Below are 72,089 nucleotides of genomic sequence, written 5' to 3' on the forward strand. Positions count from 1 at the left end.
GCGACTATAAATAAGTTGTTAATCCTAAATTCTATTTTCGTATTTTCTGTTTGTAGGCCAAATCTAATTACTTGAAAGGTTAGAGAGGGGCAGTCAATATTTTTAGAGGTTAACCAGTACTGAAAATCATCCCAAAAAGATCTGCAACTTTCACATGAATAAAAAAGGTGCTCTGTAGTCTCAATATCAGTGTTGCAAAAAGTGCATGCATTCATATCTATATTGAATTTCTTGTGAAGATTCTCATTGGACGGATATATGGCATTTAAGATTTTAAAGTGATTTTCTTTTGCTTTTGGTGGAATTGGAAAATAAAGATACTTAGTCAAAAACCTCGAATTATAATCTTTAAACAAATATTTTCTTTTTAATTGAGAAGGAAAAAAGTTGTTTGGTTAGAATTGTCCTTAAAAAATTATTATTACATATCTTTCCTTCAAATTGACGATCATCAATAATTAAGGACGGTTCACGAATTATAGAGGAAGAATAGGTTAAACTGGCTTTAGCCATCTGAATCATTGCAGGGGGAATGGCTTTCACAACTTGAGTGACTTTACTTTGAGTACATGATAAGCCATAATTATCTATGAATTTATTATACGATAATAAATTGCCATCATTGTCTAAAAGGTGTAAAACGGTCCAAATTCCTTGATCCATCCAATCCTTATAAAAGATGGATTTTCTTTTTATCAATATACATCTGTTGTTCCAAATCAAATTTGTTTGTGGAGAAAAATTATGCTTGTAAATTTTCCAGTACTGGAGAACCTGTTTATGAAAATTGGATAATTTAATTGGTAATTTGGAAATTTCAAAGTCACACTTTAAGAGAGATTCAATGCCACCAAGCTTCTCGAAAATTACTTTGGGGAAATAAAACCAAATACTGTTTGAGTTATTTATGAAAGACTGCAACCATTTAAGTTTGATGGAACCATCCATTGCTTTAAAATCAATCACATTCAAACCTCCTTCTTCAAATGACTTCACTACATGATTCTTCCTAATTTAATGTTGCTTGTTTCTCCAAATGTAATTAAAGTTAATTTGATTTATATTATTGATTAGTCTATTGGAAACATATAAGCACTGTGATGGATAAATCAGTCGAGAGATACCTTCGGTTTTAGTAAGCAAGACGCGTCCAATAGGGATGCAACGATACCAATTTTTTCAAACCGATCCGATACCGATACTTGGATCTGAGTACTTGCCGATACCGAGTACAAAATCCGATACTTCTACCACACACAAGTTAAACTTAACCAGTAGTAAAGAAACGACCCCAGACAACTCTTTAACACAAACGAAACGTTTACTGAACGTAAGGGCAGAGACAAATACTGTACAACACATCCCTTTTTTAAACTCAAATGATATTCCAATTCCTTAACCAAATGAAATACACTGTATTAATGAAATAATTCCCTTTCAAATTCTATTAAACAACCCAACTTATGTTATCACCTTTTGGTAAGTGACTCACTAATATACACTCCAAAACACGTTATATAAATCCACTAAACATATAATATTCACACATGGGCTCCACACACTCACATTCACACTTGTTGCAGGCCTGTTTGTTGCTCACGCCGGACGATGGAGAAAAATCCTCTTCTCCCCAGTAAGAGCACAAAAGTCTGACTTACAGTTCAGCTGATCGGTAGGTCGCCGTGCACCAGTCCCACACTAAATCCGATGTTAACGAGACCCGATGTTGTCTCTGCTACAGCACGTTAGCGAGTCACTGTCCAGCTCTCCGACAGTCCATAGCGGCTGCCTCCGGCGCAGCCAAGCAGTCCGGGCTAGCCTTTAGCCTCGGCGGTCGTAGCTGGAAACACAGCTCGGTGGTGCGACCATTGAAACAAAAAGTCACTTCACCCACACTCTGTTGTGAAGCTCTCACACGGTCAGCTTTCTAGTCACACACTCTTTTCTGCTAGTTAACCTCAGTAAAACTAGCTGAGTCTCTCACTTTGGTTCAGCTAACCTCATGCATCTCCCCATGCCGATACACAGGTCCCGTTTTATGCTACCTTCACGGGCCTCCAGAAAATTAGAACTCTAAAAAATATTTTAACTCCCTTCAGAGTTACATACCATAAAATAATACTTTTATGATTAACATAACAGTTTGATTGCTCTAATTACCTGTATTTACCTTGTGACATATTACAGGGCAAATTACATTTAGGGTAGAGTTACATCACATAACATCAACTGTGAACACCTTATGTTACCGTGGCGTTTAAGTCCATGGGAATTATGAGTATTCCCATCCAGGCTACATTAGTATCGGTTCATGGTATCGGTTAACTTTTACGAGTACGAGTACGCACGCATTTTACAGTATCGGCCCCGATACCCGATACCAGTATCGGTATCGGTGCATCCCTACTCAGCACAGACGTGCTGCACCCTGGATACCAAAAAGAGCTCCAGTTGGATCCAGTTTTAGCAGTAAATCTAATGATGGGCGGCCACGAGGAAGATGGCGGCGGCCACTGAGCAGGTCCGGTGGTCGATGACCCCGGCGACGAGGTCCAGTCAGCGGCCTGGAAGGGGGTCGCTGACGCCGAATCCGACGAGGACGAGGGGACTGCGGAGGATCAGCTGCAGGGCCAGCAGGTGCGGCGACCTCTGGCTGGAGACAGGCAGGGCCAGCAGGTGCGGGGACCTCTGGCTGGAGACAGGCAGGGCCAGCGGGTGCTGAAACCCCTGGCTGAGTAGCGGCCGGGCCAGCGGGTGCGGAAACCCCTGGCTGAGTAGCGGCCGGGCCAGCGGGTACGGAAACCCCTGGCTGAGTAGCGGCCGGGCCAGCGGGTGCGGAAACCCCTGGCTGAGAAGCGGCCAGGTCAGCGGATGCGGAAACCCCTGGCTGAGAAGCGGCCGGGTCAGCGGATGCGGAAACCCCTGGCTGAGAAGCGGCCGAGCTCACAGCTACCTCTGGATGCTGTGGCTGCAGGTCAGGAAACTGAACAGGATGGTGAATGAATGACTGGACCAGAGACTGAATAGATTGGGCAACAGGCGACTGAACTACAGGATACTGAATGACAGACTGAACTGACTGGACTACAGAAGACTGGACAACAGACTGGACAGGCTGGAGGACAGGAGACTGAGCTACAGGGGCCTGGAGGACAGGAGGAGACTGAACTACAGGGAACTGGAGGACAGGAGGAGACTGGAGGACAGGAGGAGACTGAACTTACCAATAATCATCCCACAGATGTAATATCGTCTACAGCTACTTTTAGTACCATTGATGTTAAGTTAGACTCTTTTTCTCCAATCGATCTTTCTGAGTTAACTTCAATAATTGCTTCCTCCAAACCATCAACGTGTCTTTTAGACCCCATTCCTACAAAACTGCTCAAAGAAGTCCTGCCGTTAATTAATTCTTCAATCTTAAATATGATCAATCTATCTCTAATAATTGGCTATGTACCACAGGCCTTCAAGGTGGCTGTAGTTAAACCCTTACTTAAAAAGCAATCTCTAGACCCAGCTGTCTTAGCTAATTATAGGCCAATCTCCAACCTTCCTTTCATATCAAAAATCCTTGAAAGAGTAGTTGTCAAACAGCTAACAGATCATCTGCAGAGGAATGGCTTATTTGAAGAGTTTCAGTCAGGTTTCAGAGCTCATCACAGCACAGAAACAGCTTTAGTGAAGGTTACAAATGATCTTCTTATGGCCTCTGACAGTGGACTCATCTCTGTGCTTGTCCTGCTAGACCTTAGTGCAGCGTTTGATACTGTTGACCATAATATCCTATTAGAGCGATTAGAACATGCTGTAGGTATTACAGGTACTGCACTGCAGTGGTTTGTATCATATCTATCTAATAGACTCCAATTTGTTCAAGTAAATGGAGAGTCTTCTTCACATGCTGAGGTTAATTATGGAGTTCCACAGGGTTCAGTGCTAGGACCAATTCTATTTACGTTATACATGCTTCCCTTAGGCAGCATCATTAGAAGACATAGCATAAATTTTCACTGCTATCAGATGATACGCAGCTCTATCTATCCATGAAGCCAGATAACACACACCAATTAGTTAAACTGCAGGAATGTCTTAAAGACATAAAGACCTGGATGGCCGCTAACTTCCTGCTTCTTAATTCAGATAAAACTGAGGTTATTGTACTCGGCCCTGAAAATCTTAGAAATATGGTATCTAAGCAGATCCTTACCCTGGATGGCATTACCTTGGCCTCCAGTAATGCTGTGAGGAACCTTGGAGTCATTTTTGACCAGGACATGTCCTTCAAGGCACATATTAAACAAATATGTAAGACTGCTTTCTTCCATTTGCGCAACATCTCTAAAATTAGAAATATCCTGTCTCAGAGTGATGCTGAAAAACTAGTTCATGCCTTCATTACTTCCAGGCTGGACTACTGTAACTCATTATTATCAGGATGTCCTAAAAACTCGCTGAAAAGTCTTCAGTTAATCCAAAATGCTGCAGGAAGAGTCCTGACAGGGACTAGAAAGAGAGAGCATATTTCTCCTGTTTTGGCTTCTCTTCATTGGCTTCCTGTTAAATCCAGAATTGAATTCAAAATCCTGCTCCTCACTTACAAGGTCTTAAATAATCAGGCCCCATCTTATCTTAATGACCTTGTAGTACCATATCACCCTATTAGAGCACTTCGCTCTCGCTCTGCAGGCCTACTTGTAGAATGGGAGGGAGAGCCTTCAGTTTTCAGGCCCCTCTTCTGTGGAACCAGCTTCCAGTTTGGATTCGGGAGACAGACACTATCTCTACTTTCAAGATTAGGCTTAAAACTTTCCTTTTTGCTAAAGCATATAGTTAGGGCTGGACCAGGTGACCCTGAATCCTCCCTTAGTTATGCTTCAATAGACGTAGGCTGCCGGGGAGTTTTTCCTTTCCAGTCACCTTCTCACTCACTATGTGTTAATAGACCTCTCTGCATCGAATCATATCTGTTATTAATCCCTGTCTCTCGTCCACAGCATGTCTTTCATCCTGTTTTCCTTCTTTCACCCCAACCGGTCGCAGCAGATGACCGCCCCTCCCTGAGCCTGGTTCTGCCGGAGGTTTCTTCCTGTTAAAAGGGAGTTTTTCCTTCCCACTGTCGCCAAAGTGCTTGCTCATAGGGGGTCATATGATATGATTGTTGGGTTTTTCTCTGTATTTATTATTGTGCTATCTACTGTACAATATAAAGCGCCTTGAGGCGACTTTTGTTGTGATTTGGCGCTATATAAATAAAATTGAATTGAATTGAATTGAATTGAACTACAGGGGACTGGAGGACAGGAGGAGACTTGTAAGGAGTTTTCCTGTAATTCAACTCAGATTGGAATAAATGACACTCAGACAGGTTTTACAAATTAACGTGCACGGGAGAGAACTGGACAGGCGCCGTTCCTTCGCTTGACCTCAGTTGCTCTCGTCCGCTCTCCCGTAACACTGCTCTTTTATTGTGGTTACATGAATATGCATAGGTTCAAAGGGCTCTTAGACTCAAACAGATATACGTGTGTTTGTTATACCATATTTGAGCAAGAGAAGATACAACCTCTCCTAAGAGACGTGTGATCTATGCCAGAACACTCTGAGGAGGAGTGAACGCACTCCCCACTTCATGCTACACAGAGTTGTTACAGACCTCCTAGGATGAGACATTCTTTCAAACTACAAATGATTATATACTTCTAAGCATATATGAGTAAATATTTCTAAGCATAAATGGCAATAAACAATAAGACAAGGTGTGTCCTCTCCCATGCTCCCAGGATGTGGGTGTGAAAGTCAGGGAGCTCTGGAATGCACACAAAGCTTGCACAACGTAACTTCTCTAATAAAAAAGAGCAAACACATCTATAAAACCTTAAACAAAATGTACTTCTAAACATAAACATAATAAAATATTTCAACAAGACTGACCTACAGGGGACTGGATTGACTGGGCTGGAAGCTGAAAAGCAGGCGTGTAAACTGACTGGACTGGGGAAGCTAAGGAACCGATGAACCGAGGTTGGCAAGGCTAACGACTGAGCTGAGGTTGGTGTGACTAATGGCTGAGATACAGCCTGGGATAGTAAAGCTGGTGCCTGAGCAGCGGACAGGTCAGCTAGCCCCCCCACCCGAGAAACAGGAGCGGGTGTGGAGGTGGACTGGGTCAGAGCTGCCCTCGTCCCGGGAGCTGGCACAGGAGAGGTTGCTGGCTGGGCCCTAGCCATCTGTGGTGGTGCTGTAGGGACAGGCTGAGCCGTAGCTGTCTTCACCTGAGAAGGTGAAACAGTTGAAGAAGAAGGGCGAATCCAGGCCGCCGTGCTGGCAGGAAATGGCTGAGTGATGGGTGTAGGCTGACTGACAGGGGTGGAAATAGTGACTGGGTGTGTGATACTGACAGGTTTATCAGGGATTATTCTGGTCCTTCTGCCACCACTATTTACAGTCTTTAACTGAACAGTCTTTGGGGGAGCAGAGCAGAAAAATACTTCCCAGTCCACATCATCGTCTAGAAGGGAAACTCCCCATGAATCAGAAATGAGTCTATTATTTATTTTAGGTGAAAAATTAAATGGAGAGGGTGGAAAACAGTCACTGGAACTCACCACTGGGAGTTGCTGAAAATGGTCCATGTTATGGCGGGGTGTGCGATGCTTTCTCCGGGAAGAGACAGTGGGCGGGGTACACAGCCGAGCCTCTGGCACGGGAGCCTCCGTTGAGCTGAGGTGGGAGGCGGAGGCGCTGTGCCATGGCGAGGTTGAAGTTCTGGTGAATGAGGCAGGTGGCGTGTGAGCGAGGAGCGGACCCGTGGGAGAGAGAGCCGCCAAAGTGCGGCGCGAAACGCCCACTCTTCCCAGCAGATGCTCTGGTGCAGGGAAGTTAGAAGGTGGGTGAATGCGGCGTCTCCAAGGCCCGTCCAGAGCCAAGCAAGTACCCTCGAAGACGTGCTCTCACTCCGCGAAGAGCCGCTGTCTCTCCTTAAGCTTTTCCGCCCACAAGGAGAGCGCTGCCTCCTGCCGCCCAAAAAGGTCCGAGTCCACTGGGTCAAAAGCGTGTCTTCTTGGCACGGGTCGTGTCATTCTGTCAGGCATGTCATGTGTGGATGCGAGGAAGAGATGACCCAAACGCTGGACTCACGGTGCAGGATAATGGTGTTAATGGTGTTTTATTATAGGTAGGCTGGATGAACAGAACATGAACTGAAATGACTGACTGGGTGACTGAACTAACTGGCTGACTGGACTGGACCGGCTGACTGACTGACTGACTGACTGAATTGAACATACATGCGGAGAGACGACATCAACATCAATGACACAACAAAGAACTGGAGGAAACTGAGGACTTAAATACACAGACTGATGCGGATGATAATGAGAGACCGGTGAGTACACAGCTGAACATAATCTGGCTAACGACATGAGAGACGAGCTGATACGGGAAAAACAGGAAGTGAGAAAAACATTGATGTGGCAAAAATAAACTGAACATGAGCAAACTGAAATCACTGGGTCAATGACCCAGCAACACTGACAGCTGCATTGCTGGCTGATCCCAAAAGGTTGATTCTGCTCATCTGGACGTTTTCAGTGGGAGAAACGTTTGGTCACTGATCCAGGTGACTTCTTCAGTCTCAGCTGACTGCAGGTTTCCAACCTTACAAACAGCACATTTGCACAATGATTGAAACTAGCAGCAGTGGTACCCAATATATTGTATAGTAATAAATACATAGACATATATAATACATACTAATGATGAAGGAACTGAGCTCACAGTCCATTTTTCATTTAGTGAACTACTACTCAATTTTTGGGGGTCTCAGAAATGCTCACTCTGTTTGTACATCACTTATTGTCAGCAATAGACTCATTCTGCTTTGTGGACATAAACATGTGACATTATTTCCTCTGTGTTTTATGAAACTAGAGCTGCATGATAAACAATGAAACAGCTTCTAAAAGTTTGACGTCAAAGCAAATCTAATGTCTGTCACCAAATTTCAGCATATTCTTCATTAGGACCCTTTGTGATATTTTTCATGTTTCATACAAACTATATTGATACACAACATATGCAGTGCTATACACAGATATTTACATGTTTCTAAGAGTTTGATAATGAAGCTGTTATCAACATCCTGCACCATGTTCTTGTTGTTGTTCAATTTGGGAAAAACACAAGACTATTTACAAATAATCAGCATCTGCTGTTTATTAAATAAGCCGCATGCATTATGATCCCTCAGTACAATCATATTCTGCTTGAACTGCATTCAAAACAATTGAGCCAATATTTTCAGCTTATATGGCTGAAACATTTTGAAATGATGAGCTTCCAACAATGAGTAAGAGATTTGGAGAGTTTGGAAACATCCCATTAAGAAAGATAAATCAAACATTCGTAGTCATTTTAAGGAGTGCAGACTTGTTGAAAATGCAGAGGAGATAGTTGTGAACTGAGCTTCAGAGAAAAACAACATATTGATATTCACTCTGAAGCTTTGAGTGTAAAAAGACAGAAAAACAACATGTGGATCCTGGAATAATGGGAGCTTCCATCTTTAAAGGACTGAAGAGAAAAAAGTTTACAAGGAATCATTTAGAACAGCTTCAAACATCAATTGATTGAATCCATGAATCTGAAAACGTGTTTCTGAGTGAAAGAGAGACATGTACAGACTGAACTATCTGTTCAACAGTCAAGAGTGTTTCTCTAACAGGAGGACACTCGTTAAACTCAACTCAGGACAGGGACACTGAGGAACCAAGATACCTGAATCTAAACCCAGGATAAAGAGTTTCAGTGAATGTGGTGCTGAAGGTGTGAATATGAATCAGAGTGTCAGAGGAGACTCTGTAGAAGGACAGAGTGCCGGCAGGAACGTCCACATACACCGCTACTCTGTTAGAGACAGAGGAGGAGGAGGAGGAGATGGATGTTCCTCTGTTATTGTGCCAGACAGAATGAGGACCATCATCGTAGCAGATCAGGCTCCAGGACTGATCATTGTATCCAAACCAACAATCTTTACTGTCTCCTTTCCTTCTGATTCTTCTGTAACTCACTGACATATAAACCCCTCCTTTCCACTCGACCTCCCAGTAACAGCGACCAGTCAGACCATTTTCACACAGCAGCTGAGGCCAGTAATCAAATCTGTCTGGATGATCAGGAAATGACTGAACCTCCTCCACATGTGCCACCATCCTGTTGTTCTCAGACAGTTGGAGTTTTGTGTGTACTGTGTTTGTGTCGACTGTGAGTTGACAGGAATCTGATGGAGAGAACAAACACAATCCAGCTGCAGGTATTAATCATCTGTTCATTGATTGACTCCTGACATCAGAGATGTGAATGAGTGATGTGACAGTTTGAAGATGGTTGAATGTGTGCTTCTTTATTTTCATGAATCACATTAAAAACCCACTTACATTTCCTCAGACCTGGTCTCAACCATCGGACTCCAGCAGGCTCCACCCTGAAAGGAGGAGGGGGGGAGAGGTCAGACCGGCACAGTCTCTTTCAGCATACACAACTGGACATTACATGGCTCTCATTTACATACTGTTAGACACTGATAAAGTAACAGTGCAACATTTTCATGAATACACTTATGAGGAAAGCATTGAGAGAACAGTTTACCCTGGCCTGGAGCCAGGCTGGTGAGCGTGCCCGGGGGTGAGCGTCTGGTGGTCGGGCCTTATTCCATGGGCCCCGACCAGGCACAGCCAGAAAAGGGGACATGGGCCCATCCTGCTGCAGGCCCACCACCCGCATGAGGTGCCGTAGGGGTCGGGTGCATTGTGTGCCGGGAGAAGGCCAGGAGCAGATGCCCTGGCGGACCGATCCCCGGCTACCAAGACTGGCAATAGGGACATGGAATGTCACCTCTCTCATGGGGAATGAGCCTGAGTTAATGCGTGAGGTTGAGAGGTACCGGCTAGATATAGTCGGGCTCACCTCTACGCATGGCTTGGGCTCTGGAACCAGTCTCCCGGAGAGGGGGTGGACTCTGTCTCAGTCTGGTGGGCTGGGGTGGGAATGCTACTATCCCCTCGGCTTGCTGCCTGTACATTGGGGTTCTTCGCGGTGGATGAAAGTGTTTGTTCTCTGCGCCTTAGGTTCAGGGAACGAGTCCTGACTGTCATCTGCACTTATGCTCCGAGTTGCAGTTCAGAGTACCCAGCCTTCTTGGGGGGGGTGCTAGAAGGTGCTCCACCTGGAGACTCTGTTGTCCTACTGGGAGACTTTAATGCTCTTATGAGTAACAACAGTGATACCTGGAGAGGCGTGATTGGGAGGAACGGCCTCCCTGATCTGAACCCAAGTGGTGTTTGGTTATTGGACTTCTGTGCAAATCACAGTTTGGCCATAGCAAACTCCTTGTTCGAACACAAAAGTGTCCATAAGCGCACATGGCACCAGGACCCTCCAGGCCACAGGTCAATGATCAATTTTGTAATCTTATCACCTGCGACCATATGTTCTGGACAATCAGGTAAAGAGAGGGGCTGAGCTGGGGAGGACGCTGGACAGACCCAGTGCGCCTAAACATGTAGTGAGGGTGTGCTGGGAACACCTCGCAGAGGCCCCAGTCCATGAAATCTTCAACACACACCTCTGGCAGAGCTTCAACAGCATCCAGAGGGAGACTGGGGACATTGAGTCCTAATGGACCATGTTCAGCATCTCCATTGCCAAAGCTGCAGCATTGAGTTGGGGCCGCAAGGTGGTTGGTGCCTGTCGTGGTGGTATTCCCCAAAACCAAATGGTGGACACCAGAGGTGAAGGGAGCCACAAGGCTGAAGAAGGTATCTTGTCAGGCTTGGCTAGCCTGTGTTTTATGGACTTGGAGAAGGCATTCGACCGTGTCCCTTGGGGTGTCCTGTGGGAGGTGCTATGGGAGTATGGGGTGTCTGGCACATTGCTACGGGCTATTTGATCCCTATACAACCATTAAGAGCTTGGTTCACATTGCCGGCAATAATTCGGACTTGTTCCCTGTGGGTGATGGGCTCCACCAGAGCTGCTCTGTGTCACCAATTCTGTTCTTAATTTTTATGAACAGGATTTATAGGCGCAGCCAAGTGGCGGAGGTCTTTCACGTAGGTGGTCTCAGAATCTCATCTCTGCTTTTTGTGGATGATGTGGTTCTGTTGGCTTCATCGGTTGCTGGCCTCCAGCTCACTCTGGAACGGTTCACAGACGTGTGTGAAGCAGTGGGACTGAGGATCAGCCCCTCCAAATCCGAGGCCATGGTTCTCAGCCGGAAAAGGATGGAGTGCCCACTCTGGGTCCGGGACGAGTTCCTACCCCAAATGGAGGAGTTTAAGTATCTCGGGGTCTTGTTTGTGAGTAATGGGAGAAGGGAGCCGGAGATCGACAGACGGATTGGTGCTGCAGCTGCTGCACCAGTCCTTCGTGGTGAAGAGAGAGATGAGCGCAAAAGCGAAGCGCTCAATTTACCTGTCTGATCTACGTCCCTACCCTCACCTATGGTCACAAGCTGTGGGTAGTGACCAAAAGAACAAGATCACAGATACAAGCAGTGGAAATGAGCTTCCCCCGAACAGTGGCTGGTCTCTCCCTTAGAGATAGGAGAGGGTAGGGAAGTTCAGCCATCTGGGAGGGGCTCAGAGTAGAGCTGCTTCTCCTCCACATTGAAAGGAGCCAGCTGAGGTGGTTTGGGCATCTGACAAGGATGCATCCTGGGTGCTTCCTGGGTGAGGTGTTCCGGGCATGTTCTGGAACACCTCACTCAGTGACTTTGATGACTGGTGCCAGCAGAACTACCTCCAGATCAACACAAGAAAAAACAAGGAGCTGGTGGTAGACTTCCACAAGCAAAAACATCATCTACTACAACCACTAAACATCCAAGGTATGGACATTGAGGCTGTGGTACCTTGGTGTACATCTGAGCAATAAACTTGACTGGACTCACAATTTAAACACCCTCTACAGAAGAGGGCAGATCAGGCTGTACCTGCTGTGGAGACTGAGGTCTTTTGGAGTGAAGCGCTCACTACTGAAGACTTATGACTCTGTGGTGGCCTCAGCCATCTTTTACGGTGTGGTCTGCTAGGGCGGCACCATCTCTACTGGTGACAGGAAGAGACTGAACAGGCTGATCCAGAGGGCCAGCTTTTTTCTAGGATGCCCTCTAGACCCAGTGGAGGTGGTGAGTAAGAATGGAGAAAGGAGAATGGTGGCTAAGTTGTCATCCCTGTTGGACAACATAGCCCAACCCATACATGGGACCCTGACAGCACAGAGCAGTGCTACCCAAGATGTGGGACAGAGATGGCAGCTACCTTTACAGGGTAAGACTCAGCTGAACATTTCTATCTATTTCACACCTTGGCTCATGTGATGAGGCACATAATTAATAACGGTTCAACGACCATTTTTAGAGATAACCAAATTTTAAATTAAATTAAATACCTAAGTCTCTCCAAAATTTGATTTTAGAACTGAAGAAGCTTCTCATATGAAATGTCTGCAAGAAAAATTTATAAGTCCAGTTGCTCTTTTCAAGCTCCTTAGATTGTCTGTAATGAGCAAGAAAAAAAATCTTCCCTTCATTTGTGACATCTGCATGAAACAATCAGGAACTGAATGTTGGACACAGCTGATGTTTTCAGCTCTTCCTCCTCTATCAGACATTCTCTCCATACCTGAGAGTGTCTAGTCTCCAATGTGGATCCTTCAGTCCAGCCAACAAACTCTGGACTGAGTCTCCTGGATGATTGTAGCTCAGGTCCAGCTCTCTCAGATGGGAGGGGTTGGAGCTCAAAGCTGAAGCCAGAGAAGTACAGCCTTCCTCTGTGATCAGACAGCCTGATAGACTATATAAACACACACACACACACAAAAAAAACAATACATTTGTTAACACTTCACTAAAGGCTTATTTTCAATTATTTTTATGGATAAAATATCCATTCAAATTCAAATTTTATTTGTCACAAACAAATGAATGATAGTCAAATGCCAAGTCCAAGATACATGTAGACTTGTTGGTTAAATTCCATGCACCCTCAAACACCTGAAGAAGACTTTGTAAGATTTCTTGTTTAATTTGTTTAAGAAGAAATAGACAATTTCATCAAATTCGGATATGTAATATTGTAATATTTTTTTCGATAGGCCAAGGAAAACCAGTTATAATGTGAGTGTGCAGGTGCGCCTCCAGGAGTGGTGGATCCCGAAGATGGTACACCAGGACTGAATGCTGCTCTGGAGGCGGAGTATAAGGCGGCGCGGTTGAGGACGGCAATCATCCATCCTCGGTTTTACTCCAACCAGCTGGGGCTGCGACATGCTCTGTGTTGCTTTGCAAGTCCAGGAGGAAGAAGGAGTGGATCGCCTTTTCAGTTGGGTACAGTTTTCTCATGTTTAGTTAGTCAGTGAGGTGAGTGATTGTTGTTTGGTTATGTTTTTTGGGGGCTAGGTAAGCAATCGCTCCTCTGAGTTAGCTTCCCTTATTGTTGTTTGCCATTCGAGAAGCCAAGCAGGAATCCCTTGGTTTCAGCCCAGCTGATTTTGTTTTTGGACACACGGTATGTGGGCCATTGCGATTACTTAAGGAGAAATGGTTGTCCGAATCGCATCGGGTGGAGGATAATGCGTTGGATTATGTGTGTGCTTTTAAGGAACATCTCTCTTGTGCAGTTGGCCCGCGACCACTTGAGGCGAGCCCAGGGCAGTATGAAAGCACATTTTGACAAGAAATCTGTGGTTCGGAATTTTGCCCCGGGGGAGAAGGTGCTGGTTTTGCTTCCAGTGACTGTGTCAACCTTTGTTTTCTGACTACCGTAGGCATCATCAGCAACATCTGTCCTGTGTCATGACATCACGGTGGAAAGGCCGATAAAACAGCACGCTTATCATGTAAACTACACAAAGCGGAGCTTGATGCAGTAGGAAGTTGAATATCTCATTGAGCATGGTCTTGCCATTTTCAGTCATGACGTGTGGAGCTCGCCTTGTATTCTGGTAGCGAAAGCGGACAATATGGCCCGCTTCTGCACAGATTTCCAGAAAGTGAATGCGGTTACCAAACCAGACTCGTTTCCAGTCCCGCGGATGGAAGATTGCCTCGATCGTGTTGGTTCTGCTCAGTATGTTACAAAGCTGGACCTATTAAAGGGGTACTGGCAGGTTCCATTAACACCTACCGCTTCGGAGATCTCTGCATTCGTAATGCCCAATCACTTCCTCCAATACACAGTGATGCCTTTCAGGTTACATAATGTGCCCGCAACATTTCAACGCCTTGTGTGGCAGGTGCTTTGTGGAGCATCTAAGTGCAAGGCATACTTGGTTGACGTAGTTGTCTATTTTACCTCGTGGCCTGAACATCTCGCAACACTTTCTGAGGTGTTTGGGCTGTTCAACGATGCCTCCCTCACGCTCAACCTTTCTAAATGTGAGTTCGGGAAGGCTACTATTACCTATGTGGGCAAGCAAGTGGGACAAGGGCAGGTATGGCCTGTGACTGAAAAAGTTCAGGTTGTTGTGGACTTTCCAGTGTCACAAACTCGGCGCACGTTGCGTCGGTTTCTGGGATGGCAGGGTTCTATCGGGGGTTCTGTAAAAACTTTTGTTTTGATTCAGAGGAGCACGTTTTTTTCCCTTGTTGTTCTGGCATTGGCTACGGCCCACAGTAGCCTGTGTTACTGTTCTTAAAAAACACATGGTAATCAGATCACCGATCGTCTCTGTCTTCTGTCGGAGGGATGTTACAATATGTTATATAGTTTCGTCTGGCTTGATCGCAAATGGAGTTCTATGACTTTTGATGGTTATAGCCCTTTATACTTTTCAATATATGAAATTTCTGCACAAATGTTGGTCCCATTGAAATGAATATGAAACTACAGTCCATCTAGTGGTATGAATGGCAAACTACAGTGATGGTGCGTTTGGCTTCCTCTAGTGAAAGAAAGGTAAACTATACTCAATAGCAGTAAATTTTTGCTCTAGTTAATATTAGTTAACTAAGTTTTAAGTTTTAAATGATTTCTTAAACACGTTGGTGATTTAACGCTAAAAAAATAAAAAAAAACATTTTTTTAAGTGTTTTTTGTGAGATTTTAGGTTGTGTTAAGGCAGTAAGTCAAAATGGAAAAAACAAACACACAAAGAAACTGCCAATTTAAACGTGAGGTTGTGTTGAATAGAATGCCAACAAAGCAGACATTTTCTTTTAATATAAAAGAATAGAAAGGTCACATTACAGTTAGTGAAAAACACTGTCTGAATTCTAACCTGAGAGTTTCCAGTGTACAATATGGACTCTCCAGTCCTGCAGACAGAAGTTTCGCTCCTAAATCTCGCAGATCATTGTTACTCAGGTCCAGCTCCATCAGACTAGAGGACGGGGAGGTCAGAATTGAGGACAGAGCCTTACAGCTTCTGTCTGAGAGGTTGCAGCCACTTAGTCTGAAACAATTATTATTGAAAATAGTTTTATTGTTTCATGCAGACAAGACAAATACACTTTATATCATTTTGTTACAAAAATCTTTAAAATGAGTACATATTTACTTACAGAGCTTTGTTGGAGACGTTGACCACTGGCAGCAGCCTCAGAAAAGCCTCCTCTGAAGCAGAGTATTTCTTCAGGTCAAACACATCCAGATCTTTTTCTGATGACAGTAAGACGAAGACCAGAGCTGACCACTGAGCAGGAGACAGTTTGTCTGCGGAGAGACTTCCTGAACTCATGGACTGTTGGATCTCCTCCACTAGAGAACGATCATTCAGTTCATTCAGACAGTGAAACAGACTGATACTTTGCTCTACAGACAGACTGTCATTGATCTTCTTCTTAATGTACTGGACAGTTTCCTGATTGTTCTGTGAACTATTTCCTGTCTTTGTCAGTAAACCTTGTAGGAGAGTCTGATTGGTCTGCAGTGAAAGACCAAGGAGGAATCGGACAAGCAAGTCCAGGTGTCCACTTGGACTCTGTAAGGCCTTGTCCACAGAACTCTGGTAGAAGTGTGTCTCTGCAGATTCTCTTGTTTCATGTGTCTGGGAGGTTGTTTGCTGTTCTTCCAGCAGATTGACTCCAGAGTTGATGAAGGTCAGATGGACATGAAGAGCAGCCAGAAACTCTTGAACACTCAGATGGATGAAGGAGAACAGTCTTTTCTGGTACAGTCGTCTCTCCTCTTTAAAGATCTGTGTGAACACCCCTGAGTACACTGAGGCTGCTCTGATATCAATGACATACTGTGTCAGGTCTGATTCATAGAAGATCAGGTTTCCTTTCTGCAGCTGATCAAAAGCCAGTTTTCCCAGAGACTCAATCATCTTCCTGCTCTCCGGACTCCAGTGTGGATCTGTCTCAGCTCCTCCATCATATTTGATCTTCTTCACCTTGGCCTGTACCACGAGGAAGTGGGTGTACATCTCAGTCAGGGTCTTGGGCAGCTGTCCTTCCTCTCTGGTTTTCAGCACATCCTCCAGAACTGTAGCAGTGATCCAGCAGAAGACTGGGATGTGGCACATGATATGGAGGCTTCGTGATGTCTTAATGTGGGAGATGATCCTGCTGGCCTCCTTCTTATCTCTGAATCTCTTCCTGAAGTACTCCTCTTTCTGTGGGTCAGCAAACCCTCTGATTTCTGTCACCATACCAACACACTCAGGAGGAATCTGATTGGCTGCTGCAGGTCTTGTGGTTATCCAGACGCGAGCAGAGGGAAGCAGCTTGCCCCTGATGAGGTTTATCAGCAGCACATCCACTGAGGTGGACTTTCTAGGGTCAGTTATAATTGTAGTTTTGTGGAAGTCCAGAGGAAGTCGACACTCATCCAGACCATCAAAGATGAACACAACCTGGACGTCTTCAAAGCTGCAGATTTCTGCTTCTTTGGTTTCAGTAAAGAAGTGATGAACAAGTTCCACCAAGCTGAACTTCTCCTCTTTCAGCACATTCAGCTCTCTGAAAGTGAATGGAAATATGAACTGGATGTCCTGGTTGGCTTTGTCTTCAGCCCAGTCCAGGGTGTATTTCTGTGTTAAGACTGTTTTCCCAATGCCAGCCACTCCCTTTGTCAGCACTGTTCTGATTGGTTCATCTCTTCCAGGTGAGGCTTTAAAGATGTCTTCTTGTCTGATTGTTGTTTCTGGTCTGTCTGGTTTCCTGAAGGCCATTTCAATCTGTCTGACCTCATGTTCATCATTGACATCTGCAGTTCCTCCCTCTGTGATGTAGAGCTCTGTGTAGATGTGATTCAATAGGGTTGGGCTTCCTGCTTTAGCGATCCCCTCAAACACACACTGGAACTTCTTCTTTAGTGTAGATTTAAGTTTACCCTCACTCCAATAGACGTCTCTATTTGAAGTTTCTAAAAGAAATAATAATTTAATTCAATTCAATTTTATTTATATAGCGCCAAATCACAACAACATTCGCATCAAGGCGCTTGAGATTGTACAGCAGAATAGTCCAAATATAAGTCCAGAATTTTTATATTTATGTTTGACTATCACTTTAGGGTTAGACATTAGTAAACAACCTCTTTAACCAGCAGCTTAAATCTTTATGGAAATCCTCTTACTTTTGTGCAGAAGGTCAGCTAGCTCATCCTGCTTCATTCTCCTTAAAAAGTCCAGTGTGATCTTCACAAATGCCTCTCTGCTGCTCCTCCTCTGCTCCTCATCCTCACCCTCTTGCTCCTCAACAGTTCTCTGACCCTCCAAGTATTTCGGAAAATCTGTACTGACAACTTTTTGAATCTTCTTCAGTTCATTCTTCACAAAAGTGATGATGTTGTCCTGCAGTAGCTGGAATAGAGTATTGTGTGAATTAATATGTTACATTACAACCTCAACTGGTGGTGCAGTGGAAGAAGAGAGGAACAATGAACAGAGGGAAACCAGGAACAACAGACAGAAATAGCCAGGTTATATGAAGGTGTTGTCATAATCATATTTCTGTTGCAGTCCACAGCAAATCCTGATTCTGGAAACAGAGTGAATATTGCTACATCATGGTAATTGTTAATTGTTGTTAAATTGGAATGTTAAAAAAAAACAAGCAAAAAAATAAATCAAATTCTGAGATCAGATAACTCAACTTTGCTTTGCTTAAAGTGGAATAAATGCTATAATAATATGATAAATAACTTTTTCTAAAGTTTTCCAGTCATTTATCCAACTTACATAGTTTATTAGACACTACCATGACAGCCAAAAATTAAAGGACATGTCTGTAGCAATATGTGTCAAGGTGGTCATGGGTATAGATAAAATTACAAACACATTTTTTTTTGACCAGCCCAGCTGTCAAAGCTCATTGTTTATTTGAAACAATGTTTAGTTGTGCTTCTAACTTGTCTTATCTTGCAATTAATACTACAAAAAACCAATACTTGCAATATGTTTGAAGTATAAATAGCCGTTCTTTTTGAGAAATGACTGAACAGAATAGATGTAAAAGTAGTTGTACATGTACAGACCATAAATATGGAGTCCAGCTGTGTTTGATGCTGCTGGGTAGACTGACTACTGGGAGTCTCTGAGCTCTGCTGGTCCAGTCTGTGGAGGAATCATAAAGAATTAGTTCAATACAGGAGAAAGATCAATATTTTAACTGCTGAGTTTTAGTTCTCAGAAAACACCATCTTAATGCTGCTGGCAAAAATAAATAAATAAATAAAAAATGAAAAAAAAAACAGCTTACACCTATGAATACCTGGAGCTCTTACAAGAATAAAGACTGGTAAATCTTTTGTAATATTTCCAATGGTCTAATTATCTTAACAGTAATGACACACATGACATTTGTCATTAGCGTTTTCTAACCTGCCAAGATTAAGGCACAGAGTTAGCCAGTCTAGCGAGGAAGGAGTGGCATACAGGTCCAGCGGCCATGTGGTGTGGAACTTGAAGCCAGTCAGTTAAATCAATCAACAGACCCATACTTAAGTGTCAATATCAGGCAAGCGTTTTAGGCTAAGGGAAGCATCTATAATGTAAACAGACTTGGTCCTAGCACTGAACCCTGTGGAACCCTGTGGAACACCGTAGTTGACCTTAGTGTATGAAGAGGACTCTCAATTTAGATGAACAATTTGGAGTCTATTAGATAAATGTGATACAAACTACAGCATGCTTTAATCACGCTAATAGAATATTATGGTCAACAGTATCGAACGCTGCACTGAGGTCTAGCAGGACAAGCACAGCGATGAGTCCACTGTCAGAGGCCATAAGAAGATCATTTGTAACCTTCACTAAAGCTGCTCTGAAACCTGACTGAAACTCTTCAGATAAGCCATTCCTCTGCAGATGATCTGTTAGCTGTTTGACCAAGGGCGTCGATTTGGCATGGACGGAGGGGACGTGTCCCCACCAATATCCAGCGATTATTGAATGGTCCCCACCAATAATTTGATCTCTTCGAGTTAAGAAAAACAAACCCGATAGAAAGAAAAAAACAGATCTGTCAACGTCTCATTCACCCAGCGGTGCAGAAAGAGTTAAATTACGTTCTCTACTGGAGTCCGACCTCATGTGACAAATATGGCCAATGTGATTGGCTGAGCCTTTCAGGGAGCTCTGTTTAGTTTTAGCAGCGGCAATCCTGCGCTGCGAGGAGGAGAGGAGGATGGCAGCAAAAAGGAAGAACCTGGATATAAGAAAGTATTTTTCAAAGAAACCTGTAAGTCACTTAAAGTCAAGTTCACTCATAAAATGTGTCCGTCATAATAACGTTACAGGCAATACCAGGCCATACATGCCAACCCTCCCGATTTTTCCAGGAGAAACCCGAATTTCAGTGCCCCTCCCGAAAATCTCCCGGAGCCACCATTCTCCCTAATTTTTCCCGATTTTCCACCCGGACAACAAAATTGAAAAACCATATCCTAGATTGGCCCAGCCAATTCCAGTTTCCAACAATAGCTGCTACTACTGCAGCTACTTAGTATTAATATTACTCTCATTACTCTTTCTGGGTCGCAAAATAAACTTTTAACATATTTTCAGGCGAGATTGTAGTTGTGTATACTTCAAATAACTTAAACATGTTATTGTTTGGCCTTTTTCAGTGTTTTATTTGTTCGTGAGTAAATCGGTTTGGCTGAGATTAAAGTTATTAGATTAGATTAGATTAAATAAAACTGTATTATTCCTCTGGGATTTTCACACAGCTGAATAAATGTCGAACAGAAAACTGATTAAACAGAAGTGTGAGATGGTCAAGAATATACGCAAGCGTCCGGTTATATTTTATTTTATTTAGACCACAAGGAGCAGATGGCAGAGGTGACGTAATTATGAAGGCTAGACCCCCCAATTTCACAGTCGCTCATTTCCGGTCTACCGGCTTTCGGAGGACCCGGCCCACTTAGACCGCGAAGGCCGGGTCCTCAGGTGGACGCAGCCTAATTCTGAGGTCTCAAGGTTGGCAGGTATGTGCTGGCTTTGGCCCTCATCAGTCTAAAACTGTATGTAACCATGAAAGAAGTGTTGCCATGTCCACCAGGACAGTATAGTATAGACGGTAGAATAGACTCCTTCACATAGTGGACATTGAGTTGTTGTGTGGGGCACCAGTAGTCCATGTGTGTTGCTGTAACAGTAGTTCATGTTTAGAATAAAAAGTCCCAGCTCACTGATTTGATCGGGGCAATAGTGCCTGAAATGTTGCATAATTTTGCTGAGAGATCTTTTACTTTGTGGTGATCTTAGATGAGTAGTTTTATGAGCAAAAACCAGGTCATTCAGTGTTCCCTTTGTACTAATGTGTAAGAGATGTTGGTGTACTATAACTGAAGTAATGTTGTTAGGTCCTTAAAGTCATATTCTTTTATTGTCATGACTGTATTTGAAGCTTTTTTTTTATTTTTGTATGATACCTGATTTATATGGAATATGGCTGAAGTAAACTAAAGTCTAAAATCAGTCATTTATTTAATAGTAATTTAACATGATATAATTCACATATAAAACTATGAATTGTAATTTTAAATGGTTTAAAAGCATGTAGAATAGCATATGTGGGCAAGTATATTTCTCCTTTTTTTAAATCAAGAAACAAAGACAAAAAGGACAAAAAAAAGAAACAGGGCAGGTTTCGGTGGTTGAATCATCCGTCCCCACCAATGCCAAAACCAAATCTACGCCCTTGTGTTTGACAACTACTCTTTCAAGGATGTTTGATATGAAAGGAAGGTTGGAGATTGGCCTATAATTAGCTAAGACAGCTGGGTCTAGAGATGGCTTTTTAAGTAGAGTTTTATCTACAGCAGGGGTGGGCAATTCCAGGCCCCGAGGGCTGGTGTCCCTGCAGGTTTTAGATCTCACCTTGGGTCAACACACCTGAATCACATGATTAGTTCGTTACCAGGCCTCTGGAGAACATCAGGACATGTTGAGGAGATAATTTAGCCATTTAAATCAGCTGTGTTGGTTCAAGGACACATGTAAAACCTGCAGGGACACCGGCCCTCGGTGCCCACCCCTGATCTACAGCCAGCTTGAAGGCCTGTGGTACATAGGCGATTATTAGAGATAGGTTGATCATATTTAAGATTGAAGAATTAAGAGATTAGAGATTACTCTTATTTTTCACAAGTGCACAAATCGTACTCCAGAATAGATTACTTTTTGCTTGATTCTAAATTGATGTCTAAAGTTGAATGCTCAACTTATCATAACATCTTGATCCCAGATCACTCTCCAACCTCTTTAGTCCTGGACTTCTGTGATACGAAACAACAGGGTAAATGGCGTTTTCACCCGTCACTCCTGTCTAAGACATCCTTTTGCCAATTTATGACAACTAAAATATCAGATTTCTTGGAAACTAATGATAAACGTTTCTGATTCGATTTTATGGGAAACATTTAAAGTGGTAATGTGAGGAGAAATTATTTCTTTTGAATCTTCACTAAAAAAATGAATGCCGGAAACGCCAGTTCGAAAAAGAAGCTGAATTAACACAGTTAGAACAGTACCACAGGCCTCGTCTTGTCCCTCATTGTGTCAAGACATCACTAAAAGGAAGTTTGAGTATAACACAATTTTATCTAGTCAAGTAACACATCAGCTATTTAGGATCAGACAGAAGCATTTTGAGTTTGGAGATAAGCCCCATAAGCTTCTTTCTCGGCAGCTGAGAGCCCTACAGGCCAGTAGGGCTATACACAAAATTTAATCAAGATCAGGCGAAATTTTAATTAACTCTAAAGCTTCTAATGAGCGATTTAGAGAATATTATGAAGAGCTCTATATGTCGAAATCTTGGGGCAATATTTCTGATTAGTTAGAGAAGCTGGATCTCCCGAAAATGAATGACGCTGCACGAGAGGCTTTAAACTCAGATATTACTATTGAAGAAGTTTCAAAAGCTATTAAGTCATTCTACAATGGAAAGTCCCCAGGCCCAGATGGGTTTGGTATTGAATTGTATAAAAAGTACATTGAAAAGGTGGCCCCACTTTTTTTGAGAATGTTTAAACATCTTTCCATACTCAAAGATTTCCCCGTACGCTATATGAAGCTAATCAAAGGAGTTTGCAAAGAAAAGCGTCTGGACTTCTTTAACCCTCTGGGGTCGCTGGACGCGCCGGCGCGTCAAAATCACATGACCAATTTAAGACGACACAGCTACAAGATGCAGCGAGTCAGAGTCTCAATTTCAACTTGGGTCGAAAGTGCGGACTTCAGACTATATACCAGTTTTTGAATTGTGTCGATAGGCCACGTAAAACCAGAGTTATGATAAAAAATACAGGTGATGTTTTTTTCTGAACAAAACAGTGGTGTTTACAGCGGGAAGAACGGTAAAAACGGCGTTTTCCACAGACAGCGCTAGCAAACACTCTCCCTTTGCGAGTGAAAAAAGAAAAAGAAAAAACACCCCTTCCCTATTGGGTGTTAGTTTACCATGTCAGCCAATCAAAAAAATGATATGGCAACATGTGACATTTGGTTGTTTAGGGAGAAGGGGAAGTTTTTAGGAGCGACACCCGCGACGGAAAGCGGGCGAGCGAAAGAAAGAGAGAGAGCGAGTTTTCATATCTGAGACATTAGTGATGTTTAGCGTGTTTGGAGGCTGTAGTTAGTGTGTTGTGTAGTTACTGTTTTGTATTGTGTGTCAGTTATACTGCTGAATTTCATATTTTCTCCAAAAAAAGGCGTCAAAGGTGGATTCCAGTGTAAACGCTGTTCCCACATGGGAAACTGGACTGATGCACCTCCTGCAGTCAGACCTGCAGGGTTTAGGCCTGTGGTGTTCTCCTCTGTCTTATACTGAACACAAACTACATTTTTTGGACTGGCACAAATAATTTGTGTGCCTTCTTATTTGATGCAGCACACCTGATTGTTCTGTCAATAGATTTAAATGGTTATATAAAAAACGCCTGAGGCCTTGGCTGCATTTTTAGGTAAATAGTACCATATAACTTTATTGTTTGCAAAACTTGTGCATAATTTTTAGAAATGTACAATTTATATTTGCATTTCAAGTTATGAAAATGATTCGTTAAACATGTTTGTGGGTTTTACAGTAAAAGATATAACTCTTTTCTACTCGGATTTTGAATTTTTTGTCTGAATTTAGATCAACTGTGCTAATATAGTATACCAAAATGAAAAACTAACTCAAATTTCAGATATTTGAGGTTGTGCTGAAAATAATGATACCAAACAAGGCAAGAAAAACACATTTTAAAGGTGAAATATAGAGGTAAAATCAAAAGTAGTCAAAAACGGCCAATTATACCCTGGACCCCAGAGGGTTAAGTTGCTTGAAGACGTTTCACCTCTCATCCGAGAAGCTTCTTCAGTTCTAGGGTCAAATGGCCGAGAGTCCCAGATTTAAACCAAGTGGGAGTATCCCCCCCAAAGAGGGACAAAGGACCCCCTGGTGATCCTCTAATCACATGAGCCAAGGTGTGAAAGCGGGTGTGGGACCTAATCAGCCCGGGTTTCGGGTGTGCTCATTGTGAAACCTGGCCCCACCTTGTCATGTGAATTCCTGAGGTCAGATGGCCCAGGATGTGAGTGGGCATTAAGGCGTCTGGGGAGGGAACTCAAAACTGGATTATAGATGGCAGACAGTTGGTGTCGTAAACCACCGTCTCTGTTCAAAGATGGTCGCTCACAGTGGACATAGATGGCCTCTTTCACTCCTCTTTCAAACCATCTGTCCTCTCTGTCCAAAATGTGAATGTTGGTATCCTCATAAGAGTGACCTTTATCCTTAAGATGCAGATGGACTGCTGAGTCTTGTCCTGTGGAGGTGGCTCTTCTATGTTGTGCCATGCGCTTGTGAAGTGGCTGTTTGGTCTCTCCAATGTAGAGGTCATGTTGGATCAATTATCCATGCGGATCAAACTGGGTTTGTCCCCCAGAGGTTTTCCTTCTTTAATGTTCGAAGATTGATGAACATAATGTATCATAGGCACTGGGGGGCTTCCAAGTTCCAGTACTGAGCTTAGATGCTGAAAAGGCGTTTGACCAGGTCGAGTGGGCCTATATACTTCGGGTACTGGAGATGTTTGGTTTAGGCGAACAGTTTATATCATGGGTTGATATGATATATAGGCATCCCTCTTCTTCCATTCTTACTAACCAAGATAGATCAGCGCCTTTTTTTTTTCACCGCGGGACACGACAAGGCTGCCCTTTGAGCCCTTTGCTCTTCGCAATTTCTATTGAACCTCTTGCAGTAGCCATTAGGAATGAGCCCTCTATTGACCCTGTCCCATTGGGGAATATCAAGCACTACATTTCTTTACATGCGGATGATGTTGTTTTGTTCTTGTCAAATCCTGAGCGATCTGTTCCTGATGTGGTGAGGTCGCTTGGGGAAATCTCAGGTTATACAATAATTGACAGAAGAGTGAGTTTGTGGCTTTAACTGCAAACTTGGATGTTGCCTTTAAAAATTACAGACAGATTGAAATACTTGGGTGTTATTTTGTTTAGGATCCTAAATAGATGTTTAAGTTGAATTATCTTGAACAAGTTGAAAAACTGAAAAAGGACATTGGGAAATGGAGGGCTCTCCCTATTTCCATGGTAGGTTGCATTAATGTAATTAAAATGGTTTCCCTTCCTAAATTTCTATATTTATTTTAAAATTTACCTATTTTTAAAAAAATTTATATTTGAATAAGCAATTTTTCAAAGTGATCGATTCAGTAGTATTACCATTTGTTTGTTTTTAAAACTCGCAGGATATCAAAAGTTCATCTATGTAAGTCTAAACTTAAGGGTGGATTTGCTCTGCCACTGTTTCAGTTTCATTATTGGGCTGCAAATGCTAGAACTCTTGCTTACTGGCAGGAAGGGTACAAAAAGGTCATGTCTGACGATACCGCACCTTGGGTGGTCATAGAGAGTGGTGGGGTTGAGAATAGTTCCCTCCCTGCTCTTCTTTTTTCGTACTCTAATCCACAAACCAAGGTCAATAATTTTATAGTTTCAAACTGTGTTAAAATCTTTAGTCAAACGAAGAAAAGGTTGTGCTCTACCAGACACTTCGATCCACACTCCAATATATTGTAATCATGCATTTCCACCCTCATGTTTAGATGCCTCTTTTGAGGTCTGGACACTCAAAGATTTATATATTGACAGGCAGTTTGCATCATTTATTCAGTTGCAGATCAAGTTCTTTCTCCCTGCGTCACATTTTCATTATGTACAGATAAGAAACTATGTTCATCAGAGTATTGTTAATTTTCCATCTCTTCCAGAAGAGGGGTCAATTTTTACACTCCTGAGTTCCCCGGATTCTAAAAAGTTGGTTTCTGGTTTTGTGAAAGCTTTTTCTGAGAATTTAAATTTTAAACCTGACTTTTTGAAGATGGCATGGGAGGAGCAGCTTGGTTTGCAAATTGGAGATGAGATGTGGGAGAGGAGTCTGTGTAGGATCCATTCTTGCTCTATAAATGTAAGGCATCAGTTAATTCAATTCAATTCAAAGTGCTCCAACGACTTCATTATTCAAAAACTAAAATGCACAGGATTTGTGATATGTGATCGTTGTAAACTTGAAGGCTCTCTCACTCATTTATTTTGGACTTGTCCCAAATTGCATAACTATAGGTTGGACATTTTTAAATGTTTATCTGGTATCTATAATTGCACATTACAGCCGGACCCAATAATTGCATTGTTTGGATCTTCCTCTTCCCTTTTACACCTCAGCTCTTCTGCACAAACTACAGTTTTGTTCGGAATGGTAATTGCTAAGAAAATTATCTTGACTCTCTGGAAGTCAGATATTATACCTCAATTCAAAATGTAGCTAACAGAACTGACTGCTCTACTACATATGGAGAGAATTAGGTACACATTAGGGGACAAACAGTTTTGTAGGAATGGGGTCTAAAAGACACGTTGATGGTTTGGAGGAATTAATTATTGAAGTTAACTCAGAAAGATCAATTGGAGAAAAAGAGTCTAACTTTACATCAATGGTACTAAGAGTAGCTGTAGATAATATTACATCTGTGGGATGATTGTTGGTAATTTTTTCTCTAATGATTAAACTTTTTTGTGAAGAAGTTCATGAAGTCATTACTAGTTAACGTTAAATGGATTGTTGGCTCAGTAGAGCTCTGACTTTTTGTCAGCCTGGCTACAGTGCTGAAGAGAAACCTGGGGTTGTTCTTATTTTCTTCAATCAGTGACGAATAGTAAGATGTTCTGGCTTTGCGGAGGGCTTTCTTATAAGGCAGCAAACTATTTCTCCAGGCTAAATGATGATCCTCTAAATTTGTGACACGCCATTTCCTCTCCAGCTTACGAGTTATCTGCTTTAGGCTACGTGTTTGAGAATTATACCACGGAGTCAAATATGTCTGATTTGAATATTTTTCACAGGAGCAACAGTATCTAGTGTTAAACATAGAGAGGAGGCAGAGTTATTAACAAGATGATCAACCACTGTTGGTGTAGCGTTCAGATAGCTGCTCTGCTCTATGTTGGTACAGGCCATTGAAGATGATAACAGTGGGTGGATTATATTCTTAAACTTAGTTACAGCACTTTCAGAAAGACATCTACTGTGATAAAGTCTACTCTCCACTGCTGTGTAATCAATTATTGTAAATGTAAATGTCATCAGGAAATGATCAGACAGCAGGGGGTTTTCAGGAAACACTGTTAAATGTTCAGTGTCTATGCCATATGTTAAAACAAGATCTAGAGTGTGATTAAAGTGGTGGGTGGGTTCTTTTACATTTTGAGAGAAGCCAATTGAGTCTAATAACAGATAAAATGCCATGTTGAGGATGTCATTTTTATCATCTACATGGATTTTAAAATCACCCACAATAATTATTTTATCTGAGCTGAGCACTAAAATTTCTGCCACACCGCCCCCTCGGCCTGTGATTTGAGGTTTCCAGTTCCAGTTCACTGTTCGTGTGATCGACTGGCCGGTCAGCTGAGCAGTTTTGCATTCTTTTCTAACTTTAATGCTCTTTCCATTGTTGTTTTTCACCATCTACTCTGTACATTTCATATTCTTTCCTTTTCCTCATTTTTTTGGACTCGCTTCTGAAACTCCGACATGACCCCAAGGCTCACCTACACCAGAGGCTCCCTCATTCAGCTGCAGCTGCAGCCCAGGCTCCGGCTTTTCCGCTCCGCTCCTACTGACTATTTTCCCAAGGAAATACTCTTGGACACAGAAATCGAAAAACTCACAAAAACAAGGTAACCAGGAGGGGATTAAAGAAGAAGGGGTAAGAGCCAGACTCAAGAGGGAGACACACAAACAACGAGCACTCCTGTCTATTAACCTAATGTGTGGTCTCTCCGCAACAAGGTGGTTGAGCTGCAAGCCTGCGTCAACCACTTGCACGAGTGATGATGCAGCACAATGCATATTGATGGATTTTCACTACCTCTTCGTCTGGAAGAAGACCATGACTGCACCATAAGCAACATGGCGGCGGTGTGTGTCTGCATGTAAACAGCAGCTGGTGCTCTACAGTCACTCTGAGGGAGAAGCTGTGCACTACAGACATCAAGCTTCTGGCTTTTTCCCTGTGTCCCTACTTCCTCTCCCGAGAATTCCCACAGCTTTCCATCTTCTTGGTTTACATCCACCCCAGAGATGATGCAGCTAAAGCTATGTGAGTGAGTACTTCACCAAAACTGTACAAACTGGAACAATTATCACCGGACTCTCCCAAGTTCATCCAGGATGATTTCAACCACTGTTCCCCTGGCAAGTCTTTTATAGACGTCAGGGGAAGACTCTGGATAATTGCTATGGCTCTGTACCAGACACATTCTGACCACCACCAGTTGGCAAAGGGTGAAGTGTCTTGCCCAAAGACACAACGACCAACACTGTCCAAGCCGGGGCTCCAACTGGCAACCTTCCGATTACAAGGCGAAGGAGAAAAATTAAAGGGGCTCCCCTCAAAAATCCCTTAAAGTGGGATTTTAAAGGCAATTTAAAAAATACTTGTTGTAAAAAAGTACAGTACATATACTGTACATTACTAACAAAATCATTGCGTTGTAACCAGTTTTCTGTAAGGCAGAGTAAATCGATTTGTTGATCAATTATTAAGTCATGTACTAGGAGAGCGTTGGAGGAGAGAGACCTAATATCTAATAATCCACATTTCATTGTTTTACTCTTTGGCTCAGATGTGGATACTGTTTAGGTTGTTTAGGTTTTTTGTTGCTTGTTTTTATTCTTTTTTGTCTGCTTGGGAGCTGACACAGTCTCTATGGAGATGTTTTGTTTTGTTTTTGTTTGTTTGTTTTTTTTTTTTTGGGGGGGGGGGGGGGGGGGGGGGAGAGCTGAAGAGAGGTGTGTAAGACTGCAACTCTGCTTCCTGGTCCCAACTCTGGATAGTCATATTTTGGAGGGGTTTAATAAATTTGTCCATATCTCTAGAAATGAGAGCTGCTCCATCCAAAGTGGGATGGATGCCGTCTCTCCTAACAAGACCAGGTTTCCTCCAGAAGGTTTGCCAATTATCTATGAAGCCCACATCGTTTCTTGGACTCCACTCAGACAGCCAGCAATTTAAGGAGAACATGTGGCTAAACATGTCACTCCTGGTCTGATTGGGGAGGGGACCAGAGAAAACTACAGAGTCCGACATTGTGTTGGCAAAGTTACACACCGATTCAATATTGATTTTAGTGACCTCCGATTGGCGTAACCTGGTGTCAGTACTGCCGACGTGAATTATAATTTTACTGAATTTACATTTACAGTTTGCCAGTGCTTTTAAATTTCCCTCAATGTCGCCTGCTCTGGCCCCTGGAAGACAACTGACTATTGGTGCTGGTGTCTCTAGCTTCACGTGTCTGAGAACAGAATCACCAATTACCAAGGGTTAGACACATGAACAGGTTGGTGGTGTACTTCGGGTTTCTGTTTAAGACTATGCTTCCTCCTCACCATCACCCAGCCGCCCTCTTTCCCCAGCTGCTTGGGGTCTGCTGGCCCTTAGGGCCTCCAGTGCTCAGTGTGGTGGTGTTGGAAATGCTGTTATCGATCTGGACTGTCTGAGGAATCTCCATCAGAAAGTCTGGGATCCAGTTACGGTAGGTGTTCAGACCCAGCAGGCTCAGTTTTCCAATCAGGTGCTGAGCTGAAGTCTATGAACAGCATTCACACATGTGTCCTGGGTGAGAGCGAAATGTAGGGTGGTGGCAATGGCCTCGTCTGTTGACCAGTTTGGGTGATAAGCGAACTGCAATGAGTCCAATATGGTGGTAGCAGGGTCTTAATATGATAATGAACCACTTGATGCACTTCACCAGGATAGGTGTGTGTGCGACAGAAAAAACCTCCTAGAACATCCATTCTGTACATTCTGATAGTTTTTTGAAAAAGTCCAACACACACCGCTTCACATATGAACATAGAAATGTGTGTGAAAAAAAGCTGAGCTGACATTAAACATGATGGAGATTTATTCACAAACACTGAGTCACTACAACATTTACACACACATTACCTCTCTGCAGGACGACACACGCCTGATTTAAAATTAATGATTTAATTTCACTGGTGTTTCTTCACACAGCAAATATTTCTTTCTGCTGTGACATTTTATTTCCAGGAATTCATGCAGTAATAAAATTTGTAATGTGAATGTTCCTCAGCCGCATCGCAAAAAAACAACATTAACCACTTTGTAGAAGACCAAATGTTAGATTTAAAAAAAAAAAATGTTTTACTTCTGCTTTGCTTAAGGTGATTTTCAGTTGTTTAGAACCCAAAGGCTTGTTTTTAAGAGACAGTTTAAATGGGATTTAGGGAATGACGTGTTTGCACTGCAGTTTATATCCAACAACATCAAGCAGTTAAATCAAAGAGTTCAGTTCAAAGAGTTCACAGCTCACCTCACTGCAGCAGACAGAGGCTGGACTTTAAAATCAATAATGTCAGCTTTAGACCGATCACTCTTTAAGGAGACACAGCTGGGTTCAGGTTCATGTTTGCGTTTAGTTCCTCGTTTCTTCCTGTGAATAATGATGGAGCAGTGATGTGAGTGCTGAGCTGTGACATGGAGAAGAGTCATGGACAGTTAGAGATGGTCATCTCACCTCTCAGCTTTGGTCTGGCTCTCATGTTCCCCACACAGAGTGCTTTTAGAGGGAGGGACTCCCTCCTCTCTGTCCTCACACTGATCCATGCTGCTCACATCAGCTCACACACACTTTCTACCTTCACCTGCAGAGAAACACAAATCATTCATGTGCACATCAACTGAAATCCTGCTTTTCATCATGTGTGCTGTCCGAATGCGTGTGTATACGTGTGTGTGTGTGTGCGCTCCTTTTATGTGAAAGAACTTTCTTGTGGGAAATTTAGACCTACCAGCTTTAGTGGCTACATATACTGATGTCTGAAAGTGTTTTAAATTATCCTTAAGTCTAGTTTGGTTCTATAAACAGAATCTATGATGACACCATCTCCTCCACCTGCTGCTGTGGAGATTCAGAGAAATAAAACTATCATAAGAAAAGAGAAGATATAAAAAAAAAAAAAAAAAAAGATCTTATCTTTTGTTATTGGATTTCTCTGTTTGGGAAATATTCCACTCATTCCACTGAACCTGGGTAGTGAATTCAATCAGGGCTTTTTTTTAAATCAAATCCTAAAGATACTAACATGAAAACATGTTGAGCAGCTCTCTGACATGAAGAACACGCGTTCTTCAAAACGCACACCAACTACAGGCTCCACGTCACACCTGGACACTAAACACGGACACACAGGTGAGCTGCTTCCTGGAAGGAGGCGGGTTTAAACCTGAAGCTCAGCTCAGGAGGGTTGGAACAGAGCCAACAGTTGATGTCTCCACTTTCTTCTTCTTTTTTTGAATAACAAGTTGAATCTATATCTAACATACATGTAAACAAAATATTCATTTATGAAGTCCGCTCTCCGTCTCCTGCTGTCCCTGCGAATAAAAAGACCCGGAGCTCTCCGGTCGAGCTCAGGCAACATTCAGTGTGTTTTAATGGCGGACACATTCGACCTCGTTGAAAAACATTACACTGACTTCTATGACTTTAATGGAGAGACGTGTGTGAAAAAATCAAACATGAGCTGAACAAACAGTAAAGTTCCTAAAGACAAACTCTTTAAGGAGGAAACAAAGCAAACTTACAGTTTGTTCACACACCAACAACAAGCTCCACTCCACGAAGTTAAGGAAAGTGAAAGTAAACTTTGAGCAGGAGGGAAACACCCAGAGAGGCATTTGAGGACACTCACGAGCATCGAAACACGTGTGCTGCGTTCAGGTGCACCTCGGAAACTCCCATATTGTTGGCAGGTCGTGATTTATTTCTGCGGGTTTTGCTGTTTGAAACACAAACGCCCGTAATCACTTTGTTGTTCTTCTTCCTGCAGCGTTTGAATATTTCAGCACTAAACTGATGTTTCTTCAAAGCTCATTTCAACCTGTTGAAGTCATGAATGAAAGTGCAGACTGAGAGTGGATCACATGATGTTTAAGGTGTGTCATGTGACATGTTCAGTATTGTCACACGTGTCTAGATTGTCCCTGATATAACTGCTCAAACACTGATGATTATATTTGAAGAATTATTACTGATGGCAGCAAAGTTTGAATGGAGCTCTCTGTGCTGATTTGTCGTCCTCTGGAGGGCTCAGGTCAGACTCCTTCATCCTTCTCCAGCATGAGCCCACCCTCAGACCCACAGGAGCTCTGACCTTTGACCTCCTGACCCTATAAGACGACAGGTCCAACCAAAACACAACAGGCACAGGCTAACTCTGGCTGTGTCCCAATTCAGGGTCTGCACGCTTGAAGTAGGCACACTATGCGTACTATAAGTATGAGAAGTGCGGAAGTGAGAGGCTTGTGAAATGGGACGTTCTAGCCTCCGTCGAGCTGTTCAGGTTGCCTAGCAACCATGATACTAACCGCTTTTAGGAGTCGTCATCCGCTTCCGCAAGGAAGCTGTAGCGGTGGCAGCAGACATAGAACAGATGGCCTGCATTTGTATAGCGCTTTACTCAGTCCCTAAGGACCCCAAAGTGCTTCACACTACATTCAGTCATTCACCCATTCACACACACACATTCACACACTGGTGACGGCAAGCTACATTGTAGCCACAGCTGCCCTGGGGCGCACTAACAGAGGCAAGGCTGCCGGACACTGGCGCCACCAGAGCCTCTGACCAACACCAGTAGGCAAACATGGGGTTAGTATCTTGCCCAAGGATATTTGCCCAAGGCATGCAGCCTGGAGCAGCCTGGGATCGAACCACCAACATTCTAGTTAGTGACTGACCTGCTCTGCCACCTGAGCTACAGCCACTGTTCTATTGCTTCAAAGTCCGCCATGATCACCCCACCCTGACCCAACCTGACTGCAACCTTCAGTCGTGTGTGTGTGTGTGTGTTTCAGAGGTGAGGAGGTTCACTCGAGGAGACAGAGAGTTCCTGACCAGACTGGCTCCTCCCCTTCAGCTCACCTGCCTGCACCTCCTCCCTGACTCAGCTCCACCTGCTTCGTTCTGATTTGATCTGTTCTACGTGTTCATACAAATAAAACTTTATTGTTCCTCCTCCTGTCACACGGTATCTCACCTTCACTGACTCTAACGCTGGTGATCAGGGTCAGAGGTCACACGAAGCTCTCTCTTGATCAAATCACATGAAGAACTATAATGCTGTAAAAAAGAGAATGCAATGTTGGCGCTGCGCAGGTGTATACACACTTTCTCACAGTAACTTCTGTGAGCAACACAAGCCCATGAATAACTCACCCCTGGTAGATTCATAATCACAGAAAGTGGCATTTAAAGCTAAATCGGTACGGCCAAAGCTCATGCAACCTAGGATGCTGCTGTCATCTTTCTGCTCCTGTAAACACACATAAATTCATCCACCCTTTTGTCATGTCTAGGTGGAGGTTCACATTGAGTAGTGGTCAAGTCAGTCAAGTCTTGTCAGCTTTTGGCAGCTTTTACCAGTCAGTCAGTTTTTTTTATTTTCACTCATTTACACATTCATTCATTCATTCTTTCTTTGCTGATAGTGGAATCGATCGTCACATTTCGTTTCCACCCTCAGCAAAATGACGTCATTTCAAAAAGAAAAGAAGAACTTTAGATCGGATTACCTCGCTGAATCCTTTTTGACAGGGACTCTAATTGTCCCAAATAAGTGGCCTTCTCCCGAGCCCATTGTAATTTTGGAGAAACTCACTTGCAACGGTTTGCCCGGTACGTGTCGTATAGCGCTTTTAATTCCCATCGTGCAGATCTGCTTAAAGAAAAGAGATTCCCAAACAAAACTCCCAAACAAAACTCCCAGTGCACTGTTCAAAAACAAAAATAAAAATAACAGATCAAAATGAAAAACAAAACTAAATAAAAATCCAGAAGTCCGATCTTTGGACTTGTGCCAAAATATTCTTTTTCTAATAGGTGAAAACACACTGTTAGAGTGAATTGTTAATGTTTGTCATTTCTATGCTTGCCAACTCTGTGAAAGGAATTCTTTCTTTCCTCCCATCCCCAGATTCTCGAGGTTCTGGGTGCGAGGTTGAAGTGTTTTATCACAGGCAACATCCTTTTGAAGGTCTGTTTGATGTTTGGTAGAACTTCCTGCCCTTTGTATGGTTTCACTGTGTTACCTGTGGTAAACCATACATTGGGTGTGGGGGAGACTACCCTCTTTATGACCAAGGATGTTCCTCCTGCTTTTAGGTTTTATGACCCTTTGATCAGCAGGAGGACACACACACACACACACACACACACACACACACACACACACACACACACACACACACACACACTTACACACACACACACTCTTGTATATACATTTACATACAGTGCCTTGTCTTTGTAACCAAAGGGGGTTGCAAGGGGAGGTGTTTTGTAAACTATTGTTTGAAGTTTGTCAATAAAAGGCAGCGAGAGGAGGCCATCATCGGGGTCATTTTCGTGCTGGACACAGATGAGGCCTCCCTTGCGCAAGTAATCGATCGAACACTGTTGCCTTGTTTTTCTTTCATGGGAATAAGTCCTGGATATAGCGGGGTCTGAGTTTAGACCCAACATTTATTTGGTCCTTCGAGAGCCGGATCCTAACACATCGCATTCACCGAGGAGAGGGAGAGGACGCCACTGCAGTCTGCTAGCAGCCATTGTCTGGGACGACTGACGAAAGCCCTAGTACTTTGCTTTGTTCCAGGCCGGAGAGTTTGCGCCTGAACTCCCCTCGGGATGGATGGCAATTGACGGGAACCAGAGACTCTTCCCATGAACGGAAACAACACGAACAGTGAGTACAGAAGGCCTTAGAGAGCGGCTACGTGCCCGTGCGTTAAAGCAGGTACGTGAGTGTGCAAGCTGCCTGGTTTCTCCGCCAGTGTTTTTGTTTTTAATCTTTTTGATTTATTTAAGGAGGGTTAAGTCGGTTTCTCCACCGAAGGAGGTTTAAAGAGGTTTCTCCACCGAATAGAAGGAGGGTAAGGATGGTTTCTCCACTGAAAGGAGGATAGAGCTCTATAAAGATAAAAAAAAAAAAAAGGTTCTCCGCAGTTAAGGGCGTTGAGTGTATGGTTTCTCCACCAATGGTAAGGAGGAAAGAGCTCGCCGCGGTAAGGGGGATTATAGGCCTAAAAAGAGTGTGAATGAGCGTATATGTGTGTGAGTGCCAGTAAGTGAACGCAGCAGCACAGAAGGAAACCTAGGCGGTGTTAACGGATTTCGGTGACCTGTTGTGTACACGTAGCCTGGGTTTTGGTGTAAGTCCCGTTGCCTGCTGCAAACTTACGAGAAGTCTGCCTTGAAAGAGGATGAAATACACTGCAAAGTTTTTATTGGGCAGAACGTGTTGTGTGGATCGTTGAAGAATGAAGTGAAATTGTGCGCTAAGCAGAAGTGAGTGTGAGCGTGTCTGATTGTGAGTTTCTGGTGTGTGAAGAAGTTTTACCATGGCACACATTTGGATACATGAGAAGAAACTTATTATGTGATGAGACAACAGGGTTATGCTGTATGTTGTGTATGGCTGATTGGATGAATGTTTGAGATTGATCTAGCTGTTGATTTGTCTTTTGTTACTAAGTTGAGCCTGCCAAATGGGTTGTTACGATTTATCCCCCTGACATGAAGAACACGTATCATGACTTAAACAAGGCCTTTCTTTCCTTTATTTTATTTCCTTTCTTTTTATTTTGTTACTTTCATGGTGCACTGAAGGTTTCGGTTGATGATCTCTGTTTGAGCAGAGATGCACGATTAGAACAGAAGCGCTATACGACTCGTTGTCGAGAAAACTGTTGCAAAAGTGAGTTTCTCCAAAAATTAAAATGGGCTCGGGAGAAAGCCACTTATTTGGGACGATCAGAAAACAAGTCCCTGCCAAAAAGGATTCAGCAATGTAATCCGGTCTAAATTATTTTTCTTTTTCTTTTGAAATGACGTCATTGCTGGCAGTAGAAACTTATTGCGTCACGAGAGATTCTACTGTCAGCAAATAAAAAATGAGTGGAAAAACTGACTGACAAAAGCTGACAAGACTGACTGACTTAACACCATTGTATGAAGTTAACCCCCACCTGACAAATGTGTGGATGTATCTCTGTGTGTGTCTCTATTGCAGGAGCAGAAGGAGACCACAGGAGGAAACTTGGGTCACATGACTATGTGAACTCTGCAAATTTAACCTTTTAGTTTAAAATTTTCTGTGTCTGTGAATTTACCATGGGTGTGTCATTAACTACTTTGTGTTGCTCACAGAGATTACTGTGAGAAAGAGAGTATACAAATGTGCAGCGCTAACATTTACATTTCTTTTTACAGCAGATGGCTAATCATGTGATTCGATCATGTGATTTATAGCAGGACACATCTTAATGATGTTTTTCTACCACAGGATTACTGAGATTTTGTGTGAAGAAAACTGTGGTTACAGGCTGTGTGTTGGTGATTAAATTACACTGTGTTATGGAGAAAATGTTGAAAATTACAGGGAAGAAGTGAATACAGTGTGGGATATATTGTGTTTGAAACCAGTGTTACTTCTTTTTACAGTGGAGTGTTAACTTTATGACCTTTTTACAGCTCCTCTGGAATCTGGATGGCCGATGCCTGACCACCAGGATGAACCGTGTGTTAATGTTTGTTTTTCTTTAAGAGTGCTTGTAAAGGATTCAGCACAGACAGACAAGTGACAATTGAACAAATGTGCAGTGGTTACAGAATAGTTGAATATGGGGCTCATTAGCTGGCCACTATTGAGCTCACAGTGATAAAAATGAGTGGAGTGACATTGCTTAAGGAAAGTCACCGATTAAATTGTGGAATAAATTGGGATGATTCATGATTTGGGACAAATTATGATGATAACAATAGTGATTTAATGACTGGAGAAAACCTGCACATGATATTTGTCTTTTATGCTGAATACTTTATTACTCTTATGATCTGTAGTTGGTTGAAAATGTGAAGTTTGATTTAAAGACTTTGTCTTCTATGATACAGGCTCTGGGTGGAGCTGAGAGTTAGACAAGCTAAACATTTAATTGCTGACTAATGTTTTTACACAGGGTTACAGGTTGGAGTGAAGCTGCTCCAAGGGACAAACCCTGGAGATTGTTTTAGGGAGACTGTGCAACATTCTTGTACATGTCTCATTGGGGAGTTGACACATGGCGGAAGCCATGTGGTGAGAGGAGTGTCATTTTAATTTGCAGATGTCGTGAGGTGCCATGATGAGAAGGAGTGACTGAGGGGATCATCCACAAGATGGAAGCTGAGGCCAGGAGAGAGGCTTCAGGAGGATCAGAGATCACCTTCAGCACAGAGAGCTGTGCTACTGAGCTTCCAGGAGATCGTCATGAGGAGACTTTTGCACAGCAAAATCTTAAATGAGATAAAAGACTTTCGACGTTGAGGAAGACAACTAAGGTGTACGACGTGCTCTGCCTTTAAAATCTTCAGCAGCGTTGGAACATGAGAACCTGAGGGAGCATGCCGAGCTCCAAAAGTGACAGCGCAGAGGAGGTCCAGCGATGGACTTGTGGTTCTGTGAACAGCACAAATGCCAGGTGACTGTGAAATAACTAACAGCACTTTTTCCACAAGTGAAGCCAGTAACTTACTATCCTAACAGATTAGCTCTAGTTGCTTGTGCTTTACCTCCATGCGTGAGATCAGTATGTGCAGCAGCTTAAGCTGTACAATGTTTCAGGATATAGTTTTTCACCTTTTTGACACCCCATACGGTAAAAAAATACATTTTTCCTGGCCAAAATATATTTAAAATATATGGTAAATATATTTTGTATTTGTGATGCTCCAAAAAAATATATTTTTGAAATTGAAAATATATTTCTTTCAAACCAAAATACATTTCAAAACATATTTTAGGGTGAATAAAATACATTTCCAACCTTTATTTAAAATGTATTTAGTGCAATAATGATGATAATGATAATAATACTAAAAGTAACATGTTTTATGCACAGCTGCAAAAAACAGTTGGATTCAAACAAAACAGAGTCAAAGGTCTATCACGAATTAGGTTGTTTATTCATTTGCTTACAGTATTTCACATTACACAATATCTCACTATAATGTAGCGTTCATTGACTTTGAAATTATCTGTCAGTGATACAGTAAACAAGATACAACAACTGCTATGTACACTTTAGTTGTTGACAATATTTACAATATAGTACTTAAAGGAACACACTCTACTTTTTTTGGAAATAGGCTCATTCTCCATCTCCGTCAGAGTTAAAAATGCAGCACGGTAATAGGACTCTGGAGCGTGATCTTATGGGATGGGGCGTAGCCAGGATTTTTGGTCGAGGCGCCATATTAGCAGGCCAAACAAATGCTTGCTGTGTGGCCGTTGTAATGTTAGATTGCACTACCGGCAAATGAATAAGCTTGAAAACAGGCTCTCTTTTCATTGTTTCCTCACCTGGAAGCATCATGAGGGAGCTTATGTGTTGGATGTTACCAAAAGAAGGCGTCTAGCCTGGATAGCAGCTGTGAGACGAGCTGATATTCAGTTCTCTACCATCCCCAGATATCTGTTGGTCTGCTCCAGTATTTTCATTCAGGTAAGTTCTAAATAAGTTCATATTATTCTTTATATCCTGTTAGTTTCATTTTCAATGCGCTCTGAGATCATAGCACAAACTTAGATCAAACATGCAGAACTACCTTCTATTTATAGAGTTGCTAATTATTTGGCATTATTGCAGCAAACCAGCCTATGAAATGAAAGAAACACATCCTGACTGGGTTCCAACACTACACATGGGGCACTACGAAATCCCTGCTTCAAACTACATGCTACATACCACCATGCCAATGAGATTAGTTTTTCCATGTGAGGGTGAAAAGGTGAACCTCCTGGATAAGATGGCAAAGGTTTGCTGCGTTTTGGTGAACATGTGCCCCAGTGTGGTAGTAAAACCAGGGAAAAATGCTCTTGTTAAATACTTTTAAGTCTTGTGCTGTTTATGTATTGATACGTTTTCAAAAGAGACAGTAAATTACAGAATGCTAGTAGTGGGTGATATTATTTACATGCTGTCATTTTTTTATGTGAACATTTTGTCATTTGTAAACTATACATAACATTGATTCTACATTTTAACTGATTTGATGTTCTACAAAGTGCTTTTAATTAAAAATAGGCAAACATTTCTTTGTTTCTTTATTCAACTTTTGAACAGTGGTACTTAGTAAGTACATATTCAGTAAATGCAAAGTATTTACATGGCCCCCTAAATTAAACATTATGGGTTATTCAGAACAGAACTATGCTTGGAAAAATATTGTCCCATCAGTTGATCCAACTCCTCCACAGTAGCAGGATGAACTTTTCTTTTTTGAGGACGGCTTCTTTTACCTGTCACAACGAATGGTCTGTTTATGTTTTGATCAAGAACCTTTTTTTGGGCAGCTGAAGAGGAGAAGTCTATCTTATGGCCAACCTCTGGCTGTATCTTGGTCATATTACCAGGCAAAACCCAGTATGCAGGTTCATCTGTAAAAGTCCTTGTGCCACAGATCAACACTGTTGCTTCTACATTAAACAGAAGAGCAGCAACATGGGTGCAGGTCTCCACGACTCCGGCCATACAGGTGCAGTGGGCGGCTTCAACCTTCCCTGTGATGCTCACAATGACCTGTGGCTGCAATGCTGCAATTCAGTCTTTAAGAGTGCAGTACCTGAAACACACACAGACAAAGTTCATTTAAAGACAAGAGCTTTAATAAGCCAAGGCGACACAAATGTTCTTTATCTACTTTCAAATCCATTTATCATAAATGTAACAAATAAAGTGTTTTTATGTATCCATCTATAGAACGCTGCATGTTATATTCTAAATCTGCCTGTTTCTTTTTAGAAACCTATCAGCAAAAAATGAACCTAAAGTATGTAATGCAAGGATGTAATCACTTTCAAGAGGGAGAAAACATAATGTTCGACTTTAAATGACAATTATGGACACCTAATATGATAAGGAGGTTCTGCAGGTCATTAATCAATGTATAAAACTAAAACAGAATGTATTTTTAGTGACACAGGACACAAACAAGGAAGCAAGATGTGTAATTAGGATTATTTATAATAAATATGAATTAATTAGGGCAATTTCTTTAACCATAAAGAATAACTAAATCCTTCAGGACAATGTCACATCAATGCACTGAACTCACTATGTTATCCCTCTAACAGAGCCTCCACATGTTCTCACTGTAATTTCCCCCTCATGAATGAATTTATGCTTGCACTAATCTGAATGTTCAGGGGGAATCAAACACATTTTACTCGCAGTACTCAAGCTGACTTACCTTTGCTTGAATGACGGCGTACTCACAACGTGGAGGCTTAAAAATAGCCAAATCTTGTACCCAGTCCTTGGTGAATTGGATGTGCCTCCAGAGATTTATAATTGCAAAACTGGTGCGCCGTGTATGCGCTGACTCCACAGACAAGGTATGAGAGTAGATCATGCTAAGTCAATAGCGGTTTGGTCTTCAGGGTTTCTACTCCACGGCTATATTCCATACAGGTCCACATTTCACCAATCAAGAACCGTCTCTTTGCATCTGGACACAATCTGTCTCTATACTGTCCTTTTTCTTTTCAGCTACGTTTCAGAATGGTTCGTAGCAATCTTGTTTTGATTCGTGACCAGCCAAGATGGTGCTGCGCTCCCACAATGCATTGCGACATTACGTCAACGCCAAAGCCCTTTGCGTGCAGGAGAGTATGCGCATGCGCATTGCCATGGTGGTTTAAAAAATAAAGATATAATGAAAAGTAATTAATAAAAATTTAATATTTAAACATTCCCACAAATGTGCAATGAACGTGCAAAAACTCTCTTTATTAGTTGTTGCTGTTTCTTTCTTTCTTTCTTTCTTTCTTTTTTTTTTTGAAAAATAACGACGTCTCTGAGGCGCGAATTCCGACAGTGAGAGGAACGGCCGGATACAGGAGACGGGAAGAAACAAGCCGATTATGTTCGCGTTAATTAGGTGGTTGGAAGATGTAAAATTCTCAATTCTGCCAACTGAACATATACGAGATTTTAATGAGGATGAATAATTAGCCGGCATGGAGGAAACGGACCTTTATTTGGTGGAGTGGCGACAAGGAGCCAAAAGGCGGGTGGCCGGTCTATGAAGCCTCCATCATCAAGCTAGCAGGTGCCTTTTCTCATATAATATTACTTTATTCTCGCTTATTTGGCACGGAAGCGTAGAGCTGCCACCCAGGCAAAAGAGAAATATAAGTATATCACGTTAAAACGTGAAAGGTTTATCGTTCTAACAATATACTATCATGTTAGTACAATATACTTTTCATGTTTGAACAACATGTTTGAACAACATTGTACGAACAATGTACATAATTATCACGTCCGTACAATATTGTGCGAACGTGACAATTATGTATATTGTAATAACGTGATATTATATTATACAAACATGAAAAGCATAATGTTAGAACAATAAACATTTCATGTTATAACGTGATATAGCTCTATTTTTCTTTTGCCTGGGTGGCAGCTCCACGCTTCCATAATTTGGTAATCAAAATATGTAACTTAATTAATTTTATTGTGATGTACTTTTGCCTTTTCTTATTATTCTACCTTCTCAGAAAGGGAAAAATTACAAATAAAACTGTTTACACTTGTTATATACAATAACTATCAAAACCTATTCACATTTAATTTGGCTTTCACAGAAATCCCACCTCTCCTTCTGGCTACAGAGTACTTACCAAAGTTAGAAACAAAGCACAGTTATGCTTTATTAATGTTCGCTAATTACAATGTTCCACATTTCATGCTTTTTAAGTCATTTTTAGGCTTTTTAGAGTTTTTGTTTTTTTAGTAGTAATGTTTCTGCCTATTTATTTCAGCCCATGAAATCGAACGCAGATCTTCCTGATGTCAGATTTACATAAATGTAGGTAATTTTGTTTGTCATTGTCATTAATGTTGTTGATGTTGTTGTTTTTGTGCAGTTTGCAATCATATAAACCTAGCAAGCATCAGTCAGCACAGTGACTAACCTAAACAGATTCTTGCTTTATTCACATATATTATATGTAATTATATATACCTGCACATTGTACCTAGGGTTGCAGCCACTTGGCCCCACCCCATTGTTGTGACAGCCCTGATTGTACTTATACACTGCATCTGAACAGGGAACAGTCTGCCACATTATTGTATTTTTAAGTGACTTGTTTGTAATACATGAATTTGTTTCTTACAGATGTCAAAGTCTCAACCTCATGCTGCCCTCCCCCATCCTCCTAAAGTAAGTATTTGTTGTTGTAGTTTTTATGCAGTGTCTGTGTCACATGCTAATCATAATTATTGAAATAACTGTTTTCTAACAGATTTTCCAAAACACTAGTTATGTTTGTTGTCATTCAGACTAATACTACTGCTTAGACATTGCTTAGTGGTCATGCATGTTTGACAAGCTTGTTATGATACCAAAACAGTACGCCTATCACAATAATCAATATATCGACTTAACACACAATACATGTACATGACCTCAATAATTGTTGATGATGCAAATTATCTGTCATTATATTTACAAAAATAAAATATAATAATAACAACACAATAACATTAAATAACATTGTTTTCTATTTGTTAGAAAAATTACTATTTATTCAAGTTTTTATGGTATCTAATATTTTGATACCTAATTTCCATGATCTAAATATTTTTAGAATTAGATGTTGGTTTGTCAATTGAAAGTGTGTAGATCTTTCATTATTATGGTGTTATATTATGATTATACATTCAAAGACATAAAATGGTCTTAAAATGACAATGACATAACTTGTCGCAATTGTTTATGGGGCAATATACAAACCAACAAAAAGTTGTTATCGTAACAGGCCTTCAAAACAGACAGTTTTATGATTGATAAATTCAAAAAATAAATACATGTAATTTCTCCGAGATTCTCTAATATTCAGTTACAGTTCACAACACAGATACCTGTACATGCTGTATTATACTGTAAATATAAATCTCTACATTTAGCATCCCACTAGAAGAGTCACAGTAACTGCCTCTTTTTTTTACAAATACCTGTACTATTACTAACACATTTACTGTTTTACTTTTAGCCTGTGGATACAAATGCAGATTTCCTTAATGTAGGTTGTGCATTTTAATTACATCATGTTATTTTTATTATTATTTATTTATTTATTTTACATTCAAATATGATTGCTAGTAGGTAAAGAATAGTTCACCTATAATTGATATTCCCAATTAATTTCTCACCTCTGATTGAATGCCTTTGTTTGTTTGCCTTTTTTGACTATAACAAAACATTTTTGCAGGATATATATGGTGAATTTATATGCATAGATACAGTCGTAGTGCTTGACACATGCACACACCAGTAGATGTACTAAAAAGGAAATAATTACAATCATGATGTTGATTGCTGATGTCAGTATATATGTTTTAGAGGAATGTTTTGTTTTTCACCCAAAATGAACTATATTGTTTCAGAAGAGATTTATTACCTGACTCTTATATATTGTTCTGTTTTTTGTTTGTTTTTGTTATTTTCAGGTTCAATGGTGTGTGTTCTTCTAATGGCCGCCTTCCCACTGGAGGTTTTGATCCACAGCAATTTAAAAGGTAAACAGCTTTGAAAGTCAGTTCAAATGGTTAGCTAATAGTATTCTAAAAAGCCTACAACTCTGTCACCAGTTTCTTTACCAAAAAGTACCCATAAAAGTATCTCTCAATAGCATATCATTGTAGCTCAAATGTTTAGTTGTACAAATATCAGATTTTTGGAAATCTAAAACTAGTCAAACACTCAAATGTTCATGCTTTTTATAGGAGGACAAAGCAAAACGGACATCGGCGCAGAGTGAAGAACTGCCCTTCATAAGGACACTATGACAGCCATATATAGTAAGTGAAGACTTTCTGTGTATCTAAAATTGCATACAGCACAAGTAACTTACTTTGCAACCATTACAATAGGTTGCAAAGTAAGTTACCAATACAAATAGGTGATGCATTGTAGTGGTTGGTCTCAGACAAAGAAGGTCAACAGATTTATGAGTGCTGGAGGGTAAGGAGAGACGACCAAAAGGGGTGTTAGCATTACTGTAATGTGAACTGGATAGACTTTCCATCTAGGAAAAAAAAAGAGGTAAAATTATGTGTAAAATATATCTGTATTAATATCTGTATCTATATAAACAGAAATATCTGTTTGCTAAATGAAGCTAGCTAACATAAATCATATTTTTATTTTAACTCTGATAAAAGTAATAGAACTGTGACTTTTGTTTGTTACAGTGGCAGTAAGGAAGAGGTTTCCCAATTTGTGCAGAAGGGCTTTGAGGATTGCAGTGAAAGCTGGGGGAACTGAGACTGCTGGAAAAGGAAAAGAAATTACATTTTAAGTATGTTGACTTATGTTCATACAATCACACACACATATACACACACATATGTGTGTGTATATGTGTATATATATGTATGTATGTATATATATATATATATATATATATATATATATATATATATATATATATATATATATATATATATATATATATATATATATATATATATATATATATATATATATATATATATATATATATATATATATATATATATATATATACACACACACACACATATATGTGTATGTGTGTGTTTCTTTTAGAATGTTTAAGTATGTAATGAGAATAAGATTATAAAATGAATATTCCTTGCTTGATTTATATGAATGTTTTAAACATCAAATAAAGATTTCTTTCAGCTGTTACATGTGAATGTGGTTTCTTAGAAATATATGAAGGGTTAATTTTATATATTTTTGAATGATTTTAAATAAGTTTAAATTGTATTTTGAAATATATTTTATAAATATATTTCAAAATATAAAAAAACAGCCAAAAAATATATGTGTTAAAACACATTTCAAAATATATTATAAATATATTTTTTAAATATATTTTAAAATACATTTTGAAATATATTTCAAAATATACAAAAAATGGCCAAAAAATATATGTGCTAAAATATATTTCAAAATATATAAATATATTTTAAAATATATTTTAGCACATATATTTTTTGGCCATTTTTTGTATATTTTGAAATATGTTTCAAAATGTATTTTAAAATATATTTTTTTACCGTATGGGACTGTTAGTTCCACACGAGGTAGATGTCTACTACTGCAGACTAAAATTACATTTCTGTCACCTACACAACGCTTGTCTTTAATGTTACTGTTACTCTCACAACCACATATTACCATAAAGCGATGCACAATTCTGAATCCGTCAAACCTTTTGCCAACGAAAGAAGAGGGCACTTCTTATGAGTGTAGAGACCACGTGGAGAAGGAATTTAAGCCGAGGGATGACTTAACAGATGTGCCACTTGGTGAGGGAAAGGTTTGGTTTGTTGATGGTTTGAGTTTTACAACAGTAGAGGGACAGACTAAAACAGGTTTTACCGTAGTAGATAGTGAGAAAGTTATCTGTGCAGGACAACTACCATGTTTCATATTTGCTTGAGTAGCAGAGATAGTAGGTTTAACGGAAGTGTGTAATGCTGAAGAGTGTCAATATACACTGATAGCCAGTATGCATTAGCTACAGTACATTTCTTTGTGATGCAGTGGTGAGACGAGGTGTGACAGCCTCTACAGGGAAACCTGTAGAACACGCCAAACTCTTGCAAAATCTGCTGGAGGCAGAGTTTTTACCCAGTAGGATTGCCAGTTGCAAATGTGTAGCACACATGTGAGGGAAAGATCCGGTTGCATTAGAGAATGCTTTTGCACATAAGATCGCGAAAGAGGCAGCTTTACGAGAACATGGTGTTAACGTTTTAGCAATGCAACACCAGCGGACGTTGATTATTATGCGGAATGCACTGGTAGACGTGCAGGGCCACTCACCTACTGCAGGAAAACAGTTGTGACTTACAGTAGGAGCGAGCTTGCAGGATGGTGTTTGTTATCTGTGTGATAAACCAATACTGCTTTAGAATTTGTATTGGGCTGCTGCTATTTTGCGCCATGGGCTTTGCCATGTCGCAACAGGAGGGAGATAATGAGTAGTTTATACTTTAAGATTAAATACCCTTAAAAAAAAAATTTGCAGGTCATGTATGATATGTTCAAGCACAATTCTCGGGGTAATTTGAGACCTAAGAGAGGGAAAATCCCCAGACCCTGTCACCCATTTCAAGTTATTCACATGGACTATAGAGCTGTCCAGCTGTAATAACTATGAGTATTGTTTAGCGATGATGGTTCACATTTTGTAAATGAAGTGATTAGATTAATGGCACAACATCTAGGGATAACACTAAAAACATCATTGTTTATATCACCCACAATGTGCAGGGTTGATAGAGAGAACTAATGGAACAGTAAAGTTAAGACTTAGGAAGACACGCAGGACATGGTTAAACTGTATAGAATTAGTTAAGATGTATATGAATGTACATGAGGATTACTCCAACAGAGAATGGTCTGACTCGTTGAGATTATATATGTTAGAGTATTTAGAGTTCTAGTCTTCTGTAGTGATGATAGGAGAGCAGAAGAGAGAGCATATTAGCAGATTAGATGCTTAAAATGTTTAAAAGTAAAGAAGTCTTGAGAACAAATGATCTGCCAGATGATTCTGTTTCTCCACAGGAGCAGAGTCTGAAGTCTGGAGATTGGATGTTGACAAGGCCATGGAGAGGAAGTGCTGGTCCAGTCCACGGTGGGAAGGTCCATATCGGATGCTGCTGACGACGACCACAGCAGTGAAGATTGCTGAAAGGAACACTTGGATACATCAAGCGCACTGCAAGAAGGTGACGCACATTCAGGCCAGCTCGGGGTAAGTGGCAGGAAGACCGGGTACAAAGGGGGGGGGGGAAGCCTCCAGGGCCCCTCGTCTCAATCCGGTGAAGAAACCAACTGAGCCACAGGTACTCATCAGAATGGCTGGGAATGTGCTGTGCGCCTTCTTGTGCCTGTGGACCCTGAGTGGGATGACAGGGAGCGCACTGGGACAGAGCAAATCACACCCAGTACCCGCATGGGTTTTCAACAACTACTGTGACTATATAGCATCACTGAGAGCGAGACAGTTTGTTTGGTTGCCTTGGCAACACATCCAGGAGTAAACATATTTGGAACACTGCCAACTTTTCAACTTCTGAACCTGAATGGACGGTTGATTCACCAGTAGCTGGGAAGGTGAACTGGTCTGGTACGACAGACCTGCTAGTCTGACTCCAAGTATCTGACTTGCTGCAGGACATTGAACAACTAAATGAACTGGAAACAGGCCAGTTGCCTATGTGTATGAAGGGCAATGGATTAGTCCAAGTTGGAGATTTATCTTGAAATTTGTGCAACGTCACCTATTCTTTGTGTCCTCTGGAAGAAGGATGCAAACAGAGAAGCCTTTTGTCTACATTTACATCATGAACACTTCTCTAAGCTGGTTGAGGTTTTGAGCCAAGAAGATCAAAACAGCTTGATCCAATTTCCTTTACAAAGCTTTTCTTGTGGTGACAACAGGACAGGAGAAGTTGTAAATGCAGATAATTCACCAGTTGACTCTAACCCCCACAGGATGCCTACAGTGAAAAGATCTGGGGGGATTGATAGGAGTCATAAAGAAGTGTGTTGACCAGGCTACAGCTTTGAAGTTTGCTGAGAGCCACATGGACAAAAGACAAAGTCAACTGATGTGTTTGAATGTCTATGTCTGTATACAGTTGGATTGTAGTGACATATGATTTTTGAGTATGTTGATTATTCTTTTTGACTGTTACATTCAGTTGTTTACTTGCAGGAATACATAATGAATCGCACGACAGGAGTAGATGCACCACAAGGCTGGAGAGCTTGGTTAATGTCTGGTCCTTGGTGGCATCTTCTTTTGAAAATATTAACTACTGTTTTTGGACTATTGATACTGATTTGCTTATGTATAGGATGCATTTTACCGTGTATAAGATCAATGCAGTTGAAGTTTGTCAATAAAAGGCAGCGAGAGGAGGCTATCATCGGGGTCATTTTCGTGCTGGACACAGATGAGGCCTCCCTTGCGCAAGTAATCGATCAAACACTGTTGCCTTGTTTTTCTTTCATGGGAATAAGTCCTGGATACAGCGGGGTCTGAGTTTAGACCCAACACACACCAAATCTAAAACTTGGTGAAAAAATAAAAATATCTCAGCTAATTAAATTCCCAAAACTTTCATCAACCAACCGCACGCTTCACACAAACGCAATATTCTTTGAAATGATCAGTTTCTTCTTTTGTCCCCAGGTGTGTGCCACGGTAAAACCTTCCCCGTGCATCAGAAACAAAAAACAAAACAAAACAAAAAACAAAAACAATCTGATAGTTTCACTCATTTAAACTCTGGCTTCAGGATTCTGTTCACCCTGCTATCATTCAGTCATATTCCCCAAAATAATACTAATTCAGTCGTCTATGTATCACTTCTCAACCCACTCAATGAACCAGACAAGATGATGGTAACAGTATTGCCTACTTAAAATTGTGTTTGATCCTAATGAGCTTCATTACATGTGTGCGTGTGTGTGTGTTAGTCGGGTTAATACATTTTCTATTTCTGTGTGTCCTTTTATGTACCTTCCCCCTTTTTTCTGAAACAAAACTCTGTTCACTCCACCTTTTTGTTTCAGAAACATCTAAATGAAAATCTCTGTCTTAGTCATGCACAGCTAAACCCCAAATGCTTGCAGGTTACCATAGGCAACCATGCTGTGTATTGTTAACCCTTCTACAAATACCCTCTTTTGATATGTGGTGGTCTGGACACTTTGTCAATCCTCCACTTCAAGGCAGTCGTTTGTCTCCCCAGATTCCTTAACCCAATTTGATTCCCCACACTAAAACAGCATTCCTCTGTCCTCACCTGCTCCTTTCTCCTCTCCCACTTTGCCGTCCAATGGCAGTCAGTTCTCTTCAGCTTTGTCCAGTGTATGCTCCCACTGTCTCTTTCATTGCCATCTTGCTCCAAACACGGCAAGTGTCAAACTCCAACAATCTTCTCAAAAGTCCTTCACACACAGTGAGGTTGCAGCTTGCTGGAAACGCATCTCCATTCATCCAGTCTAGATGGTGGATCTTCTCTTGCCGTTTGCCCATAGTGCTGCTGGACCTCTCTGCTCGGGTCTCTGGTATTGTCTCTTGGACTGCTGTCCACTGTTAATGTTCATCCTCGTGCTTCTGGAACTGCACTCTGTGTCTTCAGGGAGAGATTAGCTTCTGTGAAGCTTGCTTTTTCAGGATGAGGACAGGAAGCTGCAAAACAATTCAGCCAAAACTCAGGCCGGGTGTTTCTATTTTTTTGTTTCTAATGATCTTAACCTATAATTTTCTTCCGACTGCTGCCCGTGGAGAATTGATCCAGGTCCGTTCCCCACCTGTAAACGACAGACTGAGAGACTTTCCTTATTCACTGTGACTACATATGTTTTCACTACTCCTAAAGCAACACATCTCCACTTATTTTGTTTTGAACTCTACTGACTTTAAACCCCGAAAATGAAATTGCACTTGTTCTTAACCGCAAACACAAAAACTTTTCTTGATGTTGTTATTAATTATTTTCATCCACAACACTTCAAATCATGTTTTCATTTGTGTCCAGCAGGGGAAGAAGGTGACCTGTAGTGTCACTGCTTCCCCCAGTTGGAGACAATTTCCCACTCACACTTCCACACTTTTTATTTTCTTTGTTTTCATTATTTTCTCTTCTTTTCTTTTTTTTTTTACCCCATTGTTTTACACCCACACATTAACCTGTTAACTCACTACTCCAACCTCATTTTCATTTCACCCCAACAGCTTTCATCCAATCCAATCGAATTCTCCATCCATCCTCGAATACTGAGCACCTTTAAATGTCACTATTAATTTTATCAATGTATTTATCATTAAGTTAACACTAATCCACTGTTTTAGTTTTTGTTCTGTTTTTTTTACTTATTTTAGTTCATTTTCTCATATTTGATCACTATGATTTCTTGACTATTATTATTTCACAGAAAATCAACTAATGTACTTTGTCTCCCTTTTTTGTCATCAAGGAATTCCCCCACACACTCACAGGCTGGTCACTCACCCCCACCTTTCTTCCTCTCTCACACACACACATTTTACTCCTCCTTTGTTCCACCTGTGAACCCGCCCCTCGAGGCTGGCTCACACACCTCATGCTTCTCGCAGTCCCATTCAAACTCTCTGCGAGACACTTCCTCTGCTGATTCAGGACAACGCCCTGATCAGCACACAGAGCGGATATGGTCTGCTTTTTTTTAGAACTCAACAAAAACAAGATTATAAACTCATGATCTTCAGATCGCAGCACAAAATACTTAAACTACATCACGACCTCTAACTGCGATTTCTCTTTTTTCTCAAAACACATTTAAATTCAATCCCCAATAAACTCAGAATACACAACAATTAGTGGCACGGCCTCCCGGCGCGTTTCCACATACAGCACAAAAACACAATCTTATACTCAAATCTCTTAGTTCCTACACTAACTCCCGAAGCTCTGTCGAAACACCGACTCTAACAGCGATTTCCAACACACACACACACCCCAAACACACACTTTTAGACTCGAATTCTTTTTCTTACTTTAATTAACTCCTGTAGTTTGGACGAGACACAGACTCTAACTGCGCTTCCACACACACTACACAGTCCTCTTTCTACATCAGGCACTGGTTCAACTCAGCTCTGAATCTAACCGGCGAAAGCAACCGATCCTGCTTTTATGCAGACTGTGACAGGGACCTCTCCCAGACTTAGTTATTTAGGAGTTCCTAATCCCCAGGTTACCACCCTGGATCTCCTGCCCTCAGAGGTCCTCCTCCCGCGTCTGAGAATGGGGGGGCAGCACGTGAGTGCCTGTGTGTGCACATACCCGTGTGTCTATGTGAGTGCACACAAGTGACAGTGTGCGTGTACCTGTGTGTATATGTGAGCGCATGTGAGTGAGTGTGCATGTGGGTGTGGGTCTGTCGTAACAGTGAAAGCACTGTGTGTGTGTCTCTGTATACGTGACTTCCTGGGGGTCATAAAAGTAATCCCCCTTCCAAACCACAGTTATCCAGTTACAAATGTTGAGACCCCCACCCAGGTATCCCCTGGGGAATTTCCACTCAGCATTAACTTTCACAGCTCAAGTGGGGGAAGGTCTCCTAGAAATCTACTCCTAAGTTTACGACACACTCAGGCCTTTATTACATCGAGGGCAGTGTCAGTGTCTCTACAATAATTCTACATTTCTGAACTCTAAAATAGGCTAAACATATCTTCAGAACCCGCAGGTTCCCCTCACGATCCTTTTCCTCCACAATCTTTTAAAGAATTTTTTCCTAGTATAGAAAGTATGTCCTTGACATTATTAACAGCAGTCTGTCTTCTGGTGTGGTTCCTGCAAATTTCAAACATGCAGTAGTGCAGCCACTGCTTAAGAAACCGGGCCTTGATCACACAGTTTTAGCTAATTATAGGCCTATTTCCAAGCTGCCTTTACTTTCAAATGTTCAAGAGAAAATTGTTTTTAGTCAACTGAAAGATTTTCTAGATGATAATGGCGTCCTTGAGGTTTTTCAGTCAGGTTTTAAAACCCTTCATAGCACAGAATCTGAATTATTAAGGGGTTTTAATGATCCTTCTGGGGGCTTGCTTTTACGCTCAGCTCTCTTTTCACCACGACAGGCCGGTACAGATGAGAGTCCAACTTTGAGATGAGTCCAACTACCGTGGTGTCATCAGCAAACTTGATGATGAGGTTGTTGTTGTGGGTCGAGCTGCAGTGGTGACTGTAGAGAGAATACAGGAGGGGGCTCAGCACACAGCCCTGTGGGGAGCGGGTGCTCAGTGTGTGACTGGAGGAGAGATGGGGGCCGAGTCTCACAGTCTGGGGCCGGTTTGTGAGAAATGCTTTTATCCAGGCACATGTGAGAGGAGGGAGGCCAAGAGTGACCAGTTTGGTGATGAGGATTTCCGGGATGATTGTATTAAAGGCTGAGCTGTAGTCCACAAAGAGCATAACGGCGTAGCTTTGACGTTGTTCCAGGTGACTGAGCACAGAGTGGAGGGTATGCAAACTGGTGGGGGTCAAATTCTGGGGGGAGGTAATCCTTGATGTGCTGAAGGACTAGTTTCTCAAAGCATTTCGTGATTAATGGCGTGGGGGCCACAGGGCGGTAATCATTCAGGCTGGTGATGGGAGACTTCTTCAGCACTGGGATGATTGTGTCTGATTTAAACAGGATGGGATGGCTGCCTGATCCAGTGAGAGGTTGAAGAGTCTGGTGAAGATGAGGGTGAGCTGGTGGGCACACGCTCTTAGCACCTTGCCAGGTACTCCGTCTGGACCGGCCGCCTTCCTGGGGTTCACTGCTAGGAACACGTCTGACATCGTGCTCCGTTACAGTGAATGGAGCGGTGCAGGAACCAGGTGAGGATGAGGATGGGAGCAGGGCTGAAGCAGATAAGTGCTGCTGCTGTGGTGTTTCAAAGCAGGCGAAGAAGCTGTTTATTTCCTCTGCCAGCTGCACACTCAGGTTTTCTGCTTTCACAGCCTCTGTGATCAATGATGTCTTGTATTCCCTGCCACACCTCCCGTGTGTTGTTGCTGGACAGGTGGGACTCTATGCTTCTTTTGTGGTCTGACTTGGCTTTTTTAATTTCCCTTCTCAGGTCAGGTCGAGCAGCCCTGTACAGAGCTCTGTAACCTGACCTGAAGGCGGCATTGTTTAGAGAACACACATTGTTTTATGTACAGCTCTGAAATATATTTCTGTATTCCTTTCATTTGGGAAATTTAACATGCAGATTAATGGTGTTGAGGTTCTTCTATTTTGTTGTGTATAATTTTACTACTATATGATCACACTGAGAGTGGAAATGTAATGCTCAGAATAATGGAGGATTCCTGCTATGCTGACTGCCCACGACAATAAACAAAAGCATTCTAACTTGTTGCCTTTTTGTTGTGAATGCAGACCAGAGAAGACGCTACACAGAGGTCACATAAGCACCAGACAACAATGAACAGACATTAATGTTTACAAGTCTGTCGTTAAAGCTAGCAATAGAGCTGTGGTTCTTAATGATATCAGACAAGTCAGAACACTTGTTTTTTTATGAGAGATTATTTGAGATTTGAGATGAGATTTGAATCAAGAATGAAGATATCTGCATTAGTGTCATGATCCTGGGTTTTGTACCCAGTTTCCTGTTTGATATTTGATGTTTCCTGTCTTATTTTGATATCCTGTTTTCCTGTGCCTTGTTTTTCCAAACTGTGTGTCTTTTCCTGACTAGCTTATGTGCAGTTAAGCCTCAGTTTTCTCTTTTTCTCTTGTTGTACTCGGACTGTTTAACTACCTCAGTGTTTGCCTCAAGTATTACCTGATTTTAACCCTTCCTTCTTCAGCCATCTGGATTTAATATCTGTGATAATAAAGGTTTATTTTGTGTTTAATAAATTCTGTTTTGGGTCAAGATTTTCCACAACAACTACAATTTATATATTCTCAGCCTGTCATGTGAGGGCTGTGTGCAGGCAGGAATGGTGGACCCAAAATGCAGACTCAGAGAAACGAAATGTGAACTCAAAAGGGTAACAAAACTAGGAATACAAAATAAGCTCACGCAGACAGAACACACAGCAAGATGAGGGCAGATGGCGACACGGACAGAGAAACACAGGGCTTAAATACACAGAGGAGCAATCAGGGAAAGAGTAACAGGAGGGAAACACAGCTGGGGCAGATCAGGCCTAACGAAACAGGGGAAGCAAAACCAGATATATTAACATAAGACATGGACCTTCAAAATAAAACAGGAAACAGACTGAACTTATAGACACAGACTCACAAGCAGGCACTGTAACAGAGACGTGGGAACAGACACACACTGACTGGACACAGAATAGAGGGAGAAACCCAAACCTGAGAACTACATAATCAAACATCAAGAAGAACTGGGGGAAAATTAGAAATGCAAAACAGAAACCAAAACCTTCACAAAAACAAACTAAGATAAGAACACCAATAAAAAGGTACAAAACTGAAACCACTGGGTCAACGACCCAGGTACCCTAACATGAGGACAATGTCTGCTCCAGCAGACTGTCTGGTTTAGAGGCAACGATTCAATTTAATTGTATTTATACAGCAGCAAATCAACAACAGTTAAAGCAGACCCTACAATAATCTAAAAGAACATCTAAGTAGCGCTGTCACTCAGCTCTGTGCTGTTTCCTTCCTCAGTAATCATCTATTTTTGTTGTGGCACGTCCTCCTTTTCTCTTGTGTTCCTGTTTTCATCTTCTTACCACTGCAAATCATTTTTTCATGTGACATCATAACTGAGCCTCCTGCTTAGTTCAGAGTCACTCGGGTAAAACAGCAATTTCAGTCACAGATCAGGGTGACTTATTAGACTCCTCACATACTGATTTAATGATTTATTTATTTTGCATTTTTAAATTAATTATAAGTGACAAGTTTGTGCCAGCTGGTGTTTTCTTTTTATATTTAATGGACAAAGAAATTTGGAGGTGTGTCATAAATGATTTCTCTGTATGTGAAACATGAGAGAAACTGTGTTTGTAAAAAACATTTTCTCAGCAGACACAGTCTCCACTGTAGTGTGGAGAATATACTGCTGATCACATGTACAGATCCCACATTAGGAACTCCACACACAGTGTCCATAAAGCTTTAACTAAACCTCTGTCATGGCGGGGTAACAGTGGGATGGACCCACAAACAGACACTAGAGAGAGCAGCTGAAGTTTTAAACACAAAGCCAGCCTTTTATTGTGGCTGATGACACAAAGCGAACGGGAACAAAACCAAACTAAAGCCTAAAGTGGAACGACTGACTATTAAACAGTGAGAATGAACACAACTCTGCACAGGTGTGTGAGAAAAACTCTGAAGAACATGAACATGAATATAACCTGAGCATCGTGAAAGTCCTGACGTGACGTGGTAGGAGGAGAACAGACGAGCTGACACTGAACAAAACAGAAGACTTAAATAAAGAGGAAGTGGAAACACCTGCTGACAGATTTGATGATGATGTTGATGATGCATGGGGGTGCAGTCACTGGTGTAGATCAGGGGTGGGCAATTCCAGGCCCCGAGGGCCGGTGTCCCTGCAGGTTTTAGATCTCACCTTGGGTCAACACACCTGAATCACATGATTAGTTCGTTACCAGGCCTCTGGAGAACATCAGGACATGTTGAGGAGATAATTTATCCATTTAAATCAGCTGTGTTGGTTCAAGGACACATGTAAAACCTGCAGGGACACCGGCCCTCGGTGCCCACCCCTGGTGTAGATGGTGTATGGGAGAGGACTCCTGTGGTAAAGTCAATCTTTACTGTCACATGCAAAGTTTACATGTTGCATGTTACACGTACAATTACTTGCAGTGAAACTGGACCCTACCGACCACACATACACAGCACAAACATTCACATAGTGAAGACAGGTCAGAGAGGTGGAATGGTAGGAAAAACAAAGGAAATTACCCACATCAGGTACAAGAGGAGGAAAACAGAACTCAAACTGAGCTCCTATGGGAGGCAGTTTATTGCTCTGAACACAGTGAACCTGCTGTTCTTGGAGGCTAAATGTGTGTTTGCTGTGCTCACAGGAGGCTGTGGGCAGTGTGCATGGTGGGGGTGTCTGCAGTTCTCTCGAAGTGGAAGTTCCTCTGCTAATGAGATGTCCATGTTATCTGTATTTGTCCCGTTGCCTTTGTAGTTGGTGATGTGTTTCAGGCCCTCCATACCTTCCTGGAGTCGTCATCAGAGAGGAGATCTGATAACTTGATTGAAATGTCCAGTTTTGCTGCTCTGACGCCTTTTTTAAGGTCTGCTCTTGCTCTGCTGTACATGTCCTGGTCCCCAGATTTGTATGTAGAGTTGCCTTTAACATGCCTGAACCTGACTTGTCATCCAGGGTTTACGGTTTGTCGCACCTTTCCGTGGTGACAGTGTCCATGCAGTGTTTGATGTAACCCAGCACTGCGGTTGTGTGAGTCTCTAGGTCAGGGGTGTCCAAACTTTTTTCACTGAGGGCCACATACATGAAAATATAGGAGGGGCCGGGCCACTTACTAGAAATTAGGTATATAACCTTAACTGTAGCGTATTAAAGTTGGAAAAATCATCAAATGTGTTATATTGTTGAATATAATTAAAGACAAAACTGCCTTCATCACAGCTTTCCATCAATGGATCTTTATTGATTTATTCAGAGAAAGCTTTGGTAGCTCATTCTCAGAACAGCAGCCTCAGATTTCTTCTCAGACAGAAGATTTACAGCACAGAGAAAAAACAAAGGGGAAAATGGGACGGGTACATTTCAAGCTTGTTATTTAAGTTCTTAGACTTAGCAACACACCTATGAACGTTCATTTGAAACGATTATCAACATTAACAGACTGAACTGGACTTAATAACAGGAGTGTATATAATTTTAGTAAATTATTCTGGTGAGTATCAGCTGCGCTGGGTATGTAAATCGGGCCATCCAGCTGGGGTGCTGATCGCCACTCGTGGTAAAAATCCGGACAAATGTCACCTGATCAAGGAGCAAATCTGCATCAAATGAGATCAGCTGACTTTGCGTGTGAGTGCGCTGTGCACAGCGGTGTGTACTCTGTGTGTTAACAAGAAAAACGCATATAAGAAAGTGGTGCGCGAAAGCAGGGTAGTTACAGAATGTATGCGCATTATTGATATTTGAAGCACGTGTAACTGCACATTAACACACGGGTACTGTGGAAGATATATTTTACTCACCTAAAGTGCTCGTGCTCTCGTCCACTCCCCGCAAAAAAAATTAGCAGCTGTGCGGCGTCTGTGGCATCGGTGCTCTCATCGCATGCGATGGAGTAAAAATCAAAAGCACAGCTTTATCAGACAGTTGTAGTTTAATGTTGGCTGACGAGTCTTCAATGCGTCGCACAACTGTATTTCTGGACACGCTGAAGTCCTGCACTTTTTCCGGGCACATTATTTCAGTAACGAGGCCGTGTTTTATGAGGTCTCCATCTGAAAAAAGGCTTGCCATGTCTTGCGATGAGTTGGGCGACCTCATAGCTGGCTTTTGGAGCCTTTTCCTGGACAATTTGAGCACGAAAAAAATACTGTTGCTGACCCTGCAGGATAGCTACCCTTTGCTTTAATTTATGCTCTCGCTCAGCACCAGTGTAGGATGCATAGGCCTGATGTTTGGTTTCATAATGACGTCGTACATTATACTCTTTCATAACTGCCACAGTTTCAGTGCAAATCAAACAGACACATTTCCCCTTGAATTCTTTGAAGAAATATTCACTCTCCCACCGTGTCTGAAATTTTCTGCATTCACTTTCTACCTTTGGCTTCTTTGGTTCGGCCATGTTTAGTAACTTGGGGTACATTTCTTCTGTGATTGTCCTTTTTGGTGGAGCAACTGCCTTGTTCCACAGCAGCTCCCCCTGGTGTTAAAACTAAGAAGTGCAATACACTCAAGCAAAAGTTGAAGTGCGGGCCATATTCTATTCTATTTATAAAATTACTTGAGGGCCAATTAAAAATGGATCCTGGCTCCTAAGCTTTGGAATAATCTTCCTCTTCACATTAGGCAATCGACATCAGTGCTGGTTTTTAAATCCAGATTGAAAACACATTTTTATTCGCTTGTTTTTGACTCAGTGGTTGACTGACTTGTATTTTATTGTTTTCGCTATGTTTATTATTTTATCGTATTTATTATTCTTATGGTATCTATTATGTTTCTATTGTTCAGCACTTTGGTCAGCTTTGTGTGTTTTTAAAGTGCTTTATAAAGAAACGATGATGATGATGATGATGGTGATTGAATGCACAGAGCTGGACTGAGATTGGGGACCCCTGTGTTAAGGTCTCACACGCCACAGCCGCTCTATCACGTGATGCATACTGCTCCGACGTGCTAAGGTTATGAGCTGAGTTACTCCATGTCGCGAGTTTTCTGAGGTGCTTTTGTGATATTTCATGGATCGGATCACATTTTTTATTTCTCTCCGATATCCGATCCAGTAATTTAGGTCAGTATCGGACCGACACTGATACGTAATATCAGATCGGTCCATCTCTAGAACATACCAGACAGAAATCACCCAGCTGGGGCTAAAATCAACCTGCTTGCTGTGAGGGGACAGTGCTGACCACTGCACCACTGTGCTCTCTTCAGCTGATCAATACACTGATATCTGCAGCAGTCACAGTAGTATCTACTGCACTCAGGTTCCTCTCCTGCTGAGACCTGATCCATGATGGGAGTTTCTTTTTTCTCTGATCTAAAACTCTGATGGTCCACAGTAACAGTGGAACCCCCACATCCACAAGTTTGGATCATCTGACTTGGAAACTTAGGGTCAAAGGTCAGAGCTGCACATAGATAGCAGGTTATTACTGTGTAAGCATGAAATAATTCATGTGTGATTAAAGTGTCTGTTAAACACAAACTACTCTGCAGCAACAATGACACACTATTCAAAGTGTGTGACAAATTGTGTCCAGCTGTGTGTGCACTGAAACAAAAGAAAAGTTTAGAAGCAGAAGATTTTATACTCCTGACTCCTCCTCTCTGCTTCCTCGTCCTTCAGCTCCTCCTCCCTCTGAGCTCAGACTCTTCTGCCATCTAGTGGTCTTCTGTCCGTACTGCATCTCCACCGGTCTGCTGCTGTCCATCTGCTGGAGCAGGAAGAACAAACCAGCCGTCTCCATGGAGATGACCCAGCGTGATGGAGGAGGTCAGGGATTGGACAGAGAGTATGATGATGTCACCACTGAGCATGCCTTCTGAGCTGTGGAGCCTGTTAGTGTTTAAGCTGCAGATGATGATTTTTCACTGCTGGTAAAGACTTCACTGGTCTTTAACTTCTTCTTCAAACTCTTCCACTGGACTGCTCCACATCAGCTCACAGTTGTTCATATTTGTTGTAAACTGACTTCTCCTCCCACTGTCCCACAGCCAGGAGTGTTTATGATGGAGCAGCTGCTGCAGCCACATTTATGGAGGGTCGGGAGTGCCAACATGAATTAAAGAAATACACCAATAATTTCTTTATTTAAATGTTTCATTAATTTCATTATTTATTTCCAATTTTCATTAATTAATGACAAATTTGAATAATTACAGATTTAATTATTTAACATCTGGGTTTGTTCAAAATCACGACCCTTTCAGCTTGTTCGTGGCCAAAAGTGGCCTTACCTTACCCCCGATACCATGAACACCATTCACCCATTTCACCTTTGCTGTGATATCAGGTTGCAGTTTAACACAGTGAAAGGATGAAACTTGACATTTTCTGACACAGTATCTTGTTTCTTTATAGATTACACGTCACAATTCAACACTTAGATACTTCAAAATAAAATAAAAAGTAAAAATAAAGTCAGAATTTTCTATCACAACATCCTGTTTCTTTATAGATTATACACTACAATAAGGACTTTGCTACTTAAAATAAATATATACAATTACTGAGTTCTGATGCAACATGATTACATTACATTCACATTACAGTTCAGGTCACACTGATATAGATAAAAAGTACATGCATGATCATAATATTCTTCTCTGCTGTTTGTTGAAAAGCAAAAGCAGGGTCTGCTCTTCATCCATCAGCTGGTTTAACAACAGAGGCATCTGTGTTTTTACTCTGTGCTCCAGTCGGACTCTTTGTTCCTCCTGGAGGAGCAGACAGAGGAGAGTCAGAGAGAGCATCAGATGGATCCAGGCTGGTCTCATAATGACACACATGTAACATCACATGTTCCAGTTTCACACAGAGAAGTGGGCAAAGCTTTGATCCACGTCATGTGATCCCACTCAGCCCTCAGGTGGTCTACACCTGATCATCGTGCAGAGACTGCAGCATCCCTGGACATGAGGACAATATTCCAGAGAAAAGCAGAGACTGCAGGGACAAAGCAGCTGCCTGTCACTGTGTTTGTACATGAATCAAACAGGAAGTGCTGCTGTGGTTATCACTGCAGGTTTGATGTCATATTAAACAATAACTGCTCCATACAGTTCATGCGTAGATTATTAGTGCTGTGTTAATTACATGTTGATGCATTTTAACAGCAACATTAGTGACATGATTGGAGTGAACATCCTGCTGTGTGTGTGGTTGTTGGCTGTGTGCAGTCACAGAGCTCTGGTGGACATGTGGAGTTTGGCTTCAGTGAAACAGTTTTTATATTTCTGTTTGTTTGGAAACCTTTGAAACTGGCTCATCACAAACTTTCAGGGTCAGGAAAAAATATTTCTTTTTTTTATTTAGAATTTCCCAGAAACAAAGAAGATTTTTTAAATAAGGAACGTAACATAAAACAACCTATGAGAACAAAAACAAACAAGTAATCAAAAATAAACAAGCGGGTGTACCATCTAGTTAATATACATGTATACACACATATACATCACATACACATATACACACATAGCAGTTCAAAAATATGGCATACAGAATTACAAAGATTCAAAATGTAATGTTTCCATTTATCCCAAATCTCAATAAATGTATCATATTGAAATCTGTTAGAGAAAGTAATTCTTTCCATTTTAAACAACATAAACAGTCTCGTTTCAGTCATTTAGTGATGGGATTTTCACACTTAGACATTTCTTAGTAAAAGTCTTTGGGGCAGCCAGACTCAGAATACCATATAACAGCTTGGACTTTTTATCTACATTTACTGAGTATAAATATCCAAACAAAAGTTCATCCCAATTAAAGGGGAGCCGCAGACTAAAAATGGTCTGTAACTCCGAGTGAATCGATACCCAAAAAGTGTTGATCAATGGACAAGACCAAAACAAGTGGAAGTGTTTTATTCCTGCTCAGTTTCTCCAGCAGCTGGAGTGATTAGAATAATGTTTACTTTGTGCAGGTGTAATAAAAAACCTACAGAGACTCTTCCAACCAAAACATCTCCATCTATTAGAACTAGAAATTCTCCACTGAAAGGCACACTGCTGATACCAGGTGTCATTTGAAATTACCGTATTTGTTTCCGTCTTGATGCATTCTCAATCATCCAGGTAAGTAAATCTCCAAAAGTTGAATCTGTTCATCTGGACGTAGCGTTTTGTGAGAGAAACGTTTCGTCACTCATCCAAGTGACTTCTTCAGTCTCAGCTGACTGCAGGTTTCAATCTCATAAACAGTACATTTGCATAATGACTGAAACCAGCCCACTGAAGGAACAATGGGCTGTGAGGTCAGTTCCTTAATCATAATTATGCAAATTCTCATGACCATTGATCAACAATCACTGACCAAAACCCACTGATCAAAGAACACTGATCAATGGCCATGAGTACCATTCACAGAGAGTTGGGGAATGGCTGCAATCACAGCATTGTAAGATGGTGACAGAATGATTAAGGATTTCTCACTCACATTTTCAGTGACTGTGGACAAACAGATGTTACACTCACCTCTGACACTGAGAGTCACTGATTTCAGTAGCAGCATGTGTCCATCCTTGTTGTAGACGGTGCAGGTGTAGACTCCACTGTCAGTGAGGTGGAGGTCTTTCAGGGTCAGACTGAGGTCTTTAGTTGTCAGTAGATCTTTCTTCATTTCAGTGTGTGTGTGTGTGTGTGTGTGTGTGTGTGTGTGTCTGCAGCTGTTCTTTGTGTTGTTGCTGGATCGTTGCCTCAGGGGGAAAGTTGTGTGTGTGTTGAACATGCAGACTAACAGAGACTGCAGCTGTTAGCAGCCACACACACTTTATATTCTTCAAATCAAATCACAGTGAAACATGTTCACTGACAGCTCAGCTTCAGCATCTTCTTCATGCTGTGACTGCAGCCGTTCAACTCTGTTTGTCTTTAACCCAAATCATCACAACATGGAAATATAATCATCAAAATGATGTGACTGGAAGGATGCAGCAGTCTGTGCTCCACCTTTCTCCTCCACACCTGCAGGTGGAGAACATGGATGCATGAATCTCTACAGAGTTCTTTGAATATTATCCGTCTCATCAGTTTTCAGTGAACAAAAATCCTCACAGAGCCAAAATAAGCAGTTTGTATCCAACATAACTCAGCTGGACTCTGATGCTCCGTATAACAGCCACACATGAGTCTGGATTCACTCAAAGCATTGAACAAACTTTATTGTAAATGAAGCTTTTGGACATTTCTTCTCTGATATTTGCTCTTCAGCTCGAGTCTCCATCAGTGGGAACATTTCCTGATTCAACTTTTCTTCTGTTCAAATCAAACTCCATGAGAATCAAAGTTTGAATCAGAGTCCTGGGGTCAGTTCTTTGTACCTCGCTAAGTAAGTTAGCTGGATTAGATTTTTCGCGATTTCGCATGATCTTGTATCATTCGGTTCTACGAAGCTCATCCGGGACTTGCTGTCATAGCAACAGATCCGTAAGCGTAAACCTGCTCGGGAGCAGGCTTACTTTATGTAAACAGGATTAGATCGCGGCCACTCAGGTATGTCCGCTGCAGTTATACGAAAGGAATAGCGATATTTCGCCACTGTTTTACCATAAATAAATATTATCAATGTAACTAAAGATAATGCAGTATTTGATTCTTTTATTGATTTCATACAGATACATACAGGTCATTTCAGAAAAAAAGGGAAATGTATTATTAATCATTCTATTACATGTATTTGATCATTCCAGATGTAATTCATATTTTAGAGTAGTAATAGTAAATTACTACATGCAATCAAGATGAGAGACCACGGCTATAAAAGCGAAGGTGGATTTGTACGTTTGTACGCGAGCAACCCATTGCGGAAGGTGCAAGATTGATAAGGAGGCTTTACAGAATTCAGCGTATATTGCGGGATAGACGGGATCCTTTAGCTCAGCGCGACGGTGTGCTTATAGAGAGATATCGATTCTCCCGTGAGGGTATTATTTTCTTTCTTTCTTCCTCTCTCTCTCTCTCTCTCTCTCTCTCTCTCTCTCTCTATATATATATATATATATATTTCCCAACTTACTGTGCATGCTTCAGTCACCCCTTGCATGGGAACAGGTAAAAGTGATGGAGTGTTATGTAAAACTACACACAAAAAAACCCATGATGTCAATAAATGTCACAGTACAAAAAGGGGTGTGATGAGGGGGTGCAGGACCACCACCTGTCTTTATTTGCTCTGCCCTTTTCTTGGTTGCTGTTATAAACAAACAAACAGATTATTTCAGGGTCTCTTTTCAAGAGACTAAAAGCAATATAAGTGATAAATATTACCATTCTGTAGAATATTCTTATATTTCACTTTTACTTGTTCCCATGTTCTAGTGTGTCCTGTTGTGGCTCTAATGTGGAAGAGGATATGATGTAATATAATATAATGTGGAATAATATAATATCACATGATATAATGTAATATAGGGATGCACCGATACCGATACTGGTATCGGGTATCGGGGCCGATACTGTAAAATGTGTGCGTACTCGTACTCGTAAAAGTTAACCGATACCATGAACCGATACTAATTTAGCCCGGATGGGAATTTGGGAGTAGATACTCATAATTCCCATGGACTTGAACGCCACGGTAACATAACGTGTTCACAGTTCACTGCATGGAATGATGCACGAAGTTAGCTGAACCAAAGTGAGAGACTCGGCTAGTTTTACTGAGGTTAACCAGCACAAAAGAGTGTGTGACTACAAAGCTAACCGTGTGGGAGCTTCGCAACAGAGTGTGGGTGAAGTGACTTTTTGTTTCAACGGTCACACCACCATGGAAAACTGTGTTTCCAGCTACGACCGCCGAGGCTAAAGGCTAGCCCGGACTGCTTGGCTGTGCCACGGAGGCAGCCGCTATGGACTGTCGGAGAGCTGGACAGTGACGGGCTAACGCGCTGTAGCAGAGACAGCATCGGGTCCGCAGGGAGTGGATTTATTGTGGGACTGGTGAACGGCGACCTACCGAGCAACGGAACTGTAAGTCAGACTTTTGTGCTCTTACTGGGGAGAAGAGGATTTTTCTCCATCGTCCGGCGTGAGCAGCAAACAGGCCTGCAACAAGTGTGTGGAGCCCATGTGTGAATATTGTATGTTTAGTGGATTTATATAATGTGTTTTGGAGTGTATATTAGTGAGTCACTTACCAAAGGTGATAACATAAGTTGGGTTGATTAATATAATTTGAAAGGGAATTATTTCATTTATACAGTGTATTTCATTTTGTTAAGGAATTGGAATATCATTTGAGTTTAAAAAAGGGATGTGTTGTACAGTATTTGTCTCTGCCCTTACGTTCAGTAAACGTTTTGTTTGTGTTCAAGAGTTGTCTGGGGTCGTTTCTTTACTACTGGTTAAGTTTAACTTGTGTGTGGTAGAAGTATCGGTTTTTGTACTCGGTATCGGCAAGTACTAATATCCAAGTATCGGTATCGCATCGGTTTGAAAAAATTGGTATCGTTGCATCCCTAATGTAATATCATGGATCACTTACGAATTTAATTTGTCAGCAACCTTCTGCCCGCCCTCTCTCCTTGCTTTTGCAGCCTTTGCAGTGTTCCCCTGCGTTTTGATTAAACTCTGAAACTCCTGAAATCCCTCAATCAAGAGTTCTTGCTCTGCTGCCGAAAAATACTGAGCGCGCTCCTTCGACATTTTCGCCGACCAATCAAAGGGTTGCCGATCAATGTTTCTGCTATCAATGCGTAGCCCCTTTTCAGCCACCCAGTGATCTCACATTACCTCATCCAGCTATACTAATCGTCAACAACAGGTGTGTTCGGAGAACAGGAAAAGCGAGCTCAAAGTTAGCGCGATGATTTGATCTTGGATGAGGTACGAAGAACGGATCCCAGATGATCAGATTCTATAGAAACATGGAGACTGTAGAGGATTTACACTCAATATGTTCATTTGTTCCCTTCAAGAGAAATCAATCATTCATCAAATAAAATCAGTCGTTGATCGACTCAGTTTGATTGACAGGACAGATGATCAGAGGTGCAGAGTTTTTACCACCTTGATTCATATAGGGACAGAAGTATGGGTGGAGTTTGTGAGTGAAGGAGCAGCCAGTAAAGGAGTAGATCAGAGCTGCAGCACCTACATCATAAAAGGAGACCAGACCCTCCTCATAATCCACAAACACCCCCACCTTCTCAGGACGAGGATGAAGACAGAGACGGACTGGAGGTGAAGCATTAGCTTCATGCTTATTTCCATTTCTCAGCCACACAGTCCAGAAACCATTCCGAGGACTCAGTGTGACTTTTCCCTTCCTGTTGATCGACTCTGTGGCCACTCCTAATGCCCACTCAGTCTTTCCTTTAACCTGAACCTCAAAGTAAAATCTGCCTGAAGAGAAACTCTGCTCTCCTAAAACCATACCATAGTAAGAAAATCTCTCTGGGTTGTCTGGACGATTCTTCCACACATAACTATGATACACTTGTTTTCTGTCATTAGACAGGATGAGATAAGGATTTGCTGTATCAGGATCCAGAGTTACATCCACCTCATGCTGCTGCACCCTCTTCAGCTCAGCCTCAAACAGCTTCTTCTTTGTGGGTTTCCAGACTGTCTCCTCCAGCTGAGCCACAGCTCTCCCCACAGTCCCCTCATATGATGGTGGATGAACTCTGACCTCTGTCCAGTCCTTGGTGGGTAGAGCAGCTTTCAGGGAGGAGAAGCTTTGGAGGAGGTGGAGGTGGTCTTCAGAGCGTGAGAGCTGCTCCACCTCAGAGCTTCTCTCCATCAGCTCAGAGATTTCCTGTTCCAGATCTTTGATGAGACCTTCAGCCTGTTTCTCTGTAGTTTCCTGTTTGTCTTCGATCTCCTTCATGAGCTCCTTCAGGCGTCTCTCAACAGACTCCATCAGAGCAGTGAAGACCTGAACACCTTCTGCTTTCTGTCTGTCTGCAGCATCTTTACTCATCTTCACCGACTCTGTGATCTCCTGAATCTTCAGTCGTCTCTTCTGGATCATCTGCTGAATCTCAGCCTCTGTCTTCTCCAGCTCTGCCTTCTTTCCTTCATATTCTTCTCTCAGAGGAACAAACTCGTGGTTCTTGTGGTCTAAAACAGGGCAGAGCATGCAGACACACGTCTGGTCGGTCTTACAGAACAGCTCCAGAAGTTTATCGTGCTTCGTGCACATCCTGCTTTCCAGGTTCTCCACAGCATCAATCAGCTGATGTCTTTTCAGACGTTTCACTGTCAGATGTGGCTCCAGGTGAGTCTGACAGTAGGAGGTCTGACACACCAGGCAGGACTTCAGGGCCTTCAGTCTGGTTCCAGTGCAGACGTCACAGGGAACTTCTCCTGGTTTGGCAGCTTGTTGCTCTGAGCTGCTGCTGCTGGCTTTCTGCTGAGCTTCACGTCTGAACTGAGCAACCATCTCAGAGATGAAGGTGTTGACCCTCAGCTTAGGTCTAGTGTAGAAAGTCTCTTTACACATGGGACACTGACAGCTCTGATTCAGGTCCCAGTGCTGACTGATGCAGGTTTTGCAGAAGTTGTGTCCACATGGTGTAGAGACTGGATCAGTGAACACATCCAGACAGATGGAGCACAGAAACTGATCTTCAGATCGCAGATTGTTGGCAGCAGACATGTCTGCACTCTGAGGGAGAAAGAAAAGAAACATTTGATTCAAAATTCACTTTAAATTTCATTTTTAAAAAGAGAGAAACAAGCGTCAGTAGTCTGAGGAGCTTGGAAAGAAAAGTGTCTGGACTTCTTTGAGTTTCTTGAAGACGTTTCATCAGAGAAGCTTCTTCAGTTCTCAGAGTAACTGGTGGAGACCCAGCAACACACTCAGACACAAATTGGTTCATCCCAAACACAAACTTAACATCGTAGTGTCTGCTGTACAGTGCAGCGTCCAGATGAACAGAATAACTTTTGGGGATGAAGATAAATACAGTCGTTAAAAAGATGTGAAATTGTTTCTCTAACTGTTTTACAGAAGGTCCAAGATTCATCCAGATCATTTTATACTTGAATAAATCAGTTTGTTGGATATATTCCATCAATTACTGTGAAGTAAACTTCGACCTTGTTGGTGACTAAATACTTCTTATTGTAAGTCCAGATCAACGAGCCATTAATATTAAACAGTGACTGTTCCAATAGAAGTGACAGTGAGGAGGACAATGAATCATAAACCTCAGAAATGTGTTATTAACTGTTGATCCAGTATATTAATGGCATTTATGAGAACATGTTTATTCAGTGGTGTCTGTATATTTGGTCCATTTGTGCGTCATTAAAAACTGTTTTCTCTCACAGATACTGGAACATCACAGCTCCTCACAAACTCAGGATATGGAAGAAGATGAACTTTTCCAGTCACTCGCTGGGATACATCATTCAATTATTCTGGATCCTCAGAAAACATTGATTTATTTTTGCATTTCATATATTTGTTTGTCCAGATCAAAGATTTATGTTAGTAGAGAAGAAGCCACCATGATAAAGCCTGTGTGTGAAAATGAGATCAGTGAATTTTGTTGATCAAAATCACATTTAAGGAAGAATTCTGTCCTCCAGTTTGTTTCAATAAGCTTTGGGATTAAACACCATCATCTATGTTTGTGTCTGATGACATGTTTGATCCAGTTCAGCTTGAACATCACAGCTGATGTGTGAACTCTGACATATTTAAAGCCTCGATTATCAGGATGATTCAAACACATCTGTTTAAATAATGAGATTTATGTTTCCACACAAAGTTATAAAGTGCAGCATCGACTGTTTTCTGAATGATTCAGGAACATCTGTGACTCTTACAGGATACACTAAGTCAGATAATCTCTCTTTGTAAAATGTGTGAATGACTTTTTAAAGTACTGACCAAAATCTGCTGGTTTACAGTATCAAAGGCTCATATACATATATACATACACACACACACACACACACACACACATATACATATATAACACCCATCTCGCCCCTGCGGGCGGTTTATCCTTCAAGCTCTGGTCCTCTACCAGAGGCCTGGGAGCTTGGGGGTCCTGCGCAGTATCTTAGCTGTTCACAGGACTGCGCTCTTCTGGACAGAGATCTCCGATGTTGTTCCCAGGATCTGCTGGAGCCACTCGCCTAGCTTGGGAGTCACCGCACCTAGTGCTCCGATTACCACGGGGACCACCTTTACCTTCACCCTCCACATCCTCTCGAGCTCTTCTCTGAGCCCTTGGTATTTCTCCAGCTTCTCGTGTTCCTTCTTCCTGATATTGCTGTCATTCGGAACCGCTACATCGATCACTACAGCCGTCTTCTTCTGTTTGTCTACCACCACTATGTCCGGTTGGTTAGCCACCACCATTTTGTCCGTCTGCATCTGGAAGTCCCACAGGATCTTAGCTCGGTCATTCTCCATCACCCTTGGGGGCATCTCCCATTTTGACCTCCGGACTTCCAGGTTATACTCGGCACAGATGTTCCTGTACACTATGCCGGCCACTTGGTTATGGCGTTCCATGTATGCCTTGCCTGCTAGCATCTTGCACCCTGCTGTTATGTGCTGGATTGTCTCTGGGGCATCTTTACATAGCCTGCACCTGGGATCTTGCTTGGTGTGATAGACCCCAGCCTCTATGGATCTTGTACTCAGAGCTTGTTCCCGTGCTGCCATGATTAGTGCCTCTGTGCTGTCTTTCAGTCCAGCTTTGTCCAGCCACTGGTAGGATTTCTGGATATCAGCCACCTCCTCTATCTGCCGGTGGTACATACCGTGCAGGGGCCTGTCCTTCCATGATGGTTCCTCGCCTTCCTCCTCTTTCTTGGGTTTCTGCTGCCTGAGGTATTCACTGAGCACTCGGTCAGTTGGGGCCATCTTCCCAATGTATTCTTGGATGTTCGTTGTCTCATCCTGGACTGTGGTGTTGACACTCACCAGTCCCCGGGCCCCTTCATTCCGCTTAGCTGGACTTGGGGTGAAACCCTCCATGCATGGTAAGGAGCTTTCTTGTCTTTATGTCAGTGGCTTCTATCTCCTCTTTTGGCCAGCCTATTACCCCAGCAGGGTACCTGAACACGGGCAGGGCGTAGGTGTTGATAGCCCGGATCTTGTTCTTACCGTTCAGCTGACTCCTCAGGACTTGCCTGACCCTCTGCAGGTACTTGGTGGTTGCAGCTTTCCTAGCGGCCTCTTCATGGTTCCCATTCGCCTGCGGGATCCCCAGGTACTTGTAACTGTCCTCTATGTCTGCAATGTTGCCTTCTGGTAGTTCAGTCCCGTCAGTTCTGACTACCTTCCCTCTCTTTGTTACCATCCGACTACACTTCTCCAGCCCGAATGACATCCCGATGTCATTGCTGTATAGCCTGGTAGTGTGTATCAGTGAATCGATATCTCTTTCACTCTTAGCATACAGCTTGATGTCATCCATGTACAGGAGGTGGCTGACAACTGCTCCGTTTCGTACTCGGTATCCGTAGCCAGTCTTGTTAATGATCTCACTGAGGGGGTTCAGGCATATGCAGAACAGCAGTGGGGACAGAGCATCTCCTTGGTAGATCCCGCACTTGATGGTGACTTGTGCTATGGGCTTGGAGTTGGCTTCTTGTGTTGTACGCCACATCCCCATTGAGTTCCTGATGAAGGCTCTTAGGGTCCTGTTGATCTTGTACAATTCTAGGCATTCCAGTATCCAGCTGTGGGGCATTGAGTCATAGGCCTTCTTGTAATCAATCCAGGCAGTGCACGGGTTGGTCAGTGACAGGAGCTTCCATGTAGTACTGAGGCAGGTTATTGGTCGGTAGTTGGATGGAACCGGTCCCTTCTGGGGGTCCTTGAGGATCAGGACTGTCCGGCCTCCGGCCAATCAGAGAGGTCCTGCCCTCCCTCTGATTGGTTTAGCCAACGATATGGGCATAATGTGTTGTTGACCACACGGAGACTTTCAGAGTTGCAGAGATTTTCTTTTGTTTTTGCTCGAATGGCTGGTCATACTGGTGTGACCTAGCATTTGTTTGGGCTACGTCCACACTAATGCGTTTTCGTTTGAAAAAAAACTGTTTTCTCTCCGTTTTGGTCTCCACACTGAGATGCCGTTTTCTCCAAGGAAAACATTTTGAAAACGCTCTCAAAAACGCTCTCAAAAACAAATACATTTGGAGATGGTGCATTCGTGTCACAGTGTGAACCGTGAAAACAGAGACTTTCTAAAATGATGATGCATGTTAGTCATGTGATGCAGTCATGTGACCAATTAAACAAAGGCATTATACAGCAGTTGTTTTGTTTGCTCTAAGTTTTGACAGCCCTATTAAAGATTAATATCAGTCTGTACATGCTCCAGATTGCTTTTCTTCAAATTCTTTAATTCTTGCTCACTACTGCAACTTTGTACTTTTGCGTTACTGGCAGCAACAACTCCACCTCATTGTTAGCCCATTTAAAAAACTCAGTGCTTTTCCTCCACCTTTTGCCGCGACGTTTCAAAGAGCCGGAAAGTAAATAAACGGCAGACAGAAATGAGACAGGTCGAATCATCTTGCGTTTCACGCAGGCGCAGGACTGGAACGTAAGCGCTTTCGGACGTATTAATGTGGACGCACAACTCTGTGAAAATGACTGAAAATGCTAGTGTGGCCACGGACACGTTTTCAGACAAAAATGCTGTTTTCAAATCTATCCGGTGTAGTGTGGACACAGCCTAAGTCGCACCATGGAGAAATGAGGTGGCACTCTAGAGCCCTGATGAAGTGAACAGAGTGAAGATTTGTGTAGAAACAGGAAGTGTGATCAGCTGCACTCACCACTGTTGCTGAGAGAAACCTGATGGACTCCAGTGAATCTTCTTTTAGAGACAAACAGGACTCGACTGCAGCTCTGCTGCTGCTCTCTCACACTTCTGCAAAATGCCGTTAAACTTCTCGTCTTTGCTCCGCCTCTTCCTGCCTTTCCCTTTACAGCAATCAGCTGGTCTGTACTCAGTGACTGTGTGCAGCGGGTGGGAGGAGTGAGGAGTGGTGTGTGGGTTCACACAGTAATGACGGCCTCAGGTGATCAGGAGAAACTCACCTGGATTTCCTTTTTCCACAGCAGACTGAGAGCTTCAGGTGGACCCTGAAGGAGGTCTCAGACACAGGTGGTAAAAGTACACACAGTGTGTACTGAAGTAGAAGTACTACTGTTAAAAATACTCCAAGTACTAATTCAACTTCTTTACTCAAGTAAAAGTAAAAAAGTACTGGCTGTGAAATGTAAGAGAGTAAAAAGAGCTGATTGAAGAACATTTCTTACACATATGTTTATACAAAGCTAACTGAACCATGTGCTACATCAATGTAATAATAAAATAATATTATTCACTTTATTTCAGTCTAAATTTGAATTCTAATAAATATTTTACCTTGAAATAATTGAAAAAAAATCTGCCAAGTTAAAATTCTCTAGTTTTTCTCTGCTTTCAAGATTCACTGTCTTGAAAAAGGTTCATATATCTTACACAATGTTGCTCTGTAGCTGATTGTGTCTTATTTAAACTGTAGTAAGATATTTTGAGTAGAAATAGGACAAATATACTGGATAAGATTTGGAGTTTTTGCAGTGCATCAGAGATCTGTGTCCAGAAGAGCTAGTTCATGCATGTATTACTTCCAGACTGGACTCCTGTAATTCATTATTATCAGGAAGTCCTAAAAGCTCCCTGAAAAGCCTTCAATTAATCCAAAATGCTGCATGTGCACTAGAACTGAACACATTACTGTAGGTGTTGGAGCTGTTATCGATGAAACACTGTCCTTCTCCCTGCCGTCTCTCGTCATGAGATCCTCCACCGATGGGCCAAAGTAGGCTGTCATTCCCAGAATAGTCCCAGGTCTCTATCTTACAATAAAAATATCTCCTTCCCCCAATAAAAATTAAAACCATAAACTGGGAGGGCTGGGTTTGATTGTTCCTGCTTAGGTTATTTTCCGATTCTGCCCACATCCTGAGAGGGTTGGGTTT

At 41.9% G+C, this 72,089-nt stretch overlaps 2 protein-coding genes and 1 long non-coding RNA gene across 4 annotated transcripts; 1 reads left to right on the forward strand and 2 right to left on the reverse strand.

Moving 5' to 3' along the window:
- Window positions 1-8,317: 8,317 nt before the first annotated feature.
- LOC134624137 (NACHT, LRR and PYD domains-containing protein 4E-like) lies at window positions 8,318-30,699 on the reverse strand. Its single transcript, XM_063469111.1, has 9 exons — window positions 30,577-30,699; window positions 30,373-30,492; window positions 18,483-18,561; window positions 17,583-17,808; window positions 15,563-17,369; window positions 15,280-15,453; window positions 12,684-12,854; window positions 9,438-9,484; window positions 8,318-9,280 (listed from the first exon to the last, which is right to left on the reverse strand). The coding sequence occupies exons 1-9, from the start codon at window positions 30,663-30,665 to the stop codon at window positions 8,748-8,750; spliced, it is 3,246 nt and encodes a 1,081-aa protein (XP_063325181.1). The 5' UTR covers window positions 30,666-30,699; the 3' UTR covers window positions 8,318-8,747.
- Window positions 30,700-42,291: 11,592 nt separating this feature from the next.
- On the forward strand, window positions 42,292-44,018 carry LOC134624154 (uncharacterized). The gene is made up of 3 exons (XR_010093461.1): window positions 42,292-42,336; window positions 43,626-43,694; window positions 43,902-44,018. It is a non-coding gene; the product is annotated as an uncharacterized LOC134624154 (long non-coding RNA).
- Window positions 44,019-65,074: 21,056 nt separating this feature from the next.
- LOC134624144 (E3 ubiquitin-protein ligase TRIM39-like) lies at window positions 65,075-66,742 on the reverse strand. 2 transcript variants are annotated; one of them, XM_063469124.1, is made up of 2 exons: window positions 66,511-66,742; window positions 65,075-66,474 (listed from the first exon to the last, which is right to left on the reverse strand). In XM_063469124.1, exons 1-2 carry the CDS (start codon window positions 66,735-66,737, stop codon window positions 65,079-65,081), a joined length of 1,623 nt encoding a protein of 540 aa, XP_063325194.1. In that variant the 5' UTR covers window positions 66,738-66,742; the 3' UTR covers window positions 65,075-65,078. The 2 variants fall into 2 exon arrangements, with proteins under 2 accessions (XP_063325194.1, XP_063325193.1); XM_063469123.1 differs by having other exon boundaries at window positions 65,075-66,742.
- Between the last annotated feature and the right edge of the window lie 5,347 nt (window positions 66,743-72,089).

The sequence above is a fragment of the Pelmatolapia mariae genome, linkage group LG3_W (genome assembly GCF_036321145.2).
Source record: "Pelmatolapia mariae isolate MD_Pm_ZW linkage group LG3_W, Pm_UMD_F_2, whole genome shotgun sequence".
Lineage (NCBI taxonomy): Eukaryota > Metazoa > Chordata > Actinopteri > Cichliformes > Cichlidae > Pelmatolapia > Pelmatolapia mariae.

What these genes read in the sequence shown, in the direction of transcription:
- LOC134624144 (XM_063469123.1), bottom strand. Translation starts at nt 66,737, where the DNA reads ATGTCTGCTGCCAACAATCTGCGATCTGAAGATCAGTTTCTGTGCTCC.
- LOC134624137 (XM_063469111.1), bottom strand. Translation starts at nt 30,665, where the DNA reads ATGGATCAGTGTGAGGACAGAGAGGAGGGAGTCCCTCCCTCTAAAAGC. An exon ending in TGTACACTGGAAACTCTCAG is followed by an intron (nt 12,855 to 15,279) that starts GTTAGAATTCAG and finishes GTGTTTATATAG; the next exon opens with TCTATCAGGCTGTCTGATCA. An exon ending in TGGAGACTAGACACTCTCAG is followed by an intron (nt 9,485 to 12,683) that starts GTATGGAGAGAA and finishes TCCTCCTTTCAG; the next exon opens with GGTGGAGCCTGCTGGAGTCC.